This window comes from Polypterus senegalus, chromosome 3, assembly GCF_016835505.1.
Source record: "Polypterus senegalus isolate Bchr_013 chromosome 3, ASM1683550v1, whole genome shotgun sequence".
NCBI lineage: Eukaryota > Metazoa > Chordata > Cladistia > Polypteriformes > Polypteridae > Polypterus > Polypterus senegalus.
Window position 1 is genome coordinate 216,166,673 of NC_053156.1, and position 64,074 is coordinate 216,230,746.

At 37.3% G+C, this 64,074-nt stretch overlaps 2 protein-coding genes across 3 annotated transcripts; one reads left to right on the top strand and one right to left on the bottom strand.

The window, feature by feature from the left end:
- Positions 1-3,211: 3,211 nt before the first annotated feature.
- On the bottom strand, positions 3,212-19,404 carry LOC120525833 (transcription factor 24-like). Its single transcript, XM_039748442.1, has 3 exons — positions 19,166-19,404; positions 17,419-17,700; positions 3,212-6,805 (listed from the first exon to the last, which is right to left on the bottom strand). Exons 1-3 carry the CDS (start codon positions 19,310-19,312, stop codon positions 6,689-6,691), a joined length of 546 nt encoding a protein of 181 aa, XP_039604376.1. The 5' UTR covers positions 19,313-19,404; the 3' UTR covers positions 3,212-6,688.
- A 13,022-nt stretch (positions 19,405-32,426) lies between these two features.
- Positions 32,427-58,449, top strand: preb (prolactin regulatory element binding). 2 transcript variants are annotated; one of them, XM_039748443.1, is made up of 10 exons: positions 32,427-32,515; positions 37,387-37,553; positions 39,809-40,013; positions 44,769-45,001; positions 45,319-45,399; positions 47,833-47,960; positions 48,117-48,290; positions 55,834-55,906; positions 56,034-56,193; positions 56,785-58,449. In XM_039748443.1, exons 2-10 carry the CDS (start codon positions 37,419-37,421, stop codon positions 56,877-56,879), a joined length of 1,284 nt encoding a protein of 427 aa, XP_039604377.1. In that variant the 5' UTR covers positions 32,427-32,515; positions 37,387-37,418; the 3' UTR covers positions 56,880-58,449. The 2 variants fall into 2 exon arrangements, with proteins under 2 accessions (XP_039604377.1, XP_039604380.1); XM_039748446.1 differs by having other exon boundaries at positions 32,447-32,524.
- The last annotated feature ends 5,625 nt before the right edge of the window (positions 58,450-64,074 follow it).

Sequence of the window (64,074 nt, forward strand, 5' to 3'; positions counted from 1 at the left end):
GTTCTAAACTCTGACCTCTGGAACTGGAATGTCTGCAGCCCAACATCATTGAGAATGATGTCAAGAGGTGAAATGCCCTTGGAGGTAAATGAAGGAGATGAAAAGGGATGACCTGCCTGTCCATTCTTCTTAATTCAACTGAGGTCTTTTTTAAAAGTATGTGCTGTCTTCATGGCATAGGTGGTCGTTGGAGCACATTTTAGGTTATGCTGAGCTTTCATTGTCTGATACAGCATGATGGTCCCGTGCATCTTCAGAGGTATTAAGCCTGGAGTTTACTATCTGGTATAACATCCTCAGTGCTGATGTCAGTGTGCCAGTCACTACACTCAGTCCTCGATTATGAGTAAGGTAATGAACTTCAACTTCTCGTTTTGGAGATCACCATGATCCCAGATTTGGCATTGATTCTCCTCTCAGATGGGTGTGCTAGCAATGATAATCTAATTAGACCAAAAGGTAAAATGAGCAGATGTGCGGCGATCAGGTCCCCAGTATGGATAAACCACCTGTTCATCCATTCATCCATTGCCTTAGAAGCCAATCTATTTCAGGGTTTACAAAAGCCATTGTCAACCCTGAATCAGAAAAATTAGAAAAAACAAAACAGTCCATCACAGGGCATACAAATGCTAGAAATAACCGACCACAAAAGAGAGCTTTGAATTGTCAGTGGAGCTTGGAGTTCATGGTGGAAGGGCATTGAAACATGGAGGGAACATTCCAGATCTACATAGGAGATCAGGAGACAGCAACAGACAACTTTACACTTTGGTTTATACATACACATAGAATATTTAGAGTTATGGTTTGACTTTTTAGACAAATGGTAGACGTACAAATTCAGGCACTGACCAGGACTTAAGCCCAGGTGTTGGGAGATGTTAGGCGGCAGCATTAAATGTTTGTGCTGCCATTCTCTTCTTATGTACTGTAAATGTGTATGAGCAGAGAGCTCATCTTTTCTCCAACATTAGATTTTAGATTGCAAGAGTACATGGGGGTAAGAAGTATATCAGGGAAAGGGATTTGTGTTTTCTGTTATGCATTTTACAGTAATATAGTCTTGTTTACCGTGGTGCCAGAGAGTGTTAGCATGTTGTATGTTGGTCATACATGCTAGTAAGTACTTAATTGTACTCTGTACACGTGACTTTACTACTATCACTTATATTACACTTCAAGATTCAGATTCGTTTCCATGTTCTGCCCCTGAAAATCTTGAATTGAAGGTGAAACAACATAAGCCCATTTCATGGATCCAGCACAGGAGTAGTCTTGTCTCTTCTCTATCCCAACATAAAAGATACACATGGCAAGGAGTTGAGGGTTTCACAGACTTAACTGTTTCTTATTTCCACCAGATAAACATCAACCAATCAGTAAATGACTGAAGCCATCAAGCCACCCCTCCAGACCAGCCTCTACCAGTTTTGCTGACAGATAAACTTCACATTCAAGCTTTCAGCCTCACTTGACCAATCCAGGAGTGAGTAACTGTAGTTGTTATATTTCAGTCAGGGTTCCTTCACTGGCTGGGGCTCAAATCCATGTTGTATATCCTTTTGTTCTTTGGTGTGCTATATATTTATGGTAATGTTTCTTTTGTTAATCACCTGCAGTATTTTCTTTGCTTATATTATGTTGCATGTGTTTTGTGGGAGGTCCCCCCAGAGCTGGGGCCACCTGCTTATCACTACCAGGAACTGCTCTCCACCCTATAAAACCAGAGGGTCTCCCACAGTTCCTGATGGTTCATTTCCTTGCACTAGGGAGTCAGTGAGTTACTGTGATTTTTATGTGATTGTGCTATTGTGTTTTCTGGAACTTTTGACCTTCTGTTCTGATTTTGACCTTGGCTTGGATTGATGTATTGGGACTTTGTTCACCTTGGATTGGAAAGTGTGATGAAAGCCAGCGGGTTTATTCATTTTTTCTGAATTTAATATTATTTTTTCAGTTAGACTGTTTAATTTTCTTATTGGGATTTGGAACCATGCAGAACTTAGTTTCACTTTTGTTTTCAGACACAGTGGGTAGCGCTGCTGCCTAGCAGTTAGGAGACCTGGGTTCGCTTCCCGGGTCCTCCCTGTGTGGAATTTGCATGTTTTCCCTATGTCTGCGTGGGTTTCCTCCCACAGTCCAAAGACATGCAGGTTAGGTGCATTGGCGGTCCTAAATTGTCCCTAGTATGTGCTTGGTGTGTGTGTGCCCTGCAGTGGGCTGGTGCCCTGCTTAGGGTTTGTTTCCTGCCTAGCACGCTGTGTTGACTGGGATTAGCTCCAGCAGACCCCCGTGACCCTGTAGTTAGGATATAGTGGGTTGGATTATGGATGGATGGATGGATGGAGTTTACCATGATACCACACTGAGTGTCTGTGGCCGTGACATGACCAATGATTGTTAGTGGCATGGCTTCATCAGCCTAACACTATTTAACTCTTTGAGGGTTGAATATTTTTTCAGAAAAACAATGGTTTCACACAGAAATCAACATAAAATGTCTGTTGCTGCATGCCGAGGGTGCCAGTTTGCCACGAATGTGCGGCAGACTTGCTGCCAGGCTGTCTTTGTGTGGCTGGGGCGGCAGCGGCAGCAGCACAGCAGCGGTCACAACCGCAGTACATTGCAGTCTGGTTTCTACCTCTTACCATTGTTAAGTGGCAGTCCTCCCTGGCAAACTTTGCCATAGGCATGTCAGCTACATGATTAGCTGGGGACCAGTCAGCTCAAGCTGGAACCTCACATTTGTTTTTGATCACTTGTATCAAAATCAGAGTCCGGCAAGTCATAGTTCAGTTCAGAGATAATAGGCAAAACGTTGTCCACAGAGTATTTTACTTTACACATTTGCTTTGATCTCTCGCCATTATGTCAGTGCCATTTTTGCTCTTGTTTGCACCTTACTACTCACGCGAGTGCAGAAAATCTTGGTCAAACTAATGAAGCTACAGTATCTTTCCTTCTAGCAGCAAGAGTCCAACTAAAACATAACGGTTTGTTTTGGCACAGTTTACAGTTGATTACCATCGTCAACTCCTTCTTTTGACAAAAGTTGACATCGGCCCTGAAAGAGTTAAGCTGGTGTTGCGAGGAAATTCTTGTCCAAGTGTGTGTGGTTGTATTGTTGTGGTAGGATCCTAAGATGACCCATTTATACTCTTTATTATTTATTGTTGAACAAAATACCCAAAAATCCCCTTGTATGTTACACTACCTTTAATATCTATGACGTCAGTCAACATAATAGAGTACCAGAACAAGCAGGAGAAAAAGTTACAAATTTATTTATCATGTATTATAGATACTATACCCAAAATATAAGCACGGTACAAATATGAGAGTTGGCAAAACAATATTTATGGAACCTTGATAATCAGTTCATCTTGCTTAGACCACCAGGTGACTCTCTGTCATAACATGTTGCCCCTGGTCCGTCTTGGTCTTTGCTCCTGCATGACCTTTGAATGCAAGCCTCCACTTATAATAGCTCTGTGGCGCCTGACACATCTCCTGTACCAATGCGGAGGTAACATTCACCAATGAAACAGCTCAGGCAGAAAACTCCAATTCCAGCCCATGCTTTATTATTATCAGCATTTTATCTAATTTCAAATGATGCACAAATGTAGTGTCAGACAAACTGGACAGGAAGCACATTAAGGTAATTATATTGTAAACTGCCTTCTCAAACCTGCTTCTCTTCCAGAGTCATACATTTATTTGTCCCTTCCAGTCCACGTTTTTTGAGTTCATATAATGTATAGTATCACCTTCTTGGATATTTGAAGCTCATACAAACTAAATCCATGCTTTTGACATCACAAACAGAATATCAAAGCTTAGCATTCAGCAAGTCACTTGCATATGTCATAACAAGGCATTCTTGAGTGCATTGCACATCCTTAATCAGCATGTGACAGAATTTCCTAAAGACTCAGATGGTTAAGCAAATGGTCATGTTATGTTTCACCCAGCATTTCTCCTCTGACTGAGGTTCAAAGTGCCATTTATTGATATTGATGTTTCTTTTATGTATTTTGTGCATTATTCTTTGTGATTATTTCACTATGTTCTATGTGTTTTGTGGGTGGCTCCCCAAGGGGCAGGGCCACCTGCCATTCACCGCCAGGAACTGCCCTCCACCCTTTATATTGGAGGGCCTTCCACAGTTCTTGGTGCTTCATTTCGAACATACTAGTTAGTAGAGTGTTATTTGTGTTTTGCTGTTCCTTGTTTTTTCTGTATTTCCTGGATTTTTTTGAACGTGTGCTCTTAAGATCCTGTATTGGGACTTTGTTTTCTATGGATTGCCTTGCCCTCTAAGTCAGTTTCTTTTGTGCTCTTAGGAGCTTCTTGGATTGCAGAGCCTTTATTAAAATAAATCTGTTATTTTATGAAGATTCTTCATAAGATCCTTTTTGTATTTCGTCAGGGTTTTCCCCCTACAGGGCAACTATTGGTAGTATTTTTGGGACTTGTTTGCTTTTGGGACTTCCAAGTCATGAAAGTTTGTAGCATCATAAAAAATAGCTGATCTTAGTAAATCATGCATTCCTGAAAACAAAGCCCATTTTAATACCTTTTTACAATATTACTTTTAAGTAATGAGTAACCTATATATATTTTAAACCTATGTCCTATGTTACATTAAAAAAAAAACGAAAAACAAATATACATTACTGCATTACCATGAAAACTTATTCCGGACACACTAAAAAGCACTTGCATAGTGTGCAATCAAAGGAAAAATTATCGGTATACACTTAATGTTGCATGTGCTGAGCGGTAAATGTAAACTGCCCAGTCTAGGGTCACAGGAAGCCAGTGATCATTACAGCAGCTCTGGGTGTCAGGCAAGACATGATGGCCGGTCCAGTACGTGTGTGAATGCTGCTAAGAGAAGAAGAGTCAGTCTGTAGGTAATCCATGGCTCCTTCTATTATTATTGCTATGCAGATTAATTTCACTGTACTATGCATGTTTGATAATAAAGACCAATAAACCTATAAAATGGACGAGCTTTTCCTGTAAATGTTTTCGGCTTAGACATTCTGCCTACTTTACTGTATATAAAAGAAATAAACTTTCTAACTAATTACAGACTCAATAAAACGTAAAACTCTTGAGAAATTTAGAGGACTGTAGACAAAATGAAATACTGATTGCATAAATTTTAAAATTATGAAACCTGGTGGTGTGATTTGAACTTTTCATCTTCATATTTGGTTGCATATTTTTCATTTTTCTAAGAAATGAACAGATAACAGATAAAGTTGTGATTTTTGAATCAATACTGTGTTAGCTCATCAAAGAAATAGGTAGGCATTTGTGAAGTAGAAAGGCACTATATCGAAAAAGCTTGTATATGTCATAGTTTGCAATACAGACTAATATCACAAAACATTTACTCTGCAACACAAGGTTATCCTAATGTAACATAGATCTTTCTGTGCATTATTATATGATAAACATCCAAACTGAAAATGTTATCATCACGCAGCGTGCTGCACTTACTAGGAAATTAAAGAGCAATGACAGGCAGGGGACCCCAGCACTGCTCATCTTCTAACATATCCAAGAGACTGCGTTGAGTGTGCGCTCCATGAAGGGTACTACACGTAAATAGTTTCAGGTGTAGGAGCAAAATGCTAAGCAATCCATGCCATACATTCATATGTGAACAAAGAATTGCTAATTTATGTACAAAAGGTACCATTGCCTGGCATGTGTCTGTGACTCCATGTCTTGTTTTGTTTTTTTACAGATTCATTTTAAAGTAACAGCTGCCATCCACCCTACTGACTCCATTCATATTTTAAAATACTTCCGTCATGTCACTCCTTAATCTCCATTTGATTAAAATGCAGTATAAGTTTGGTTTTTACTGGTTTGCCTGATATGAACTGGCTGACTTTGTTTCTTGTTCAAATAAAATGAATCCATTATTTCTGACTCAAAGCATGAAGGATAAATTGTAATGGGAGCTACTGACGAAAGTATAAGTACTGAAATATATAATTAATACATATCTAATGTATACTTCATTGCAGTTATGAGATCAGGTTTTACTGTAAAGATGACCTATTTCTTTCACTCATGTTGTACAGAATATTAAACAATAGTAAGAAGATGTAAAAATATCCTGCCTAAATTGCAATTATGATTTTGAGCATATCTATTTGTCCAAACTTGCTTATTCTACTATAGTGTGGGAAGAGGCTTCACTGGGAATAAGTCGGAAACTGAGTCTTAGTGAAGCTCCAGGTCATCAAGGGCCTATGCGGAGTCGCCTGTCAAGCTAACCCACATGTCTTTGGAATGTTAAAAGAAACTGACACAAGGAGAACTGTCAAATTTCACACAAAATGTCTGAGCCAGGCTTTGAACCCAGAACTCTTAGGCTGTCCTTGTGTAATCTCTCAGATACATAATAACTAGTCACTTTTTACATGAAAACAAAATCTAAGGGGGTCTGAGGTATCTCAAATCACTTCCTTCAATCTGAATCTAAATATTTACATGAAATCAGTGAAGAAGTATGGTCTGGTATATTTACTGAAGCACTCAACAGAGAAGATGTTAAGCCAAACTTATATGAACTTTAACACCTCAGTTCAATGACTGGTAGCACTGGTATCAAAGTAAAGACACCAGCATACAACAATATGTGTAAACTGTCCCTTCATCAGGGCGCTGCCCTGCCACACTGCTCTCCAGAAGCGATGTCCTTCTGCTTTGGATAAACTCCAGTTAGGATTTCTCCTACGGCGCCAGAATACAGATGGGAGCGCATTGGCCACTTCTGAAAAGGAAAGAGAAATTAGAAGATGAAAAGCTTATAAAAATGTATGCAGTAGGTTTCATGATATATAAACAGTAGTGTAGTCTGAAAAATATCTTTGTGCGCTTCCAGAATAAACAGAAACCCATTTGGTCCAGCAATAAACAATAACTTGTTTGCTTGGTTTTAAGAATTACCCCTTGGCATTAGGATACCCAATCCTCTTGTTTGTGGCCATCATGATTATGCATGTGAAAAATGGAAAAGTGACACAAAATAAAACTACCATATTGGTTCCCATCATACTTGGAAATTGCTTTCATATTCTAAACTCACTGAGTTCCACAACATTGCCACATTTCCCTCTTGGGACAAATGAAGTGCTATGGATGTATCTGTCTATCTATTGTGAAGCCACCAGGGTGTGTACAGCTGCCCTAACCGGGACACAGACAACCAGGACACTAGTTTACACCCAGCATACGTTTATTTACAGCTTTTCAAGTGTAAATAACACTCACCACACAATAACACACAATCACCAGCACAATGACACAACACACCACAACAGTCCCTTCTTGCCACCAGTTCTTCTGCCTCCACATTATCTATCTATCTATCTATCTATCTATCTATCTATCTATCTATCTAGATTGTGTGAAATATGACCCGGATACAGACAGGCGGACACGTTCAACTCACCCACAACACGTTTATTATACATTATTTACAATTTTAACTGCACCACAACCCCCAAAGTCCCCAAAAGTCCAGGCTGATAACCAAATGCCTCACTCTCTTCAGGCCGCCTCCTTGCCTCCTCCAAGACCTCGCCTCCTTCTCTCCCGACTCCAGCCAACGAATGGAGGAAGGCGGCCCGTTTATAGTCACCCAGATGTGCTCCAGGTGCCTCCCGACAATCTTCCGCCGGCACTCCCCAGTGTGGCGGAAGTGCCGACTGTGCAACCGGAAGCCCTCCAGGTGTCCCCGGTCCTCTTCCCCCCAGCACTTCTGCAGTACTGAGGTGCAGGGCTTCAAAGGCATTGGGGTGCCCCCTGGCGGTGACCATGGGCCCCTACAGGGTTGAGCGTCAAAGCTCTGTACCCGTGGTCCCCAAAGGCACCAGGTTGGTCGCCCCCACATGGTCTGAGGGAGGCGTAAGCCCTCCTCCGGTCCTCCTGGGTGTCCCGGCCAGGTCAACCCCAGGCATCTGTGACAATCTGTGACTACCTTTGGCAGCCTTGAGCACAGAAACATTTTGACCTACGCACCGTCCGTCCACCCACCCACCCATTTTCTGACACTGCATCTTCCACTGGATGCAAGGCAGGAAGCAGACCTAGGAATGCCAATTTTCCTGTCATATGTAAAAATGATATCACAGATGTTACTGCTTATCACTAATAATGATGTCACACTGAAAATGATATCACTGCTTGTCACACTGTATTAAAGTTGACATATGAAAAACCAAATGAAGGGGTAGAGTTAAAGGCTCCCTGTACCACTGAGAATTGAGTACAAGGTTTCCCTCCTTACCCATCAGTGCATTTATGGATCTGCTCCCCTGTATTTACAGGAACTCCTTATCCCTCATACTTCCTCACGCACCCTCCGCTCTGTGCATACCAACACTCTTCAAGTTCCCAGAACTAAACTTAGCAGTATGGGTGATAGAGCCTTTTCTTCGGTGGCGCCGAGGCTGTGGAATTCCCTTCCAGACAACTTGAGAGCCCCACAGTCGATCGATGCCTTCAAACGAAACCTAAAAACGTATCTTTTTAGAAAGGCTTTTTGTTAAATTATTTCTATAGATTTTTTTGTTTGTTAATTTTATTCTTATTTTGTAGCACTTTGAGATTGTTAAATATAAAGCGCAATATAAATAAAATTTATTATTATTTATTATTTCCCTTGGTTGCCCATTCTGTCTTTGAACACTGTTCTAATAATCTAATTACTAGAATTTCACAGTTCCAGTTTCATAATCAATTAAAATAGATGTGAATTTTAAATTAATCACATGAAAATAAACACAGTATAAAAAGGAAACAAAATGAAGATATTAAATATATGCAAGAAAAGCCTTTATATTTAGCATACATAAAAATTACCATAGCCACGGATAAATTACAGAAATTTCAGGAAAAGCTTTTAAGCAAACATGGATCTATAAATCTTAAACATAAAAGATATGAAAAGCAGTAATTCATTATCTTACCTTAATTTCTAAATTATGTTAATGTTTAAAAAATGGCCACTGCAGGATTCAAAATACAGATGAATTAAATGTCATCTTGCTACCTGTATTTCACTACAAGAGCTCTAGATTCTGTCCATAGGTAAAGCAAAACAAAATAAATTCTAAGAAAATAGCATTTTTTTTTAAATGCAGGACAAAAAAAACCCCTTTTGTGCATAAAGTGATTATTCTTCTATCTGTGAACAGACCAGTGTCTTTGTCTTGCATTGGGTTTGCGAAAATCAGGTGAAAAGGTGGAACCAACTCTGGATGGGTTGTTCTGTTTGAAGGCAATCATCTTCATACTTTGCCACAAATTGGACCCGATATGCTAAAACAGGCTCACCTTGCAAAACTGTAAGGCAGCTAATATTAGGATGGGGCAATATCACCCCCTGAAGCTCCCCACTGTATGTCCCCCTTCTTGATATAATCAGCTCTAAGCAGTCAAATGAATATATACAGTATATAAAAAATACAGTTATAAGGCGAGAGCCAGAAAAAAATATTAAACATTAAAAAAGAAAGACGGGAAGATGAAAACAGCAATGACCTTTATCTACCCCAACACACAATAATCCCCTACAATACATGTAAATAAAAATATATACAGTGGAATACACACCCCAGCCCCTTCTGAAGTTCATACAATAGTCTTAAGAGTTTTAAGTTGTCTGATTATAATTGGAGGATGAATTAAAGGAAGCTGGCCAATGAAAGAATCTGAAAATTGAATTCAAGAAAACTTCATAGTCTGTGCTATGCCATTATAAAAAAACAAGGACTTCAAATAAGCTCACCCAAGTTGGCTAGCTGCAATGAAATGCAGGATTCACACCCCTGGAGATGATCTCTGATCTTTGCCTAACTAGACAGGTCTTTGTATCCATAGAACCTTCTCACATGGCCATGCAGATGCTGATTCATTTAGTTAGTTTTCCTGCCTTTTTCCTCCAGGTGCTCTCTCCTTTCGAAAAACTGAACGCTTTATGCAAACTCCTTTTACAACTGGATGTCCAGCCTTCAGGGATGCCACTGCCAATTACCTATCTATTCCTAAAACAGCATGTATGGCTATCAAGCAGACCACACAGACATGTGGCAAATATGTGGTGGCACTACACTTTGATCTTAAAGTGATCCTTATACAAGGTGAATACTGAACTGCACATTCATGGTGGTGTGGCACAGTAGTGCAGTGGTTAGCATTGCTGTTTCATGGGTCTAGTCTCTCCAGGTGTCTAATCCCACACCCTGTCTTTGTCCATGTGAAGTCTACAAATTTTCCTCTTGTCTGCATGGCAGGTTAAATTGTGATTTCAAAGATGAATGTTGTGTTATATGATGATTCCAAATGATCACATGGACAGGTAGCAATTTCCTGCCTTGCATATGGTGCTGCTGGGATAGATTCTGCCCCCCATAGCCCTGAATTTAGGGTGTTATAAAGTTTATAGAAGTTTCATTGTCTTGTGTACAGAACCCAGTGAATGTCTTACGTGCATGTGCAAATCAACTTGTCACCACTCCCCTGCAGCATGATTAACGTGCATACATCGCAACTGCCGTCTTCCTTACCCACAAAAACTTCATAACTCAGTTTACATTATCTACTCTTGAGAGACCAACTGTAAATGTGGTAATAGACCACTCAAGCCTAACAAATTGTTAAACAGTATGATGGACTGAAACATGTTTGCTTTTATGCTGCATCCATGGAGTTCTACTCTTTTTTCAGTTCCAGGACTAACTGAGATATCTAGGTGTGCATGTTTTTTAATGTTCCAGGATTTCACAGTATATATTTTAAAACAATATCAACAAGACATATATTTTTACTGAAACTTGAAAAAAAGCAAATTTGCAGCATAAATTTAAAAATGTGTGTGTTTCTGAAGGAAAAGGCTATTCATTGGTCTGAAATGTATTGCTAAACACTGTTATTTTTAATCTGGTATATATATTAAAAAAATAGAAATATTTACATAAATGGTATAATGATAGGGCAGCACGGTGGCGCAGAGGTAGCACTGTTGCCTCACAGTTAGGAGACCCAGGTTTGCTTCCCGGGTCCTCCCTGCGTGGAGTTTGCATGTTCTCACTGTGTCTGCGTGGGTTTCCTTCCACAGTCCAAAGACATGCAGGTTAGGTGGATTGGCGATCCGAAATTTTCCCTTGTGTGGGTGTGTGTGCCCTGCAGTGGGCTGGTGCCCTGCCTGGGGTTTGTTCCTGCCTTGCACCCTGTTTTGGCTGGGTTTGACTCCAGCAGACCCCTGTGTTAGGATATAGCAGGTTGGATAATGGATGGTATAATGACAAATTATGTGCTTTTTATTCTTTAAACTAAACTGCTAGATTATGGCAAACACAATATATATTGACTTTCTATAGAGAACCAGATGACTAACATCACTCCCATGTATTGTTTAATAATAACATACATTTGTATTGGAGTGAAAAATAATGCTTTTTTACAGTTTGTTAAATAAGACTCATAATATATTTATTTTGTGTGATGTATTAATAAGAGAATATAGGATTGTTTATATAAGTTGTAGTTTGTAAGCAAAAAGAATTGAATACAAATGTAGGCAGTATAGGAAAAAGCAAAAGAACACAAAAGAATACGCTTCCCAAAAATGTTATTGAAGACGGAACTCTTAAGTAACGAATAAGAGTTGGCTCTGCAAGTCATTAATTCCTTCCCGTGAATCTTTAAGTGCAATTTGATAATCCTGGAAGTAACTATTTGACAATATTTTAGCAAAAAAGCATTTGTTTTGCATGCTTTGAACAAGCAACCAGAAAACTAATACTGTATGTGGATTATACAACACGAGTAAACTGAGATTTGTTCTTTTTTTTTTCTTCCTGTGTATGCTGTTCACGTTGCCATTGTACAGCACTGGTCGCTATTCACTTCTGTTATGTTATAAATTTCCTTTTCTCCATTCCACATGAAAACACGATATAAAATTCTTTTTCAGCCTCTACTACAACAGGTGACCTTTTCTGTCCAAAGGCAAACAACAACAACAATAATAATGATAAATAATAATATTTTAATTATATGGTGTCTTTCCTATTCTCAATGATGTGAAACAATATTTATGGAAAAAAGAAAAAAAGGTAATGTTACTCATGTCACATAAACGACCTGTCATTTATTAAGTCAAATGCTTCAAAATGTGCAAAATGCAAACATTTTTTGCTAAAACATTTAGATAGATAGATAGATAGATAGATAGATAGATAGATAGATAGATAGATAGATAGATAGATAGATAGATAGATAGATAGATACTTTATTAATCCCAAGGTGAAAGTCACATAATTTATTAGTAAACACTTCTAGAAAAATCAGAGTAGAATGTAAACAGGAAATGTACATTCCTATAATTCTGTACTTTTGAATTCTGAATCCTGAGTCTTAAAGTTAAGTGTGTTAGGCAGTTGACTGCACTGCTTACAGTATGTTTAATACCTACTGCAATCCAAAGCAAATAATTTAGGTTTTAAACAGGAGGATCAGATAGATCAACATTAAACAACAAAACCATAAATATCATTAGGGGAAAAATCAGGGTATTGAACTACACTGCAAAAAATGAAATCTAAGCAATTGAAACATATTTGTGTCATGACTTGAAATCTTGTTTTCCTCATTGTAAGAATGATTGACTTATCAAAAAACTTGTATTCAAAATTATTTAGCATACTTTAAGAAATCTTGTCATGTAAATTTTGCTTATCCCATTGGCAGATGTTTTTGCTAAATAAAAGCAAAACTATGGAAGCTCTGAACCGCACAGATACAAGATACTTTCACGTACGTACGAGATGTTTTCACGTACGTACAAGATACGTGAAAACATCTCGTACGTACGTGAAAGTATCTTGTACGTACGTGAAAACATCTCGTACATACGTGAAAGTATCTTGTACGTACGTGAAAACATCTTGTACGTACGAGATATTTTCACGTTCGTACAAGATAAGGGTTATCCCATAATTTTTTTCACTGTGTGGTTCAGAGCTTCCGTACAAAACAACTCCCATTTACAGTTTTTTTGTCTAGTTTTTGTATATGCATTTTTTGCAGTGTGAAGTCCAGTATATGTGTGAATACTACTAACAGAGGGATAGTGAGTAGACAATCCTTGGCTCCTTCCATTATTACAATTTGGTTTATGAGTATTCCAAGTAAGAATATCATTGAACTCTGTACACATGACAATACTGTCCCAATGAACCTATTATTATTGGTTTTTGTTTTATGCCTTCAGGTGCCACACTCTTACAGAGACATATCTGACCTAAGCTGCTGGATGGTTGAGATGCAATAGATATTCAGAATACAGTCCAGAGAAGAAGGAAGCACAACCAGCCCCATAGCGATATCTCCTGACAATGGTAGTCAGCTATGAGAAAGTGACTATGAAGTATGTGGAACAATTACAACAAAAATGGAACAAATAACCTTATATAGTTGTCATCCACAAAGTTCTTCTACAGTACATTTGGATCTTCATGCAATGCTGCTCATCATGGTACAAGAAAATTAACTGATGGCCCAGTTGAGATAGTGTTGTAGTAAATCTCCTTAAATATACTGTATGCATGTTTGTTAAATCAAGGTTACAAGTGCTGTTTCCAAGATGACATATTTATTTTCAATTATGTCAAATAATCCATCTTATTCTCTCCATGCATTCCTGCAATGTCCAATTTTGAAATCCCTCGCCGTGGTTGAAGAAGGTGTAAAAGCACACACAGCAGGGTACGGATTGTTCCTGGGTGTGCTCTAGGAATTCAGAAGGTTTGTTTTTAATGCCTACATAACTGGTCGGGGGGTTAGACTTTAAAATCAATGGTGCTGTGCTATTATTTTTGTGTATGCTATGCTGCACAACACTGCAGTGCTAGCTCGTATACACCTTCCCCATGATGCAATAGAAGATGATAACAAGGAGGCAGAGAAGATATACGGAGATTTGGAGAGTCAGAAGGGCTATTTAGGATGAGGAGACAAAGACTTCATTGGAGGGTCTGAATATGCAGGTCCACACTATCATATATGCTTTCACTTGATCTTTGCATGAATTATGTTTGCAAATATGTGTGTTGTTTTTACTTATGTGTTACTTCTGTTTTAATTTTCACATTAATAAATATGATGCATATTCTTTTTTGAATTGCCATTATTCCACTTAAGTTAAACTTTATTTTCTTAGCAATAATTGTGTTATTCATGGTGTTCTAATAGTAAAAAATATGTTTCACATTGACATTCAGGACTGGCAATGCATTTTTGTGTGCAGATGAAGGGAAGGACTCAACAAAAAAAGCACTTTGAAATGCGTTGGTATATGTTGGGTAACAAAGTCATTTTGGAAGCAGTTGCAAAAATGGCAAGAGGTTTATTAATTTGTTCCTTATTCTTTGACATGTTAATTCCAATTGCATCGTTTAAAAGTATGTCAAAGTAACAGGAACTTTTTTTTTTAATTCTGGAAAGAAAAATTTACGTGCTGATAATATGAGAAAAAGTATCTTTTTAGAGCTTGAATTTGTTGAACCAGTGTACTCCCTATTACAAAGCACATGAAAGTGTATTTTTTCTATAGGGTGTCTCACAAAAAAAAATCTCTGGATGGATATCTGAACTTCTTGTCTTCTATATTGAAAAGGCAGATGATGTTTGTTTTAAGAAAACTAGCAGACACTGTGGATGATGCACTCTTTTTTTAACATAATCTTATATTCTTGGTCTACTAATACTAATATTCACAAAAATTACATCATAATTCACAGCAAATAAAGCAAAATGTGTAAAAGTAATACAGAACAAGAACAAATGACAGTAAGGGCAATAAAGATTTCTTGACATTCTCACATAGTAGGTGACTCCTGGCTAAAATGATTTTTCGAAACCCTGTGAGGTTTCTTAGTTTGCTGCTTCTTCTATGCAAAGAATAAACTAAATATATTTGAAATATCATTTCCAAAATTGGAAATACATGACCAAAGAACAATGGCTGACTCCAAGCCATTAGCACCTCTCTTACTTGCACCAGAGAGTGATGATGTGTTGCAAGCTGGTCGGACAAGCAAGTTAGAATTTCACTGTACTTTATATATGTGACAATACTACTACTAGTACTACTACGACTACTACTTACAGTAAGAAATCCTCCCTTTTTGATTATTTACTCTAATTGTCAGCAGTATTGCAAGATCTGGTAGACAAATTGAAGTAAATCCCATTAATTCCACGCAGATGTTTCACATGCTTTGGCTACATCTTTTCTCACTTTGCGTATGCAATCTAGAAACCATCTGAAATTCTATTCAGTAAGCCAAGGTTTGTATTAACCCTTAAAAATTGTAGCTTGGAAATGAAAAGTCCAACATCTTAACTATGTGGTTGGCAAAAGACATTTAAAACAGCAAATGACCAAGACAAAGGCCACTTCACTTGAAAGAAAACAAACAAATGCAAGATTTTTTAGGGTTCATAGGATATTACACACACCAGCTTCTGTGACGTAGTGGTAAGATCCTCTGACTTATAACTTGTGAGTTCGAAACCAGCTCCACAGCAAATTTACCATTTCTGTGATGTGTGCCCTGCCTGGGGTTTGTTTCCTGCCTTGTGCCCTGTGTTGGCTGAGATTGGCTCCAGCAGACCCCTGTGACCCTGTAGTTAGAATATAGCGGGTTGGATAATAGATAGATAGATGGATAGATAGATAGATAGATAGATAGATAGATAGATAGATAGATAGATAGATAGATAGATAGATAGATAGATAGATACTTTATTAATCCCAGATAATGGATGGATGGAGCATATTACACAATGTGAATAAACACAAAATGAGAACCAAATGTCAAAAGAAAAAAAATGGCCATATGGTTTGCAACCCTACTAGTTTCACCTTATTCTCCAGTCAGATGTCTGTGAGGGCATGGGGAGCTAAACTGAGATAATGCTTCTAAGGAGGAATATTGCACAGTTTTCTTACTGTTATGAAGAATCATGTGCCACATTAGAATGGGGGGTTTTTATTGTCCGTCTAATTTATTATCATTTCTGTACAGAATCCACCTAGTTCATGGTGTGGCAGGTGGCTGTGCCCAGCCAGGGACGCCTAGAAGGACCAGAAGAGGGACTATGCCTCCCCTGGACCACGAGAGGGCAGTCGTCCTGGTTTGCATGGGGGCCACGGGAATTGAGCATCGAAGCTCAACACTACAGGGGCCTGTGGCCACCGCCAGGGGCCGCCCGGATGATTGTTGAGCCCTGGACGTCAGCACTTCCGCCACACCCAGAGTAGCTGGCGGAAGGAATACCAGGGACACCCAGAGTACTTCCACCACACCAGGAAGTGCCGCAGGAAGTTCATCAGAGGGCACCTGGAGCACGTCCAGGTGGGGATAAAAGAGGCCGCCTCCCTCCAGTCATTAGCCGGAGTCGGGAGGAGGAAGACGAAGCTTGTGGGGAGAGGAGTAGAGGCGGCTGAAGGATTCTAGGACAGAGAGACAAAGAAGGGACTGAGTTTGGCCGGTTAAGGCATTGTGGTGCTGTTTGTCATATTCAGCAATAAACGTGTGTGTTTCAGGACATTTGGTGTCTGTCTGTCTGTGCCTGGGGGCTGTCTTTCAACAATGGATACGCCACAAGCACTGGGCCAATGACACATTGGTATGTCTTAGATTTCACTTCCACCAATCAGTAAAATGGTTAAATAAAGGGTTTGACATCCTCAAGCCTACTTAATCTAATTCATGATGATGGAGGTCCAGAGCCTGTTCCAACACCATCAACCTTGGACAGGACAACAGTCCATTGCAGGGCTCACTCATGTGGACTCATAAGATGCCAATTTGGAATCACCTTTTCATAAGCCAATCCTAAAATCAGGCAAGTATCTAATTTTCTTTCTAGAAACAAGGCAATAATATTTTTACTTTGACATTAATGACCTTGAATGCAGATGGACAGAGAAATCAAAGAAAGAACGGCCTTACGTCAACAACACTGAACTAGAACATATTACTGAGATCATCTTTATGCTATCAGATTTTACAGAACCAATAGTCCCCAAGTATAAACATGCATTAGAATCCTCTAAAACATTTATCCTTATTTTCTTGGCTACTGTCTAGTAGAAACTGCAAAATACATCCCTATATTCAGTAAAGTTCTACTTTACTTTTAAATATTTGCATATTGGTTTGAGTATTGTTTTAATACATAAAAGTAAAAAAGTGAGAACTTGAAAATGGTCATCAGTTAGGGTAAGACTTCAAGCTACATTGTTTCATGTGCTTAAAATATATTAATGTCACTATATCAGACCAAAAAACCACCATCACATAGGATTACCTTGACAGGGTGAAGATAGCCCTGCATTCTCAATGGCTGAACATGATCTACCACGTTGTTTCCTTGGTCCAGGGTCTGGGTAAGATGAGCAATGTAATTTGCAGCCAGTATTAGGATGTCCAGTTTTGACAGTTTTGTGTCAGGTGGGACCGAAGGCAAAGCTGCTTGCAAATTGTGAAACGCCTGCCTTAAATTTTGAACCCTGCTCCGTTCCCGTGCTGCATTCGCAGGGTACGGTTGGGATTTGCCCACATTCTGATGGTTCCTGGTGCTTGCTCCCATCTGTCAAAGGCAGAAAAGAAAAATGAAATTCCAAGACTTATAACTTTAGAGATATCAACAGGTTGTCACCTTAATTTTTTAAATCTTCATACTGGTATTTGAGAAAGACTGTTACTGTATGCTGCGGTGGGCTGGCGCCCTGCCCGGGCATTGTTTCCTGCCTTGTGCTGGCTGGGATTGGCTCCAGCAGACCCCCGTGACCCTGTAGTTAAGATATCCATCCATCCATTGTCTAACCCACTGAATCTGAATACAGGGTCACTTTGGATTGGGTCTTTGGATTGTGGGAGGAAACCGGAGCGCCCGGAGGAAACCCACGCAGACACGGGGAGAACATGCAAACTCCACGCAGGGAGGACCCAGGAAGCGAACCTGGGTCTCCTAACTGCGAGGCAGCAGCGCTACCACTGCGCCACCGTGCCGCCCAGTTAAGATATAGCATGTTGAATAATGGATGGATGGATGGATGGATGTTACTATATGCCTTAAAAGTGGTCTCCATACTAAATTCAGTGAAATTGTGAGACTTAGTATGTCACACATAAAATTGATGGATTCACATAAATATAACTTATTAATTAATTAGCAGTCGCAAGGATATAAAGCGTATCCAGGCAGCACTGAGTGCAAGGGAGGAAACTATCCTGGATGGGGAATCAGTCTATTGCAGGGTCTACTCAAAGACAAACACACACACTCACAACCCACAAAGGGCCAGTTTGGTGTCACCAGTTACCTAATCTGCATTGACTGGGGATGAGGGAGGAAAACTGGAGTGACTAGAAAAATTCTGCCACAAACGTAGAGAGAACATGGATAACATCTGCACAGGATGGTGGATTTTTGTTTTTAGATCTCTGCTCGTTGTTATGTGATGAGTTTGGTGCCTTTTGTTTATATCAAAAGCAAACTGCGATTTAGTGATTTTTACAGATGAGATATTATGGTGACTGATATTATGACATTTTGAAATTATACAACAAAGATTGCTTATAATGGCTTGCGTATATTTTATTTATTTTAAACTACAGTGTGAATACATTATTATCCTCTAAAGAAACATATGGTCTCTCTTACTAATAAATACAAATAAAATTACTTTAGGAAACAGACATTCATGTATTTAATAAACTGTGAGTCAAGTATGAGACAGAAATCTGTGGTCTTGCTTCATGTAATGACAAATTCAGCCTGTGTGATTACAAATATAATACATACAGTACATATAATACGTATCATATGAATCATGTCTCAAAAGCATATTGGAAAATGTTACATTTATTATGCTAGATAAAACATCAAGACACAACAAATTGACCAATTTCTGATCATCTAGCAAAGCTGTAAAAAGGTCCATCTTCCAGCCTTTTAACACCATCCTTCTTACTTTAAATGTACGGAGAGAACACATTTCAGCTCGTTGGCTTTCTGCTTCCCAACTACCTTAATGTACAACAAAACTCACCCTTTTCCTCTCATCTTTAAGTGCCTGTCGACTGTAGAATCCTGCTTTTCTGTGTTCAAGTCTTGTGTAAGACGAAAGCAGTGCAGAACCTGTCCTCATCTCAAAAGAAGTGGATGTTATTCTATTTGTTGTAAATTCAGCCATCATTAAAAAGTTACTAGTTCTGTTTGAACATTTAAGTCTTTTTCTGTTCACCCTGAAAGTATCCGGGCTAAGGAAAAACAACAAAGATTCACAGCTCAAATATCCATTTGCCTGATGTAAGGATTTTAATAAAGCAATTTCTCATCCTCCTTTCTTATCTACTTTGAGCTAATGAGGGAATAGTCTACTAGCCCTTATCTCTAGACCATGCGTTTCTCTCACTCCCACTGTTTCTTTGGCAAAGTCAGCCTCTGGGGGCAAGAAAAAAAATGCATTTGCAAAGCACGTCGTACAAATTGCCCTTGTACAGCTTGAAGATCAAAAAAGCATTTGACCCTGATTGCCTTAGACACCCAAGTTACGCAGGTAACTATGCTGGATTTTGCATCATATTAATGCACTAAAACAGTTTCATTTTTTTTTCTTATAAATATGTGCACTATGTGGAGCACCTGGGACAACCTGGACTACTGGTAAGGATGAGCCTTCTCCCCTTATCTGGCAGAGGGGACAAAATAGTAGACAGAAGGGGGAGATAGATAGACACTCAAGAGTGCATGATGCCTCGACTTGCTGTGTGCCAGTATTCCTAGGCTAGTGTGCCCATGAACATGGCTGCAGGGTATGCTGGAATGTGCACTTCTGTAGGACTGCTCTGCTGGATCCAATGGGTACCACCAGAGGGAGCTGCAGGAAGGACCTGTTCTTACTTTTCAGAGCTCCTGTCAGACCCAGGAGTGCTTACTACTTGTGGTGTCCTGACACTGGAAGAACTCCTCATCCAGCATTACAGGGACTGCTTCTTCTCACATGGAGAGTCAACACTGGGAGAGGAGTTGAGTGAGTCTTCTCTTAGTTATGGACTGTTAAATAGAAGAAACCTGTGAAACATATTTGTAAATAATGCGATTGTGTTTGCTCTGAAACTGTGTTAGTAGGGTTGTGCCAAGGATTTGGGGGTTGTGAGATGCCCCTTCAGGCCACAGCACATATTCTGTACATGTGAAAATATTGTTGCTATTACTATTACATTTACATATATACAGTGCATCCAGAAAGTATTCACTGCACATCACTTTTTCCACATTTTGTTATGTTACAGCCTTATTCCAAAATCAATTAAATTTTTTTTTCTCAGAATTCTACACACAACACCCCATAATTACAACATGAAAAAAGTTTACTTGAGGTTTTTGCAAATTTATTAAAAATAAAAAAACTGAGAAATCACATGTACATAAGTATTCACAGCCTTTACTCAATACTTCGTCGATGCACCTTTGGCAGCAATTACAGCCTCAAGTCTTTTTGAATATGATGCCACAAACTTCACACACCTATCCTTGGCCAGTTTCACTCATTCCTCTTTGCAGCACCTCTCAAGCTCCATCAGGTTGGATGGGAAGCGTCGGTGCACAGCCATTTTAAGATCTCTCCAGAGATGTTCAATCGTATTCAAGTCTAGGCTCTGGCAGGGCCACTCAAAGACATTCTCAGAGTTGTCCTGAAGCCACTCCTTTGATATCTTGGCTGTGTGCTTAGGGTCGTTGTCCTGCTGAAAGATGAACCGTCGCCCCAGTCTGAGGTCAAGAGCGCTCTCTGGAGCAGGTTTTCATCCAGGATGTGTCTGTACATTGCTGCAGTCATCTTTCCCTTTATCCCGACTAGTCTCCCAGTTCCTGCCTCTGAAAAACATCCCCACAGCATGATGCTGCCACCACCATGCTTCACTGTAGGGATGGTATTGGCCTGGTGATGAGCGGTGCCTGGTTTCCTCAAAGCGTGGCGCCTGGCATTCACACCAAAGAGTTCAATCTTTGTCTCATCAGACCAGAGAATTTTGTTTCTCATGGTCTGAGAGTCCTTCAGGCGCCTTTTGGCAAACTCCAGGCGGGCTGCCATGTGCCTTTTACTAAGAAGTGGCTTCCGTCTGGCCACTCTACCATGCAGGCCTGATTGGTGGGTTGCTGCAGAGATGGTTGTTCTTCTGGAAGGTTCTCCTCTCTCCACAGAGGACCTCTGGAGCTCTGACAGAGTGACCATCGGGTTCTTGGTCACCTCCCTGACCAAGGCCCTTCTCCTCCGATCGCTCAGTTTAGATGGCCGGCCAGCTCTAGGAAGAGTCCTGGTTGTTTCGAACTTCTTCTACTTACGGATGATGGAGGCCACTGTGCTCATTGGGACCTTCAAAGCAGCAGAAATTTTTCTGTAACCTTCCCCAGATTTGTGCCTCAAGACAATCCTGTCTCGGAAGTCTACAGACAATTCCTTTGACTTCATGCTTGGTTTGTGCTCTGACATGAACTGTCAGCTGTGGAACCTTATATAGACAGGTGTGTGCCTTTCCAAATCATGTCCAATCAACTGAATTTACCACAGGTGGACTCCAATTAAGCTGCAGAAACATCTCAAGGATGATCAGGGGAAACAGGATGCACCTGAGCTCAATTTTGAGCTTCATGGCAAAGGCTGTGAATACTTATGTACACGTGCTTTCTCAATTTTTTTATTTTTAATAAATTTGCAAAAATCTCAAGTAAACTTTTTTCACGTTGTCATTATGGGGTGTTGTGTGTAGAATTCTGAGGAAAAAAATGAATTTAATCCATTTTGGAATAAGGCTGTAACATAAACTGTGGAAAAAGTGATGCGCTGTGAATACTTTCTGGATGCACTGTATTATGGAGCAGTGATTAGTGCAAATGCCTCACATTGCACTGGATAAAACCATTACAAAATCTGAAATCTTTATATGAAAGTCTTTGTATGACTAAGTCAAAGAACGTCTGTGCTGAAACATGAGATGTGGTACAAAGAAAAGTCTTAATAATCTCACGTTGTCATCACTTTCACATTTAACTGCCTTGGTCATGATTCATGTAGTCTTTCAGTTAAAGTTAAACTTTAACTCTGATGCTTTTTGTTTTATTTGATCTGTCAGTGATCCAGTTACTATGTACGAGATATCAATGACTGAAGAAGCTTGTTATTATTATTATTACGAGGTGTACAATAATTAGTCTATGTTCTCTCTAGCTAGCTATCTACAAATGTATATAAAGTTGAATGTGTGTTTGTTTGTCTGGTATTCAAATCCACAATGTACTTCTGATACATTTTGCACAGATTCTCCATATGAATAGTGGCAAACCATATGCTATGTTTCATTATGAAATTAAGTTGCTGCCCCAAACCCAGGTTGTGCCATTTACCCCGTTACTATGTATATAAGAAACATGTCTGGGCCTCACTTATACCAATAGTAATGTTGCTTTATAATGCATCACTATGATATGACTATTCTTTTTATTTTAGCTAAGTCAAAGGTTTTTTCATTTTAGTAATTGTGGTGTTTATTTCTTTATTTACTTATTGTGCTTCCATCAAAAGTCACATTTCTCCCTTAGGACAAATAATGTAATAAAGCAATATCTATGTCAGTCTATTGTTTTTTGCAGAATAAATGTTATTATTATGAGACAGATTGCTAAGAAGCTGAAGATTTCAAACAGAAGGTGTCAGATACTCTCTTGAGAGATGAGGCCAAACTGAACTATGCTGGATTCCTGGAGAGAAGAGAAAGCCGAGATGCACAACTGCCCAAGAGGATAAGTACATTAGAGTATCTAGTTTGAGAAACAATCGTTTTACACGTCATCAGTTGGCTGCTTCCTTAACTACACACCAAATACCAGTGTCATCTGCAACAGTGAAAAGATGTCATCTTTAGAGGCAGATTTTCAATGGAAAAAATACCTCTGACTTAGAATTAGAATTATCCATCCATTATCCAAACTGCTATATTCTAACTACAGGGTCACGAGGGTCTGCTGGAGCCAATCCAAGCCAACACAGGGCGCAAGGCAGGAAACAAACCCGGGCAGGGCGTGAGCCCACTGCAGGGCGACTTAGAATTATCTGTCCATAATACTCTTTTCATGTCATTTACCATCCAAAGTCAGTGTTCTTTTGCCAGTCTGAGATCTCTTTTCTTCTAACATACTGATCACCCCGCACGCACAATCAAACGCGCGAGCTACTGCAAAACTACGGCTATCTAAGTGACCTAGTTAACCTTCTATTTATATTGACTAAAGAAGGGTTTTTAAAAAAAATTGTTGGTTATGGGCTGGATGTGGAATCGGAAGAGGATTTTTTTTTCTCTCACAATGTCACAATCGAAGTGTGTTTGTCTGATCTGTCAATCTATCATTGCTATTCCAAAGAAGGAAAATGTGGAAAGGCACTTTCGAACTGTTCATAAAAACTACGAAACTGACTTCCTTCCAAAAAGCGATCCGAGAAAGAGAAAGGAGAGGGACCTAAAATCGCAGTTAATCGGACAGCCGTCATTTTTCACTCGGCTGAATTCAAAAGCAAAGGCAGACATCGAAGCATCGTTCCGGGTGAGTCACTCGATCATTAAGCATAAGAAGTCCTTCCAAGATGGAGAGACGATAAAAGATGACTTCGTTGAGGCAGATGGCTAGGGAGAAATTCCTCCTGAGATTTCAAGACCCCTGTCCGGAGAAAAAGGAGTTTCTGCTTGTCATTAAACATGCAGAATACAAGCAACTTAATAATGATCAATGGCCGCTCGACTTGGCATGCTTTTTCCAATCTGACTACCATGTTGAATGAGCTTAATTTACAGCTGCAAGGAAAAGAGAAAACCATGGTCAATATAATTAGCTCAGTTAATGCTTTCAAACGAAAAATGCAACATCTGTCCTTAAAGTTGCAGCACATTGATTTGGGGAACATCCAAAACCTCACGTCAGAGCTGGAGATGCATCGGAAGGCGTGTGCGCAACTTGACAGCATACGCTACACAGAGCAGATTGAAAATTGTCTGTCAGACTTTATCTAATGGGAAAAAAAAGTAATCATTCGAGTGTTGCCCAATGTAGCTGTGTAAGAGGGTTTATTCTTCACAAATGTACTCAAGTAAAAGTAAAAAGTATATGGTGCAGTAAAACTACTCATAGAAGTACATTTTTTTAAAAAGTTACTCAAGTAAATCTAACGGAGTAAATGTAACTCGTTACTACCCACCTCTGATACTCAGTATATTGTATATATAAAGTCAGTGTTCTTTTGCCCATTTTACTGTTTTCTTTTTATTTGCCACTGTTCCGATATGGTTTGTTCTTTGAAACTTTTCTTCTATGGCCAGAATACCAAAGTCACACAGATTGCACATACTTGCACTTGCTCAATTTAGAGTCACCAGTCAGCCTAACTCACATGTTTTTGGATGTGGGAGGAATGCATATCTGATCTCAGGAACATTCTGTAATAAACTACATGCTTCAGACTGAATTTCTAAAATTTCCTACTTTGATGTACATTATAAAAATTTCTTCAGAACTTATTCTAGATAATGTCATACAACTTCCTTATAAAATTCTATTATAATAATGGAAAATTCTCTCTCCGGTTGTAATTGTATAGTCATGCTACGGGTTAAACTAATTGGTCTGTAATTACAAGATTAAGAATAATCTCCTAATGATGCAATAAAAGCTAGCTTCCCAATTTTAGGAGCTCCCTTACTTTGTAAAGACCACCAAAAACTAATTATAATGGTAAGGTTTATATACTTATTTTAAGGTAGCCTAACTAGTTTCCTGTCTGTGTGATTGGTTTTTGCTTTACACAGATAAATTAGAAAATGTGCAAAATACCGAAGTTAAAACCATGTTACTTATACTCAGATGTGCACATAAAAGGCTGTTCTTTCAAATTAATACTGTTATACTCACTAGCCTTGGCCTTGGAGACTGCTAACATGTTGTATCTTAATTAGCACATGTAAGATGGACTTTCACTGCATTCTGTAACAATCCCAAGTTGTTTTGTCGTATAGCGGGTGTGGCAACGCACTGTACCAGTGCATGCTCCCCACTTGACTTGACTTTAACAATAAACCTTTAGGATTATTTTAAGAAATAAAGGTAAAGATCTCTTTGTTATGACACAGACATACAAACCTCAGCTTATATACAAATATAAAGTCAGATTTTCAGATAAATAAATAAAAGTACAGCTCTGATTGTATATGTACATATTCTTCTTGTACTACCAAAAAAATATATCTTGAAGGTAACCATATGTGGCAAAGGCATTACTTGAACCAGTTTTATCTGCACAAAGTTTTCTAACAAAGACAAAGAGAGGTAAGGAAAAAAAGAAAATGTACTGAACTAGAATTAAAGTTCTTTAATAAGCTTCTAGTTAAAAAGCTTCTAGCAGTGTGATTATAAGTCAGTCTGTCAATGGCTAACTTGCTTAGTCCTGAAAAGGGTTGTGGGGATGCTGGAGCCAGTCCCAGTGCACAGGGTGCAAGGCAGGAACAAACCATGGACAGGGTGCCAGTCCATCGCAGGGCAAACACACATACAATACAATACAATACAATTTATTTTTGTATAGCCCAAAATCACACAAGGAGTGCCGCAATGGGCTTTAACAGGCCCTGCCTCTTGACAGCCCCCCAGCCTTGACTCTCTGAGAAGACAAGGAAAAACTCCCAAAAAAAACCCAGTAGGGAAAAAATGGAAGAAACCTGAGGAAAGGCAATTCAAAGAGAGACCCCTTTCCAGGTAGCTTGGGCGTGCAGTGAATGTCAAAAAGAAGGGGGTCAATACAATACAATACACAGAACAGAACAAAACCTCAATACAGTATAAAAATACAAATTTAGAAGTACGTAGCAGAATTTAACAGTAGATGATATCACATAATATGATTTGGATTTGTTTAGAGTCCTGGAGACCTCATCCATCAAGCTGCCTCCCCATTTGGCCATTCCACAGCTGAAACAGTGCTGGGCCATCCAATCCATGAAAGGACCTCTCTTTCCCATAATTCCTGTGATCCTCCATCAGGGATGACTTTACCATAGGCAGGCACAACCAAGTGCCACATTTGAGTACCGAGAAGAGAAACAGAGTAGTATCCAATTATAGCTATCATGTTACTTATGTTTTAGTGCTAATGACTAACAACAGAGATGCAGTATGTACAGTTAATCAGCAGCTCTAGTCAGGATATGCTAAACTGAAGTAGTGAGTCTTCAGCCGGGATTTAAAGGCTGAGACTGAAGGGGCATCTCTTATAGAAGCAGGAAGACCATTCCACAGTTTAGGGGCCCTGTAACTAAAAGCTCGACCTCCCACTGTTATTTTATTAATCCTTGGAATCATAAGCAGACCGGCATCTTGAGATCTTAATGTGCACTCAGGCTTGTAAGTCATGATAAGTTCAGACAAGTAAGCCGGACCTCGGCCATTTAATGCTTTATATGCTAAAAGGAGGATTTTGAAATCTGCCCTAAACTTAACTGGGAGCCAGTGTAAAGATTTAAGAACTGGAGTTATGTGTTCATATTTTCTTGTTCTTGTAATAATTCTTGCAGCAGCATTTTGGATTAACTGGAGGCTGTATAGAGAACAGTTTGAACAGCCAGTGAACACCGCATTGCAGTAGTCAATCCTACTAGAGATAAATGCATGAATTAATTTCTCAGAATCCTGTTTATTTAGAAAGCACCTTAATTTCCTAACATTTTTAAGATGGAAAAAACATGATTTGGACAACATTGTAATATGTGCTTTAAATGACATGCTAGAGTCAAAGATAACTCCTAGATTGGGCTGATTCAGTAAAATTAATGGGATTCCAACTGAGTTAAATGATGACAAAATATTGCTGTGATCAGCGTCATTCCCTCCAACAATTAACATCTCTGTTTTATCTGTATTTAAAGACAAGTAGTTCTCATCCATCCACTCCTTTAATTCACTAACACAACTAATTAAAGACAACATCGGAGAAACTTCATTTGATTTAAATGAAAGGTATAACTGGGTGTCATCTGCATACAGTGAAAATTAACATTATGTTTCCTAATGAGAGATCCCAGTGGAAGCATGTAAAGTGAAAACAGTAAAGGTCCCAGTACTGAGCCCTGTGGGACACCATATTGAACTTCTGTGTATAATGATGGAGTACTGTCAGCACATTTCTGTACATATTGGAATCGATTTGATAAATAAGAACTAACCAAGCGAGCACGGGCCTGTAAGCCCAACATCATTTTCTAGCCTGTGCAGTAAAATAGAATGGTCAATGGTGTCAAATGCTGCACTTAAGTCCAACAACATAATTACAGTGGAGTTTCCTTCATCAGAGGATATCAGAATGTCATTTACAACCCGTGTTAGTGCGTTTCTGTACTATGACCAGTGTGAAGCCAGACTGGAATTTCTCAAATAAATTGTAATGCGTAAGGTGTGACTGAAGCTGACTGGCGACTACTTTTTCTAGTATTTTAGAGAGAAAAGGTAAATTTGAAATAGGCCTATAATTATTTAGTATGTGTGGGTCTAGGTCTGACTTTTTAAGTAATGGTTTAATGACTGACACTTTTAGTGCATCAGGTACTGTGCCATGCAATAATGAACTATTGATAATGTTTAGAATAGGCTGCAAGAACATCCATTGCACTTTTACTAGTTTTGTTGGCACTGGATCTAGGGAACAAGTAGTGGGCTTCATTTTAGAAATTAAAGTTAAGACTTCCTGCTCAGTTACAGGATTAAAATTACTAAAGTGCTGAATGCAATATGTGGCAGGGTCTGCTAAGCTAGTATTTGGTTTGTACTGTGATGCTGAGATCTGGGATCTTATATTTTTAATTTTCTCATTGAAGAAGTTCATAAAGTCTGTACTGCTAATATCTGTTGGTATTTTGCACTGTTGATCTGAATTCCATTTGTTAATTTAGCCACTGTTCTAAACAGTACCCGAGGATTTTTATTATTGCTATCTATTAATGTAGAATAGTATTCTGAGCGAGCTTTAAAGAGGGCTTTTTTATATTTATTAACACTCTCTGTCCATGCAATTTGAAAGACATGTAGCTTTGTTGTTCTCCATCTGCGCTCCAGTTTTGACACTCTAATTTAAGAGCTGAGTGTTTTCATTAAACCAGGGAGAGTTTCTATGTGCTTTGATCACTTTTGTTTTAAGGGGAGCCACTGTGTCCAGAGCATCTCTCAAGGTCACATTATAATGTGATGTTAGCTGATCTAAATTGTTTTCCACGTTTACATTTGATGTTAACTGATCTAAATGGTTTTCCACAATTACACTCGACTTACTCAAGGTATCTATAAATTTTGAAGCAGAATTACAATCTAGATGTCGCACTGTCTTTGTTTTAATCTATGAATGCGTTGGCAAGAGCAGAACTAAATCAAATGTAATTAAGCAGTGATCGGAAATAACTACATTTAATGGAGTAATATTTAAATTTTGAATTTCAACTTTATAAGTTATAATTAAATCTAAAATGTGGTTATGATTATGAGTTGGACCTTTGACAATCTGACAAAATCCTACTGAATTTAACAAATAAGTAAAACATTTGCTAAAAGTGTCAGTTTCCACATCAATGTGTACATTAAAATCCCCCATCAATACTACGTGATCATAATTTATAGCCAAATCAGATAGAAGGTTGCTAAATTCAGTCATGAACAATGAATATGGCCCTGGTGGTCTGTAGACTAGCACTATAATTGTGTTGGAATCTGTTTTAATATTTAAAATGAATGCCTCAAAGGATGTAAAGTTGCCTAATTTTTAGGAGTGATTTGCATTTTGTTACAATGAATTATTCCAAGGCCTCCTCCTCGACTGGAATCATGAAGGTACGAGTATCCATCTGGTGACGCCTCAGCTAGGGGAACAGTGTCACATTTACTAAGCCAGGTTTCAGTGAGAAGACACAGATCAGATTTTGTACTTAATATAATATCATTTACCAAAACAGCTTTAGTGCCAAGAGAGTGAATGTTCAATAAGCAGCATTTAAAACTGCATGCTTCTTTCTGAACTGGTGATATATTTTTTGTTTTACATACACACAACCACACACTAGGGCCAATTAAGCATCACCAATCCACCTAACCTGTATGTCTTTGGCCAGTGGCAGGAAACTGGAGGGCCTGGAGGAAACTAACGCCGACCAAAGACGGACCTAGTACGCAAACCTTGGTCTCCTTACTGCAAGGCAACAGTGCTACCACTGCACTACCCTGTGATTATTAGTAAAATAAAGAAATAAAGTGATGTTTTTGCCTTCTGCCTGATGGTTGCTGAGATAGATTTGAGCTAAACCATGACCCTAGCTTGGGCTAGTGGTTTAGAAAATGACTGGATAAAGAAATAAATATAGCTGTTATAAACAAATTATAAAAGCCAAACCAAGTGATCATCAAGCCTGAGCCTATCCAGGTAGCCATCAGGTGTCAGAATAAAACCATCTCCAAACAGGTCTGCTGGGCCTCAGCCCATGGGCTAAAAAGTGAGAAAATAAAATGAAAAGAGTCTCGGACGTTGAACACCGTTGTGGTGGTAAGAGTTTTGGGCTACTTGTGTTTTCTAATGAATTAAGACTGGTTGATAGGTGTTGGTCTACATTAGTTGGCAGCATAACAGAGATAACGTGGACATAAATGTTGGCTGAATAACCCACTTTTTACAAGGTGTCTGGAGGCTTGTTCTGGATGGCATCAGGGGATAAAGGAGGGAAGCCCAAAGTCTTATTGTACCCAGGGGCCCATTTACTTTGATTCTGTTTCATGGGTGCCAGTCCACTGCAGGGAACATTCACTAATATAGGGTCATTTATTTCATACAAGTGATTATGTGTGATAGATGCTTAAATGTATCTCACTGCCCTCTACTGGACTGGTATTTCATCCAGGGTTGGTTTTTACCATGTACCCAATTTTTCACAGTATTCTTTAAAAATTAATGTTACATGAAAGTAAACAGGGGGCGGCACAGTGGTACAGTGGGTAGCACTGCTGCCTTGCAGTTAGGAGACCCGGGTTCGCTTCCCAGGTCCTCCCTGCATGGAGTTTGCATGTTCTCCCCGTGTCTGTGTGGGTTTCCTTCGGTTTCCTCCCACAGTCCAAAGACATGCAGGTTAGGTGCATTGGCGATCCTAAATTGTCCCTAGTGTGTGCTTGGTGTGTGTGTGTGTGTGCGCCCTGCGGTGGGCTGGCGCCCTGCCCGGGTTTGTTTCCTGCCTTGCGCCCTGTGTTGGCTGGGATTGGCTCCAGCAGACCCCCGTGACCTTGTAGTTAGGATATAGCGGGTTCGATAATGGATGGATGAAAGTAAACAGCTTTCTGCCAAAAACTGTTCCTCCTTTGTACTGTAGACTTAGAACAATTCCCTACTTCAAATCTATTGAGCTTTTATTATGGATACAGAGTATCTAGAATATATAAAGCATATATACAGCGTACAAAATGGATTTTATGTCCTGTGCTCTGAACACAGTAAGCACTTCTTTATGCAAACAGGTGTGGGAATCTGGAACAACTTAATGAGACATGTAGTTGAAGTAGAAACCTGGACAACATTTAAGAAATATCTGGATGAGATATTGGGACAACTTAGCTATTAGCTAAACAAATAAGCTTGATGGACTGAAAGGTTTCGTCTCGGTTGTCAAAGTTCTAATGCTCTTATTTTAAAGAAATTTAGTAACCTACTTTGTGCATTGTCTTCTTGTAGTTTGTCCTCATTTATAATTATTCCTATAGAATTGCAATATATTCTGTGCAATATATTCTGTTTCTTTATTTAAACAAATATTTCTATTGTTCTTACGTGGTTAATAAAGCCAATTTTCCATGTGTAACAAACAATCTCTAAATAAACTATTTCTTAAACTTAACCATTAAAGTATTTGTATAACTGAGTAAGTTTTCAGTTTTGAGAATGAATTTAGGGATAATGATACTTTAACATTTCTTCTTGTGAAATGTAATTATAACGATTATGATAATTTCTGCCAACCAAATGGCTCTTTATTTTGCTTTTTATGACATGTAAAACATACTGTATTGTTTCTATCTGAATTATACTGAAAGTTGGTTATGCCTTGTACCATAAACAGCTGCATGGTGTAGTGGTAGAGCAGGTAGCATTTTGCCTTAGAACCCTTTCTTGATTTCAGTACCTTTACCTTTACCATACGTTCTGCATTTGCATGCAGGTTTCTTCCAGCAACTTTGATTTATTCTCAAAGGCCTAAATCATGCAATCAGATAAAATGTATGTTATCTTCATGTGCATTTCCCCTTTAAAGGACTGCCATCTTAGGTAGTGCAGGTTCCTGCCTTGTGTCCATTCTGGCTAAGATAGATCTGGATATGCTAACAATATTTTGTTTTTACAAAGCTTTTTATAGCCATAAATGTACACTTTAGCATATAGTCGATAAAACAAACTTTAGGTAAGCACATTTACTTAAACATTAATGACATGAAAAAACAGAATATATTTATGATGCTAAGACTCAAGATCAAAGGCTGCTTCTGAGAAGTATCTACATGCTTATACGAGGTTGACAAAAATCAGGATAAAGCACCATGTTACATTGGTAATAATATGCTGCAACCCAAAACCATATATTGATAGAGAAAGTACAGAATACAGAATGTTGGAGTCGGCTGCGTATATATGTCCTAGTGTTAAATACAAAAATACATAAATTATTGTTTGCATTGACTGATTCGTCACGCGTGTGTTTGCTTGCTCTTATATTAACTGGCAGAGGTCCCATTCTTGCTTTGTTATTACTGCGCTAATCGTTTGCTTTTGTATGGACTGGGAGAATCTCATTCAGGGATGTCACTAACTTGCACCCGTTTATTATGGGAAACGTTTCAAAGCAGGTTCAAAATTGGCACTGACTTATGCAAATTTCAGCTACTGTACCATTCCTAAGGGGCGTTCCAATAAAAATAAACTTAACTAAACAGAATGCAATAAACGCAGAAAAATATGTGACGTTTTCCCGACACTTTTACATCCGACAGTAACATATCGCGATTATCTTCTCATAAGGGAGCTTGGGGATTGACTGCTGAAACTTAAAAATAATTTTGATAAATCAATAGTTAAACCCATCAAACACTACAAAAAAAATAAAAAAAATGCACTCCAGCCCAAAGAACTAACATCTTTCACGTACAACGCTACTGAACGTCTGGTCGGGTCACGTGCACTAAGCACGGAGCACGTATCGTGACGTCATTATTAGTAACTCACTGAGACGCACGCGCAATGAGCTTCGCCGGTCGCAGGCGAATCGAGGAAGGAACTGAGCTGGATGAAGTAAGTTAAGTAAGCAGCTGGCACATGAAAATAAACTCTTTAAGTATGAGGAAGAGAGAATTTGCAGGGGAGAAGACAGTGTATTTACTTTAAAGTTTATTGACATATGTGAGAACTGCATTTTGACCAGAGAGGGCAGCAGCTTTACAAAGATAGATGCGAAATAATAGCAATCTCTTTTGAGTTGGCAGGAAGGCTGGCACGCTCGGAAATGCTGGAGAACAAACAATTTACTGTTCATTGAAAATGTGTATCATCCGAGTTCTTTAATGCATTCTTTCGTCCTCGAGTATATGACAAATGATGTTTAGTCAGTTGCAGTGCAATATCAGCGTTGAGTCACAATGGGGCGAGCGTAACAAAACATGACACGTCAGAAAACATTACATTGTGGCCCTGGTGCAATCAGCTGCGGACTGATGCGTATCCCGAAATCATTAAGACGAAACTACAGGCATTCACCCGGATGTGAAATTTTAGTGCTTTTCTATATCGGGCCAAGAGAAGAGAAAGTCATGATAAAAGAGGCACTACTATAATATGATCAGCCTTTAATTAATTAAATAAATCGGTGTTATGTTCACCGCGGTGCATTGTTTACTTAATGGCACTGTATCTCAAACTGGAGAGGACTTTGGTAATTACTGAATGCGGTGGTAAAATGCAATACTTTTTTAAGCCTTGCAAGATTTGATTGCAAATTTCGGGTGGGAAAAAGTCTTCTGAAACGTTTAAAAAATGCACACTGAATTTTGCAAAGTCTTCCTTGTTTCTGACGAGGATGCTGTGTAAACTAGAGCTGTTAATTATGGTTGGATGTCATTTGTTTTATGACAGCTTCTGTGTTTTTTTTTTCCTGCGTAGCAGATACATTTCATCTTTAGTATTAAAACATCTAAAACCAAACATCATACGTCGTTGTTATTGCACATTGCAAATTAGCCTTATTGTGCTTTTACTATAATTAAAACAATGAAGAGTGAAAAGTATTTAGGTAAGCAGCAATGAATGTACTGATAGCAATAATGCAATTATTTTTTACAGAAAGTAAAGGAGATTAACTTCATTACGTGAAATGGGAGGGAAAAAAGTTAAGTGTGTTTGTTTGCAATCCATTCATTTGCTGAACTGTCTTTCTAAAGTAATGAGTCGCGAAGAGTTAAAGTAAGAAATCCTCCTTGATAGGCTAGTAGTTCTTTGCAGTTAACTTGAAAATTTCTGACTGATAAATCATTCTGCCCCTCGCTCAGCCAATATCACCTAGGGATTAACACTTGGAATAGCTGATGGCAACATGCATTTAGGAAACTGAAGAGAAAAATAGGAGAATGTTTAGGAGAAGAATTTGGTTAATGATTTCTATACTTTTTAAATTTGAGAATTTTCATGATGTTGAGCTTGCCAAGTGAACAGCTGGATATTTTTTTAAATACCACTACTTAATAAGTTCTTAATGTGGTACTGTATCCATGCTAGTTTGTGGTCCATTTGCCTGTCTCAAAAATTAGGTCAAACAAAGGTAAATATTGGCTACTTTTACATTGTAAATACAGGTTGATCCAAATCGGAGCTTTAAATCAGGACCAGTTTATGATGATCATATGTGGAAGAGGCTATGTGCTACAGGTTTAAATCCAAAAATATATCCGTTGTGGTCATGTATACATCTTTATAATGTACATACAAACAGGGAGAAAGTGAAATCAAAGAGGCATTATTCATGTAGCTGTTTCTCATTTTTTGTAAAATGGTGGTTAACATCTTCTCAACCTTTTCTGCCTGCAACAGACTTAAATGTAATGTACTGAAAGAATTTTCCATTGTTGTGTAACTCCATCTTGCTCTCTGTCTTTGTCTTTAACTTCTTGCTTTTCTAAGCATCATTGCCATTTGCACCTTTTTGTAATGGAGAAAACTGTTTCCCATGAAAAGTCTGGTTTGATTTGATTGAAGTGGGAGAAGCTGTCAGATTATGTATATACCATTAGATAGATAGATAGATAGATAGACAGAATGATAGATAGATCAAACTTTATTTGTCCCCAGGGGAGGAATTTGGCATTTCACAGAAGCTCTTTAAATATATAAATATGTAAATATTGTAGATTGATACCTAAGTATAGATGCACACAACACACACATGCTACAGTCTGAACACAAACCAGAATGACTAAAAAAGATGAACATTTAAAAGAAAGAAAACTTCTGACTTTGCAGTCACAGTTAGACATTTTCAGGCATATTGCTGTTGGTATAAAGGAACCCCATAAGTTTTTCTTGACACTTTTCTGTTGAATAATTTGTTGGCTGAAAATCCTCAGTGTTAGTGTATCAGAGAGAGGATGTGCAGCATTATTCATAGGGGTCCAGTGTGTGTCCTATAACTGAGCCTGCCCATTTAATTAGCTTGTTACTCCCTTGTAGTATTGTTACGAGCCTAGCACACCATACAGTGCATCCGGAAAGTATTCACAGCACATCACTTTTTCCACATTTTGTTATGTTACAGCCTTATTCCAAAATGGATTAAATTAATTTTTTTTCCTAAGAATTCTACACACAACACCGCATAATGACAACATCAAAAAAGTTTACTTGAGGTTTTTGCTAATTTATTAAAAATAAAAAAATTGAGAAAGCACATGTACATAAGTATTCACAGCCTTTGCCATGAAGCTCAAAATTGAGCTCCGGTGCATCCTGTTTCCTCTGATCATCCTTGAGATGTTTCTGCAGCTTAATTGGAGTCCACTTGTGGTAAATTCAGTTGATTGGACATGATTTGGAAAGGCACACATCTGTCTATATAAGGTCCCACAGTTGACAGTTCATTTTAGAGCACAAACCAAGCATGAAGTCAAAGGAATTGTCTGCAGACCTCCGAGACAGGATTGTCTCGAGGCACAAATCTGGGGAAGGTTACAGCAAAATGTCTGCTGCTTTGAAGGTCCCAATGAGCACAGTGGCCTCCATCATCCGTAAGTGGAAGAAGTTCTAAACCACCAGGACTCTTCCTAAAGCTGGCCGGCCATCTAAACTGAGCGATTGGGGGGAGAAGGGCCTTGGTCAGGGAGGTGACTAAGAACCCAATGGTCACTCTGTCAGAGCTCCAGAGGTCCTCTGTGGAGAGAGGAGAACCTTCCAGAAGGACAACCATCTCTGCAGCAATCCACCAATCAGGCCTGTATGGTAGAGTGGCCAGACGGAAGCCACTCCTTAGTTAAAGGCACATGGCAACCCGCCTGGAGTTTGCCAAAAGTCATCTGAAGGACTCTCAGACCATGAGAAACAAAATTCTCTGGTCTGATGAGACAAAGATTGAACTCTTTGGCGTGAATGCCAGGTGTCACGTTTGGAGGAAACCAGGCACCGCTCATCACCATCCCTACAGTGACGCATGGTGGTGGCAGCATCATGCTGTGGGGATGTTTTTCAGCGGCAGGAACTGGGAGACTAGTTAGGATAAAGGGAAAGATGACTACAGCGATGTACAGAGACATCCTGGATGAAAACCTGCTCCAGAGCGCTCTTGACCTCAGACTGGGGCGACGGTTCATCTTTCAGCAGGATAACGACCCTAAGCACACAGCCAAGATATCAAAGGAGTGGCTTCAGGACAACTCTGTGAATGTCCTTGAGTGGCCCAGCCAGAGCCCAGACTTGAATCTGATTGAACATCTCTGGAGAGATCTTAAAATGGCTGTGCACTGACGCTTCCCATCCAACCTGATGGAGCTTGAGAGGTGCTGCAAAGATGAATGGGCGAAACTGGCCAAGGATAGGTGTGCCAAGCTTATGGCATCATATTCAAAAAGACTTGAGGCTGTAATTGCTGCCAAAGGTGCATCGACAAAGTATTGAGCAAAGGCTGTGAATACTTATCCATCCATCCATCCTCTTCCGCTTATCCGAGGTCGGGTCGCAGGGGCAGCAGCTTAAGCAGAGAGGCCCAGACTTCCCTCTCCCCGGCCACTTCTTCCAGCTCTTCTGGGAGAATCCCAAGGCGTTCCCATGCCAGCCGGGAGACATAGTCCCTCCAGCGTGTCCTGGGTCTTTCCCGGGGCCTCCTCCCGGTTGGACGTGCCCGGAACACCTCACCAGGGAGGCATCTAGGAGGCATCCTGATCAGATTCCTGAGCCACCTCATCTGACTCCTCTCGATGCGGAGGAGCAATTTGCAAAAACCTCAAGCAAACTTTTTTCATGTTGTCATTATGGGGTGTTGCATGTAGAATTCTGAGGAAAAAAATGAATTTAATCCATTTTGGAATAAGGCTGTAACATAACAAAATGTGGAAAAAGTGATGTGCTGTGAATACTTTCCGGATGCACTGTAGCTTAGAATATTGCAGTGGCCGTCACAGAGTTGTAGACATGAAAGATGTCAGTTCCTACATTTAAAGGAATGCAGACCTTTAAGGAAAAAGATGCTGCTCTGCCCTCTCTTATATAGTTTATTTGTGTTATGAGACTAGTCCAACCTGTGATTGCTGTGGACCCCCAAGAACATGTTGGAGAACATCACCCCTGTATTCACTCGCTGGATAATGACTGGACAAAGAGGCTGTTTGATATGGTGAAAGTCAATAATCATCTTAATAATAAAAAGCAGTTTTTGTATAGTAAGAGCATAGGTTTAGTATAATAAGAATGAATTACAGGACATGCACACAATGATAAAATAATTGTTCCACTGCACTCTAGATGAGAGACTCAAATTTTCAGGTTGTTGTTGATCATGAGTTTAAGGATAGTAGCAAAGATTAATGAAATATTTTAAAGTGATCTGAGGTTGATTGAGACAGTGAAGCATTTTAATGTGATTTCATGAAGAAAATTCACAACATAATAATACATTATTTTTTCCACAGACTACAGCTTTATTTTCACCAGTATAATTAAAATGGGAAGGCAGAAGACTCCAGACCTGTATCGTGCTCCATTTCCCCTTTACACTGTGCGAGTACATCGTGATACTGGGTTAGTCATTACTGCTGGAGGAGGTGGTGCAGTCAAGACTGGGATCAAGAATGGGGTGGTAAGTCTAACTAGTGGCACTGCCTTGGTAATTAAGAATGTGTAAATAAGTGTATGCAAACTAAATCAGTTGACTAATTTCTAAAATAGTTGGATAAAATGAATGTATATTTTACCTGAAGTCTTTATTTAATTTGCATGATGAAAAATCTGAGAAAATAACAGATTCAACCAAAAAACATTTTTTCAGCATTGACAAATAATTTTGAAAGATATAATCTCATACTTATTTATTTAGGTACAGTGATTAGCATTGCCTTCTCCTAGATGCGGTTTCCCATGTTCAGCTATTGCACCTGATGGTTGTCAGTTTAAGGGTGTTATGCATTCTATCCATGTCTTTGTGGGGTTTTCTCTTGATACTCTATATTTTCACTGATATCCTCAAAGACCTGCATATTTTAAGTTTATTATGGGTACCATTTTTGCATGAACATGACTATGCCTTCCCTATATGGACTTGCCTCTGTCAGAGTTATTTCCTGTCTTGCACCAGATGAAACTGGAATAGATTCCAGCGCCACACAAATGTAAATTGCAAGTGGGATGAACTACTTAGGGTCCTTTACCCATACTTCTTGTCAATCTGATGTTTAAAGTGATAAAATCCTTCTCCTGTGTTGTGTTGCTTTTTTCTAATGATAAATTCCTCTACTTCACTATTGTTTCTGGCTACTGAATGTATAGTATATTGTAACCAGTGGTTGTAAAGTACTGTTAATTAGTGAATGTGTTCAAGTGATACTAATGGTGTATGGGGTAGAATGTAGTTCTCCAAAGAGTATACCATGATACACTCAAAGCAAGAAGCCCTTGTTATAATTTCTTCTTACTATTTAATGTATAAATGTCCTAAAATATGTCAGTGTTCATTACCGTTTAGAAAAATATAACACTTTATATGAATACAGGATTAAATTTGGTGCTGTATTTTGTAGGGTGCACCTGGTCTCTGAAAAAGTTATTTATTTTTTTTAAATCTTAGAACTTTATTTGTCCCTAAGGAGAAATTTGGCTTCTTCCTTAAAAAAATAGTACATAAAGTAAATAAATAAATATTAACACACACATACAGTTTGGACTGAACACACACCAGAATGACTATAAAGCAAGAAAATTAAAAATAAAGAAAATGTTCTGACTTGGCTGTCACAGTCCCTGTGAGACATTATGCAGATGTATTGCTGTTGGTATAAAGAAGCCCCAGTAGTGTTTCATGACACACTTCTGATGAATAATTCATTGACTGAAAGTACTGAGTATGAAGTGTATCAGAGATGGGATGTGCACCATTGTTCATAATGGCACTCAGTTTTGTTTTAATTTTCTCCATTGGTAGCTAAAAATACTATACATACACATATCCCAAAACAGAAGGGGGAAGGACATAACACTTTCACATTAGAGTAAAATAGCTCTTAGCTTGACTTTTGAAGCTGACTAAATATCTTCAAACAAATAATTGCTTAGGCCCAGGATGGTAACATGTCATCAGGGCAAGAGTCTCTGGTATAACAGAATCATAGAAAAACTAATCTTCTGGCATGTTACTGAGGTCTTGACTCTTCATCTGTGTCCGTGTGTCTTGGTTTGGAAAAATTCGATCTGTTAAGAGCTACAATAGACAGGCTGCAAGCATCGGGGTGTTTTTGCTTCTACTTAATCACCTTATTAGTTAAAAACATATGTCCAGTAAATAATGCAGTTATCCTAGATACCACTCTTTTAGGTTCTTGGTTAGATACACAGTTTTGTGCATGGTATTTAGCTCTGGGTCTTCTATAGTTTGTTTCTAAATTTTTACATTTGAAAGAGGCCCCATAGCTACTGTATTGCTTACGTTTCCCAATAAAAGCTAAAATAGTTTCTGGTGAGTGGATTAATGCAAGATAGATATGCAGTGCCCTCGATAATGTTTGGGACAAGGGCACATTTTCCTTTGAATTTACCCCTCTGTTCCGGAGTTTAAAATTACAAATAAAACAGTTCAGATGTGATTAAAGTGCACATTACAGATTTTAATTTAGCTGTATTTGCATAATTTTTGGCCACACCATGTAGAAATGACAACACTTTTTATACATCTAACATTATCTTAAAGCATTATGGAGGGCACTGTATGTGTAGATGCAGCAAAATCACAAGTGTTTGCATAACCATTTAAAGCATACTGTACTTCACATTGAGTGTACTGATTATTTTTGCTACACAGTATAGTTACCAGTCTGCTGAATGTTTAATGTCTCTCTTCCTTAGCATTTCCTGCGTCTTGAATGTGTAGGGGGACATGTAACTGCATCGCTTGCTCACTCCTTTGACACAGACACACATCCCACAATGAATATGGAACTTGGGGCTGATGTCATTGCAGCAGGACAGGATGCAAACTGTTGCTTGTTACGATTTAAAGAAGTTACTAGTAAAGAAGAACCAAATAAGGAGTCTCCTGCGAAGAAAGGAGGTAAGTGAATTCTGTGGAAAGTGCTAGTTTATTTTAGCAAAATATGCAGATTATCCTTAAACCATAGTTGAAGAAGGGTTGTGCCTTTGGATTACTGGTGATGTTTTTTGGTTTTAGATCAACTAGTTGTCCTGCTATCAGAACTGGAAATTAATTGGAATTAATAGGAAACTAAAAAAAAACTCCACAGTGGATTAATAAAGATTTAAAAAAGAAGTTGCAAAGGAAAAAACTGCTTTGTAAGGCATATAAGACTAATGACTGCAAAGTGAATCGTATGAGAACATGAGAGCAACCATTAAGAAGGATATCAGGGAGGCTAAAAGACAGTTGGAGAGGAATATAGCAGATTAGGCGAAAGAAGACCCTAAGAGAATCTTTCAGTATTTTAGTAGTAAAAGAACAGTCAAGGAGAAATAGTAAAGGGGAATTAAAAGATACAGACAATGAAATAGCAGATGCCCTAAACTTACATTTTTCTGAGGTGTTTACAAGTGAGCAAGTGCATAACCTCCCAGAGGTAAAGACGACTACTAAGGAGGTACTGAGGGATTTGGAAATTATAGAGGGAGAAGTGCTGCTCAGATTAAATAAACTGAAATCAAACAAATCACCAGGACCAGATAATATTTATCCTCCTGTTCTTAAGGAGGCTAGTGAGTACATATATAAACCCTTGACACATTTTTAGGAAGTCACTGAGTACTGGAGAGATTCCAAAGGACTGGAAAATGGCAAATATCATCCTATTATATAAAAAGGGTGACAGGGCAGATCCAAACAACTATAGGCCAGTAAACTTGCACCACAGCAAAATTAATGGAATGAATTATTAAGGATAATGGCAAGGACAGGAGTTATTCTGAACAGTCAGCATGGGTTCAGAAGAGGGAGGTCGTGTTTTACTAACATGCTGGAATTCTATGAGGTGGCAACAAAAGGACACGATCAAAGTGGAGCATATGATATTATTCATCTGGAATTTCAGAAAGCATTTGATAAGGTGCCACCTGAGAGGTTGGGCATCAAATTAAAAGAAGTGGGAGTTCAGGGTGATGTTTTTAGATGGGTGGAGAATTGGCATAGACACAGGAAGCAGAGGGTGATGGTGCGAGGAACTTCATCAGAACTGAGGTCCCACACTGAGTGGTGTTCCACGGGGTCAGAGCTAGGGCCACTGCTATTTTTAATATACAGTATATATAAATGATTTAGATAGGAATATAAGTAACAAGCTGGTTAAGTTTACAGATTATACCATGATAGAATGGATTAGCAGATAATTTGGAATCCGTTATATCATTACAGAAGGACTTGGATAGCATACAGGCTTGGGCAGATTTGTGGCAGATGAAATTTAATGTCAATAATTGTAAAGTATTACACATAGGAAGTAAAAATGTTAGGTTTGAATACACAATGGGAGGTCGGAAAATCGAGAGTACACCTTATGAGAAGGATTTAGGAGTCATAGTGGACTCTAAGCTATTGACTTCCCGACAGTGTTCAGGAAGCCATTAAGAGGGCAAACAGAATGTTAGGTTATATAGCACGATGTGTGGAGTACAAGTCCAAGGAGGTTATGCTCAACCTTTATAATGCACTGGTGAGGCCTCATCTGTAGTACTGTGTGCAGTTTTGGTCTCCAGGCTACAAAAAGGACATAGCAGCGCTAGAAAAGGTCCAGAGAAGAGCGACTAGGCTGATTCCAGGGTTGAATTATGAGGAAAGATTAAAAGAGCTGAGCCTATACAGTTAAAACAAAAGAAGATTAAGAGGTGACATGATTGACATGTTTAAAATTATGAAGGGAATTCATACAGTGGATCGAGACTGTTATTTTAAAATGAGTTCATCAAGAACACGGGGACACAGTTGGAAACTTGTTAGGGGTAAATTTTGCACAAACATTAGGAAGTTTTTCTTTACACAAAGAACGATAGACACTTGGAATAAGCTACCAAGTAGTGTGGTAGACAGCAAGACGTTAGGGACTTTCAAAACTTGACTCAATGTTTTTTTGGAAGAAATAAGTGGATAGGACTGGCTAGCTTTGTTGGGCTGAATGGCCTGTTCTCGTCTAGAGTGTTCTAATGTTCAAACTGTGAGGAAGGCCATTGTACGGTATGAAAAAGACTGACAAACAATGTTCATCACAATTTGGGAATTATATCAAGAAGTCAGTCAGTCAGTCAGTCAGGCAGTCAGTCATCGTCCAATCTGCTGTATCCTAACACAGGGTCACGGGGGTCTGCTGGAGCCAAACCCAGCCAGCACAGGGCACATGGCAGGAACAAACCTCGGGCAGGGCACCAGCCCACCCACACACCAAGAACACAGTATGGACAATTTAGGATCGCCAATGCACCTAACCTGCATGTCTTTGGACTGTGCTAGGAAACCGGAGCACCCGGAGGAAACCCACGCAGGCACGGGGAGAACATGCAAACTCCACGCAGGGAGGACCTGGGAAGCTAATCCAGGTCTCCTTACTGCGAGGCAGCAGCGCTACCACTGTGCCGCCCCCAAGAAGAAGTCATCTTCTCTTAAAAAAACATTTAGTCCATGCACAAACACATGTACACAGCACTTATACAACGTGATACCTACTTTATAGTATGGTGGATAGAGCATTATGGGGTAGTCAAATATTCAGCTGGGACTAAAACAGTTGGCAACCTGGAAAGAGGCTCCAGAGAAGGCAAAATATAGTCCAAACTTTGACAAAAACAAGCTGTTTAATATAGGAAAGTTTAAATTGTGAAGCAAGTTTAATTTTCAGTATGACAGTGACTCTAGGCTCATAGCCATAAAGCTGCAGTGGGGTGACTGAAGTGCATAAAGGTTAATGGTGCAAAATGACCTAGGCACAGCCTTGTCCTAAATCCTATTTAAAATAATTCACTAAAAGGGTGTAACCATTTGGTGGTATCCCCTCAGTTTGATAGATACTGAGAAGTTCTGCAAGAGGGAAATTGTAAAAAAAGAAATAGTAATAATTTTCTTCAATTAAACACATTTTTGTTTTAATTAAAAAAAAACAAACCTTCTTATTCATTTCAACCCATTTTAATGTTTTACTTTTAAAATAAGGAATATCTGTCATTACATATATTCTTGATTCATGCCAGGTTAAGCAATCTTCTCTTATGTATGTATTAACTCTGTGTACTATTTGTCATTTGACTGATGCCAGTGGTATCGTGCTTAAATGTTCACACCTCTTGCAATTTTATTGGCTATTTATGTAATAGTGATGATACAACTGATCAGTTGCTGACCTAAATTGGCTTATTATTAAGCCTTCAAAAACATGTGATCAGTAAAAAAAATATTTTCAGCATCTGCTTTTCTAAGCTTTACAGCAATTTAATTGTAATGCTCATTTTACAGGGAGTTGAGCTTAAGCAAATGTCCTTTTTTATGCTATGAATGTTCTGTGTAGAGAGAGCAATGAAGCATAGAGAGGACTAAAATATTAACCTTTACATTAAAGAAAGTGTAGAAATAAAATTTTAAAAAAGGAATTGGGAGTCATCGTGTACAATTTGACTAGTGGCGAGAGAAGCACCTCCAATGAATTCAGACCTTTTTATTTTGTCATTTAATAAGAAAGACACTGTTTTTCTGGGTTTAGACGGTCACTGACCTTGTGTTTAGTACAGCAGCTCACATTTTCAATTAGAAAAAGAAAAGATGTGAATTTGAAATCGCTGCTTAGTAAACAATAGGATTGTTAACTTAAAAGCAAAGTTTACTATAAACTTGCTAAGCATATTAGAATTGTAATGTCTTTAAAATATCTTGCAAAAAATTAATAGATTTGAGGCTTTGGTAAGAAACAACTATGCATAATTAAAATGGTCCATAATCCATATTTAAGAATTAGAAATGTCTAGCTGAAACACTGTAAAAAATAAGGTATAGTGAAAGTGTATTTTAGCAGCAAAAATGCTGTAGTGCAATTAATGATTAAAATTATCAAAAATTAAAGTGCATGTATATTTAGATTTAAGCAGTGTTAAGTGAACGAATGTATGAGAATGTATATATATTTTTTGTTAAACAAATGGTGAAAACTACTTTTTTAAAATTTCTTCTCTACTTATCTAAACAAATTATTTTAGTATTTTTATGGTTATTGAATTACGGTAATAAGCCTACGGAATATGATTTTGTCAATAAAATGAACTGGTAACACCTGAGTTAACACTTTAGTATCGGACATAAGGTTTTTACTAATCATAATCTGTATCAGAAGCAGACAGTTCAGTAACATGAAATTAGTGATTAGCATTGGCCCAAAAATTCATTATTGTAGCATCCCAAATCTGTAACTGTATTTTCTAATTGAAATTACTGCACTGATCCTGAATCTACTTTATTGTAATTTCATACTTTTAATTTGAATATGCTAATAGTTTTTTTTAATAATGCAGACTGACATCCATTTAATAATGCAGAATTCTGTCAGTGTAGATTAACAAATATTGTATGATCCTTTATATCGGCAATTTGAAACTTATTCATATTTGCACCTTCTGATTGTATGCTCGGTGAAAAGCACTATGTAAAATAAAGATTGATAGGTAACATTTTTTCTTCCATATAGAATGATGCCAATAGTTTGATAAAGGGAATCTAAATAAGATCTGTAATTTACTTTTTTCACAGCCATTGCCTGTTTAAAAAAGACTGAATGAAAACAGTAAGAATAACAGTTCTGTTATTCTGTTTCTTTCTTTTGTCTGTAAGCTGCCAATAACCAGGGACCTAGAAAGAGGAAGCCTGGAGGTAGCCATTCTGGTGCTACAGAAAGCAATGGAGGTAAAACTTTAAAGGACACCACAACTCAGATTGCTGTGGAAAAGTTACAGGAGGTGCAGACAGACTTCAGCTCAGAGGGATTGCAGAAAGCATTACGTTTTAGTTCAGATCTCAGTCTTCTGGTGACAGGTGGTGCCGATGGACACATTCGTGTCTGGGAGGTGAGTAAACAAGCTCTCAAGGTGTCTTTTGGTAATTTGGGTGTGTTGTGCTGTGTGTTTTTTTTTTCCTGGAAGGATATTAGATCTGACTTTTTTACAGTGTTTTTATTTCATTTTTTTCTCCAGGGTGGAGAGGTATAATGTAGATCTACAGTATGGCTTATGTATTTGTGGAGATGATTGATTTCAGTTCATTTCTGACAATTTTCAGTGCACAAGTGTTCTGCAGACCTGGTTGTTTCATTCGTGTAATGAAAAGAATTCAAATTTACTAGAATTGGAAAAGGTACATTAAAGTATTCTCAATTTACATACAGTATCCTACTATGACGAAGAAGTTAGATTTTAAAGCACATGAAGGTGAAATTGAAGATTTGGACATCAGCCCAAACAAAAAGGTATGACTTCCAGTTTTCTTTTCCTTGTTACGTATGAGGCAAAAATGTATAACCTCATAAATATAGGATGCACAAAGCTAAAATAGGGGTCTATTTTGGGCATGGTGTCAGTTCCATATAGAAAGATGTCATGTTACAAGTATTTGCTTTCACTTTCAACTCTGAATTATGACGTCATAGTCTGAATACTTACAACTGCATGTACTGGATACATTCTCGTTGGATTTTTTAAGATAACATAAAAATATTAGTACTACTGAATATTTTTGATCCCTACATTTTCTTTTTAATAAATGGAAAGGACTGAATTGACACAGCCACTGTTCCAGCATGCAATCAGTCAAGTTTCTGTTGTTCAGAAACAAGCCTGAATAACAGACCAATCTCTATATGTTCAGATACTGGGTCATACTCTTGCCACACCTTTCATATTTAGGATTCCTTTGCAGACAAAATATCAGAGGTAAACTCTGTATTTAATTAAAATTTAATATGGCCTGGTCTATTTGTTTCAATTTTTGATTAACTTAATAGTGTTACATAGAGAAACACCAATAGAAACATGCTTGAGTAGATATTTCAGTGTGCTTAGATCAACATTTTGAGTGATGTTCATAATCCTGACCTATTATTGGATGACAGTAACTAATTACAATTATATTGATAACAAGTATGTTTAATAGGCTAACTTCCTAAGTTAAATGGTGTTTCCCGGGTAAGTAAGCAGAAAGGTAAAATGTAATTGCAAAGTATATATTACAGAATTTTATTATCTTCAAACTTGCTTCATATACACATCATTACTCTTCACCCTGGAAACCTTCTCTTCATATAATCTTGGCTTTATTGTCCTGGTGCAAAGGATTCCAAATTGCAATAAATAACTCTGGAGACAGTAAGGCCAGGGCGGGGCAGTTGGTACACAAAATCTTTGACTCTGACTTCAACTCAGATTCCTCAATTTATGGCACCTCTGACTCAGACTCATCTCTTTGTAAATAAAGCCAATTTATAGTACCAGTAAAGGTTTTGCAGTCACCCAGATATTTTAATTTTTTTAGATAGAAACTGATAATGTTTTTATCAAGATACCATTAAATTGATTTTAAAAATATAGCCAAGGCATTACTAGTGTGTATAATGACTATTACTGCTTGAAATGACTGATTTCTAATTTAGTCTTCACATATGGTACAAAGCTCCGAAATCAGCAGCAATTCCACCAGTGTCCAAATGGTAAACTCCCTTAGCTTATCGTTTAGTTAGTAATGTGGAACTCTACCTCTAATGCCAGAATTGTGTTTTCCCAGATGACACTGGTATTTGGCGTGTATTTAAAAAAAGACCACTACTGAGGACCGGTAATGCGTCCGTTTCCCAAACAGATTCTGATGTCATTATCCTCTTATGCTGTTGTCAGTGTCGGCCGTACTCCTCTTTTTCTGTACCAGTTAAATCCAGGTTGCCCTCTTCTCTCAAGACTTCCAGGAAATAATGGCCATAATATACACTAGTAATGACTTGACTATATTTTTAAATCAATGTAATGGTAATTAGATGAAAAAGTTACAGGTTTCTATGAAAAAATGACAATTTTGGGGTGATCCCAAACTTTAGAACTTTACTATATTTACTATGTTGACTGAAATAAAGCATTTTATTTCTGCCAGCATGAATCATTGGACAACTTTTTAGCAGTCTAACCTGTTGAAGTTTGAGTTTAAGGGCTTTAGTGATGCTGTTGTGGTTTTTTTTATATCATTTAGTTACAGACATTGAGTAGCATTAAACAAAAGATAAAACTTATAAAATTAAAAAGAAGGTATATTCTTTATCAAAAAGCTATGAGAAAAATAGTTTATGTGAATTAGAATATCTGAAATTAGAAATGTGAACACATAATTCACATACAGTCAGAGTCAGTACATTTTTACTGACTCTGACACCCATAACCCAGTAATTGCTTCTTACCATGACTCCAATGCTCTGTATATGACTGCAACTGGAATTGCTTGGGGGCCATGCAAAAAATAGTGAGGGGAATGCCTGATTAAAGAAAAAATTAAATGTAATGGATGGGATTTGAAACTGGATTTCTTGGTTAAAAGGCAAGTGTGCAAATTAGCATATCACAATCTTAACCAGTATAGTACTATTTCTGTGTTGATATAGGTCACACTGTAGTGTTTCTTGCTGCTTACGCTGACCCCAACCCACTCCTTGAAAGTTACTTTTATAAAACTGACCTATGGTGAGAAGTGCCAAGACAATGACAGTTTTTCAAGTCGATGGCTTACAAAACAAAGCTATGCATAAAGAATGAACAAACAAATGAAGATTATGCTTTATAGCTATAAAGAGGAGAAAAGCATTATATACTTTACAATTTTTCTGTGTTTACTTAACAATTTTTACTGTAATTTTATCTTATAGGAGTTGGTAACAGTTGGGAGAGACTTTACCTGCTATGTGTGGAAGAATGACCAACTAGTAACAGGACTACACTGGAATGAAAACTTGCCTGGTATACCAGATAAAATGTACCGATACCAGGCTTGCAGGTAAATGTTATTTCATTTTTCTTTTGATAAATTACTATAAAAGATAAAACAAAGTTAAACATTGTTCCACTGTTATTTTCTTCAGCTATGTAAAATATTATACATGACACAAAGCCAATAAAGTAAAGTAATCAATTTCCTTCCTAATATGTTTAGATTTGGGAGAGTAGAAGATAACAAGGAGGCACTGCGTCTCTACACCATCCAGGTCCCAAATAAAAGGGACCGTAAGCCTCCTCCCTGTTACATCACAAAATGGGATGGCAGAACCTTTCTACCACTTCTTACACAGACCTGTGGGAATGAAGTCATATCATGTTTAGCGATCAGGTAATGGTAATAACTCTAGTGACAAATTGGTGTTTTTTTAAATGCTTCTGGCTACATAATGTTGTGTAGGCTCAATGACTTGTTGGCTAATAACTTAAAATTTAAACCATGCATTCAAGCAGTCTGCCTGGCGTTTGGTGATATTACCTAATCTTCCTTCTAAAATGCCAAAATATGTGTTTTTGAATGTTGCATTCTTCATGCATTTGTATGTTTGATATAGTGCTAACTATAAAGAAAGTGTACAGTTCAGACGTAGAACTTGCTGCAGGAGGTGGCAGACTATATCCTGCAGGTGGCTGCAACATGTTACTTCATCTGGGAACAGGGACACGGACACGTACTGTATGTTGTAAGTTATAAAGATATATAAAGAAACAAAAACAAATGTGTTCTGTTTTCAGTGGCAGGATCATATTTCTATATCTTAGCACCAATAATCCAGTTTGCAAAATTGTTTGTGTTGTTACTTTAAATTTGTAGGATGTTGGAAGACTAAAAACATTGAATTTCCTTTTTCTTATATACTTTCTTTATGCTTAATGTAAACACAGATTCTGACCTGTAAAAAAGTAGTTACTAGGAGATTCATTTGACAACTATGAAAGATTAGCCGTCACGGTTCCATTTATTCTGCATTTTGTTTTACTTTATTATACCAAACCTTTAAAATAATACATACTTTACATTTTGTTCGGACTTCAGTGTAATTTACAGGTGACTCCTTCACGTTTGTTGCAAGGGTTTGGGGAAGGCCCCTGTGTATGTTAAAATTCATGAATAATACTTTGGTCCCCCTAAGATACAGAGAGACATACCATATGGTTAGGCAAGTGGACCTGTTTTAAACAGATTGAGTTTTAATACTATTTTTATTTAGATAGCATTCACATTTCTTAATATTGTAATGGCAGTGAAAAGTTGGATAAGCCCACGATTAGTCTCTCATTGTATTAGACAGTATAATATTACAAGAAGCAGAAGTGCCTATGAAAAAGCAAACTTGCAATGATGAGCAATCCTTTTAAGGACAGAGAGTCACGTTAAAGAGCCCTTTAAAGAACAAAGGATCCATGCTAGAACTCGGTGCTGGTGGTACATCAGTGTCTGGAGTGGGACAAAAAAGAAAATCCATCTGACTTGGAAAAGTGCTGAGTACAGTGAAGCCCTATAATGGACTCCTTTTGGCTCTTCAAAGGAGTTGCTGGAGAGTGCTGAGATCTGGGATCTTTAGTGCTGCTTGCTGCATTAGTGGGGAGCAGGGGAGGGATGGTCTGTGACACAGTGGCAGTGCTCCGGACTCATGGAGCTGAGAAAAAATGTGGCAGATCAAGTTGTCACTGACTCCAGGCAAGTCGTGTGAAGCAGAGATGTTGGTAAATCTGTGCAGGCTGAGGATGAGGCAGATTGCAGGGGCATTACAGAGCAACTGTTTTGGGAGAGTCTCAAAGCTGTAATACAGATCTGGAGTAGTGTTTGCAATGTCAGTTCAGTTAATGAAAACTGACAAGAGACCAGTACATCTGCAGCCTCACACAAGGAGATTCGCCTGCTTACTTGCAATTGACATATCACTCTACAGATGCATGGTTTCTAACACCTATGCTGCTCAGCCTTACACTTGTTTGTTTTTTTTTTAACAAGCAATAATAACTTCATATTAAAGATATAACACTAACATATTCAATAAAACTAATGTGTATATATGATTTTATGTGATACAAACGATTTTTAGTGTTGTATATTTTTGGCTTAAGCAGGTCTTTGAGTTTCTGTGATCTTTGGGCAAGCTTGAAAATTATTGCAATTTAATTGTTCATGGCCAACTTGCAAATAACAGAAGCCATGAGTATCAAGATTGCAAATGTGGAGGGGCTACAGTAAATAGTAATACAGATGATTCTTCAAAACGTTGAGGATTGTATTGTTTCTCCACAAATCTCTCATAAAAACATGTTAAAGGGATGGCTGGAAAGTGAAATAAGTTTATTATTCCATGTTCAGAATGATGCACAGCAAATAATTGTAACATTATTTAAGTATACAAATGCTTAGCAACACCACATGATAGTAACATTAACAACAATATTATACTTTATAGGAACAACAAAAGAAATAAAATAAATTTCTTATAGTCCATAAATATTATGGGTTATATGGGAATAATGGTTTTCAACAAAAGATTCACTCTCCAATGAATGATGGTAAACTAGTCAAAAGGCTCTCAGCAGTTAAAAGTAAAGAATACAGCCCTATTGGCAAAGGCTTCTGGACTGGGATGATAGCTTAACATCTTTGGGAGGCCCTTTTTCTAAAGAGTCACTCTGTATTTGCTTCAGTTGATCCATTAATGAAAGGCAGGAATTTACTCCACTGGACTGGAACATTGTTTATTACAGCTTCTGTCTGTGTGATGTCCGTAACAGGCTTTTTGAAAGGAATCTCCTTCCACTAACTACTACTTCTGGTTTTAGAAATTCTCACTTCTACCACACCTTCGGTCAGCTAGCAGTTCTTTAGTAAAGCACCCTCATCACTCATTAGCTTGAAGCAAAAAAACTTAAAGGTTGAGGCTTCCTCAATTTTGTGTTAGAAGACTGCACATTCATTTTTGCCAGCGTGGTTCAATCCGATTTACCAGCAAAAATAAATATGCCACCAATACACATTGGTTATTTGTGCAGACATCATTGACTTGGGTCCCAATTTAACTACCTCTCACTGTTCTTATAAGTTTTGATTCTTACAAAGTCTGTTACCTTTAAAATGGAAATTACTGTAACTCTGGGGCTTATAAATATACAACTTGAGGACTCAAAAAAGAACAGTACTGAGACACAAGAAGAGAATTATAACCATAATAACAGCAGAGCCATACTGAGATGAATACAAATTTTCAGATTCAAATTCAGTTATATTTCTCACATGAATATTACTAAAAAAATGGAAAGCAAACATTGATAATACAAAAATTTTCATTGAAAATTGAAAAGATTTCTGAGGCATATCACTGTCATTGAATATGCTTAGTGTGAAGATTAATTATAGAATTAGATCAGTATTCAAGTTGAAGTTATTTCTTCACAATCATGGTATATATTTCTTTGGCCACATACAACTGTGTTCTAAATTGAAGTGTTATTTATTATAAAAAATAAAAGGTACACAAGTCCACAGGTGAATGAAAAAGCCTTAAAACTTACTGAATATGTCCATTTTTCAAGTCAACATGTTGTCAAGTGTGTATATTGCAAAACAACGTATCAGTGTTTTTTTAGGAAGAGTAACAGAAAAATACAAGCAAAACATTGTTGTGACATTCAGCCATTTTAAAAGGAGTTTGTGCACTTTACTCTGCCACTTGTGTTCCTCCACGGCATCTTTCACGACCAGGGGCATGGATTCACCAATGAAAATCACTCTGCCACTGTCTTTATTAACCTTATTGAGTGTTGGTGCCCAGATGTTAACTGTGGTCTCTGTTCTGTAAATGACTAGGCAATAACAACTGAAAAGTCACATGATCGCCTATTCTTTCAACATAAAGAAACTTATTTCATTATTTTCAATAGATATATTTTGTTGCCACTAGATTGATAATATATGCATGTTCTTCAGTGAGAGAGAATATTGTAATGACCCTTTGCGAGATGGAGGAATGTGATTAGCCACTTAATGCCAACTGCAGGTGAGGGGCTCTAAAATAGACTTTCTGTTTTCTTCAGTAGCCACTTCCACCATATGGCAACCCAAACTCCCAATTGTTTTGTCCTTTTGTCTGCTCATGCAAACCACCTGGCTCCTCCTTATTCAGCTCAGCTGAGGTCAGAGGCAAGCCATATGCCACTCTTTTTTCCTTGATTCCTTGCAGGTGGCAATGCATCAGGACTAATGGACTCTAGCAGTTGAAAGACTCATCCATAGTGCTTGTGAAGAGATGTGTCGGTACCACCACCACCACCACCTACGGAGCTCCATTTATACTAGCTTCTTAAGGTAGTGCAGCACTGACATTCCTGCCTCATAGAGCCTAGAGTTTTACGTATTCTTCCCATGTATTTATAGATTGATTGGTATCCGAGAATGTTGGTTTACATACACAAACATATTTTAAGTAAGAATGACTCATCATGTGTTAAAAAAATCAATAGGTGGTTTATATTGATTCAGTATGCTTTATCGTACACTGTGATTTTGTAATTTATTTTACTGTAAATGTGCTAAACACACCATGAAAACTGCAATGTGCAGATGGCTTAGCACTTTAAAAAATCTAAGGCATTTATTAAAGATAAAGTGCAATGTAATCAATTCACTTCAGATTTATTGTTATTTGTGCAAAGTGCAATGAAACTCTTAAGTTTTCTTTTAATGATGTTGCCACTTAGCATGGCAATTTATTCTATCCTCAAGCAAAATAGTCACAAGAATGTGTGAAAAAAAATTATTATTATTATATAGTTTTGTTATCACAAGGATGCCTTATAAACATGAAAGGCATATTTTCATAAATCCAAACTTTTTTTGCTTCTTAGTGGACATATTTGTTAGGTTTTAAGGCTATTTTATTAACTTATGCAACCTTTAGCCATGTTGTATGCTGCAAGAACAGACAAGGAATTTTAATGCTTTACTCTAAAGCACAGTTTTATGTAGGAAATTAATATATACAGTGATTATGAAGAAATAACTTCAACTTGAAAAATACCGACCGTATCCTTTAAGATGAGATCAATAGCTTTTTCTTTATAATGGGTCAGCATGAGGATATGATGATTTTTGAAAGTATAAAGTAGTATGAATGATCACTTACCTTGGTCAATTCATGGCTCCATATATGGAATAAAGCAACAGAATAAAGGAATACAGTACATTAAAAAATAATTAATTGATGCAGTTTATTTTATCTTCTGAATGAATTCTAAAATTGCTCAGTATATTCTGGTTTTCATGTAACTGATTTATAAACTACAAAAGGTTGAGTCGTGTAGCTAAATTATTCTTAAAAATGTATGCACCAAATGTATTTATGCTGTTGACAGGATAAACCTTAGTGAAGATTTTGGTGAACTGTCAAGTTTGAAATGGTTAATACTGCTGACTGGCATCATGCTGAACACTGAAGTGTGCTGTATATAGTAGATTGAAGTTTTCCAAGCTTCTTTAATGTTAAAAGAAATCATTTTGTCCTCGCCAAGGCATGTTAAACTAAATACAAAATATTCTTTACAGATTTACTGTAGATTTAATATATGCCATAACAGTGAACACACAATGATGCACCAACCAGTACATGACAGCTGAAACAGTCTTCAACATACAACACTGCAATGGCTCTATATGCCCCCCAAAATATAGTCACATCCTTGCACTTCACCAACTTTGTTTTTTTTTTTCTCCAATGTTTTCTTTTCTCTTATATGTGTCTTTGCTGTCAGTCATTTTAGTTTGAGTGATTCACAGGTTGCTTTCATGAGAAATATTAATTATATCATACACCATGGAAACAAAATGGTGCTGTATATAGGCTACATCTCAGATCTCATATTACCGCACTAAATAGTACACTAAAAAAGAATGTCACTCACGAAAGAATTCAAACTAGGCTAATTTTACTATATAATTTTGTGACATCACAAATGTGTCACGACTCAAAGGTCATGACCCATAGTTTAAAAAACTTCAACTCAAACTCAACACTCTTTTTATGCTTTCTTTATAGCCACACCAGCTTTTTTCAGTTCCCATTCAAATCTATCTTATCTTAGTTAGAGGCAATTTTTAATGTTGTTATAGACAATGTCCTTTTTTTGTGTATTTCCATGCAGACTTCCCACATGTTCTGAACCCATTTCATTATTTTGAAAAACATGCTGGTCCACAAATGGAGAAAATGAATCATGTATCATAAAATATTTTTTTTATTGCTAAGCTTTCGACTCCTATCAACAAAAACACATATGCCATGATTATTGGCACCCCTTGAAATTCTTATGAACAAATAAAAATAAGGTTGGAGAATATAGAACAGGGAATCTAAGACCTCTTTACAGTATCTCTTCACGTTATCCACGATTCTAGGTTCTCTCTTGTGCATTTTCCTAATTGCTCACCCCACAGATATTCAATTGGGTTTAAGTCCAGGTTATCAGATGGCCATGGCAGAAGCTTGATTTTGGGTTTTTTTTTTTAAAAACCTCTTTTGTGTTGATTTAGACATATGTTTTGGGTAATTGTTTGGCTGTAAGATCGAACGATGACCCAGTTTTAGTTTCATGGCAGAGGCAGATTTAAAATTTCATTGTGTTTCATGGAGTCCAGGATGCCATGTACCCTAACAAGGTCCTCATGGCCTGTGGAGGAGAAACATCCACAAAACATCATGGAGATGTCCACCATACTTGACAGTGTGGCTCAGGTTCTTTTTGGTATAGTCAACCCTCTTTTTACTCCAAACCCACCTTGAGTGTTTGTAGCTAAAAAGCTCATTTTTTGTTTTTTCTGACAATAGAACATGGCTACAAAGTTCTGGTAACGTCTAGTAAGTTCCAGGCTTTTTTCTGGCATGCCCTCCATATAATCTGTTTTTATGGAGGGGGCATTTGATGAACGTTTTGGAGAACAGAAATGTGTAAAGCGTCCCCAAGATATTACTTTTTTCTGTAGTGATAGTGATTCTTAGTTTCGATTTTTTTTTTAAACTCATTTACTGTCCTGCTTACTGTCCGTTGGGACAAAATAAACTTGGGTCCTCTTCCAGGCAAGTCAGTAACATTTCAAATAGATCTGAAGTTTTTTAAGTATTGTCCTAATTGGTTATGTGGCCATTTTTGGGCAAGTAGTAATTTTTTTTATAGCCACCTCTAACTTAAGAAGGTCAACACACTTTTCTCTCATTTGAATTATGTGTTCTCCGATTTTTTTTTTCAATGTTGATGAATGAATAAGGGAATTTAGCCTATATGCCACCTCATACTTATATCCCAGTGAAACAGGAAGTCATGGATTACTGCTTGAAATCAGATATAAATGGGAAGAAATGCTTCAGTTAGAGAGTTAGTGCCAATAATATTGGCACATGTGGTTTTGCTAAAAATAATTATTTCCTGATGAAGGATTATTTTTTCTCAGAATAAATTTACTTCAATTAAATGTTGTATTTGTTTCATTTTTGTCAGTGCGAGATTAAGCTAATTCACCAAAAGGTGTTTATTTTTTCTCCCCCTATATATATATATATATATATATATATATATATATATATATATATATATATATATATATATATATATATATATATATTCTTGCCAGTATAAGATAAATTGGCTTCTTGTGTGACAGAAGAGTATCATACTCCCTACATCAAGTTACCAATTACTTAGATTTATGTAGCTGCTGAAAAAACAACTTTTTTGTTTTTATTTTCTAATCCTATTCCTTGATCACTACTTCTGCTTGTAACTGCTAAAATGTGTGTCATATTCTGCAGAAAAATAAAAGCATTGAACTGTTTAGTCCTGTTTAATATGTTTTTATTTTACAGTGACTATGGAACTTTTCTTGGTTTGGGAACTGTGACAGGATCAGTAGCAATTTATATTTCCTTTTCATTACAGGTATTTAGAAATTTTCATACATTCATATATTTTAAATTTTTTGAGTTTTGTCACATTATTTTAAATGTATTCAGGTCAATTTTGAGATTAAAATATTTCACAGCTGTTCATGCTGTTTTATTTATAGAGGTTATACTATGTAAAGGAGGCCCATGGAATTGTAGTCACAGACTTGGCTTTTATACCAGAAACAAAATCTAGTCGGCAGCTTATTGGAGAAAACGAAGCAGTGATGTTAAGTGTAGCTGTTGACAGTCGTTGCAAATTACATTCTCTCCCAAACCGAAGTAAGTTACTTGTTTTTTTGCGTAAAAATTTATTTTTGAGAGTTACAGGAAATATATGTAATTTGCTTATATATGTTGTCAAAAGAGATTTTCTTTAACATAAAATGTGCATAAAACTAATTTGGACAATATAAAAGATAAAAGATATAAAAGAAAATGCCTGTACAATATTTCAGTTCTATTAATTAAGCATAGTATGTGCACAGTTATACAGCTATAATGCAAAGATATTAAAAATTATTTTCCTACCTAGTTTGAGGAAAATAATCAGTGCACCAATTCTTTTTTTTTTTTTTTTCTTCAAACCATTTTCTGCTTTCTTATTATATAATGTAGACACCAACCTTTATCTTTTTTGCTTCTTATAATTGTTCATAAGTATATTTATACTTTTGTAAAACTGTGGGATATTCTCAACAATACATACAATTCTTAACAATACTCCCAAGTTTCTGGATTATAGTTTATTTTTTTATTTTTTAAAAATGTAAGCAGTCAGTATTTCAGACATTTACAAACAATAAAGCTTTATACTGTGGGGGAAAAATGCAAAAAATCTCCTGATTGACACTGTATCTTTTCTTCTTGCAGGATCATTTCCTATCTGGTTTGTTCTCCTCATCTGTGCCCTTATGATTGTTGCTTCAGTTCTTTTTCTACAGTATGCCTTTCCGGGGTTTATTTAAGATGAAAATATAACAATTAAATGGTTAGGAGGTACCATTACCCTACTTTGTCAGTATATTTTTATTTTATGACGCTGAAATCATATCTTTCATAAATAGTGCTAAGGTAGTGTGATTTATCTGGAAAAGCTCAATCATTACTGGTAACAGTTCAGAACTGTGCAACTTTGATTATGTTCTTCTACTTGACTTAACATTTGAAATATTAACACAATTTACTGTTAAGACAGAATGTTCAACATTCTTGTAATCAACATAGCTTAAAAATGCACAAAACTCAAATATTAAAATTTATGTAAACAAAGTGCTGTAGTACATATGAGTACCAATTTAGTTCACCACCACGCTGATTGGTTCAAATACTGGATATTTTTGAATTGTGTACTGAAAATCTGTGAAAAGGAAATGTTTATTAATCTATTTAAATCCTCAAATATTATAGGAGTTGCAGCTACCAACCAGTCCTAAAGAAATGTAAAGTGTTCAGTTATGAATTAAGTTTTCATTGGTATCTGAAAGATGGACGTTTAACTCGAAAAATACTAGCCACAGCAGGGAGCAGAGTGTAAGGTTGTTATGTGCATTCTCTTGTAAATTTTAAGATGACTTTTTAAATAACAGATGTTAACTTTAAAATATATATGTATAATTGTAAATTATTAAAGTAATATAATCATTTTTAACTGGTTTGACATTATCTGTATTATATTTTGCATCAAATACAGTTTACAATGCCACTATACTTTGCTTGACAAAAATTTAAAAAATAGTATTTACTGTACACGTTTTAACATATTGAAAAAGGCATAGTTACTTTAGGAAATTTCTAACAGATACTAACAATTAAAATGCCACTGTACAATAAATTGATATGGTATATGTTTTTAAAAAAGCATGATTTATTACGAGTTAGAATTATCATGGTTTGTTTTGTACAAATTAATGTTGCCTCCATAAAAGTGAAGGATATAAATAGCATTTCTTTAAAAACCATTACATCTTTATTGTAGTTTTTTAATTTCTGTGCGAGATTTTAAGTTTCTGCGGGATTTCTATTTCAAGTAATATGAGCCCAGTAAAATTAATATATGAAAATAGATTTATTATAATTTGAAGTAATTATTCATCATGCAGCATTTAGCATAGTTTTTTTGGATTTTAGGCATAGTTTAATTATGCTTTTAAAGTCATCTGTGTTCTTGAGCATGTTAACTTTGTTTTGTTCACAGAAATATCCAGGAAGTACATTAATCAGGACATAGTTTTATTGCTTACTTTTTCAAAAGTTTTTTTTTTTTTTAAGTAATCCTTTGCATGCCTCATTGTAACATTCGACAAAATGTTAAGAAAGCTGTGGATATTTATCTTTACAAAATAATTATATTGAACAATTTGCCAGATCATAGAATCTTATACTCGGACCTTTCCCAGTAGGGGATAGATATAAGGCAGCAGTAGCCAGCTGTTAGAGTTGGTTATTTCTTTTATGCAACTATGCATATACATTTAATGAACTTGAAAATGATTTTTCTCTGAGTCTACAATGTTAATAAAATTACTTTCCTTTTCACTGTGTTGTTTGGATTTGTGGCTGAATTTTTATATAAAACATCTTGCACATTTTTTACTTGTTAGCCCTCAAAATTACCACTCTGTTTATTTGTAATCAAATGTTGTATTAATGGCTTGTGTTTGGAGTTGCATTTTATCTTTGTGTGATAGATAAGCAGAGAGACATACTGGCTAAGGATCTTTGACTGTATGTGTCAGTGCTTTTGAAAAGCTGCTTGGAAGCAAGGTAGAATTGATTTAAAAGTGAATGTAGAAAAGCACTTAAACCCGTATTCAGGTGCTGCTTCACAGTGACACTTTAAACAAGTATAACTGATTTATGTGCTATGACTGTGAGGTGACGTTTGACTGAGAAGCCCTGAATGAGGATAAAAAAAATCCCCAACTCCAAAATAAAAACATAGCTTCTTAGTAATGTACATTATTTAGCAAGTCATTGATTTGCTGTGTTAGTGATATTTAAATTTTTAAATAGTTAAAACAACACAGCATATTGTCAATTATGTACAGTGTGATTTGACTTTGATTCCTGTTCTTCAGAAACATGCTGTAAAGGTGGAGTTTTGAGTGGAACAGGAGTAGCTCCATAATAGCAATTAAAGATTCAAACACCTTTACAAGAGTCAACCTTAAGCATATAAATTACCGTTTCATTCCAACTCACAAATGTATAGTAACAATTTGTGGTGTGCTGCATGCAATCTTTCCCATTGGGAAAAAAAAGTTATTCTTTTTCTAATTTTCAAATTTAATTTCACAATTTCTTACCCTGTAAGAGTGTGTGCAGTATTAGTCTTAGTTATGTATTTTCCTGATACCTGAATGGGTAGAAACCACAGAATGCTAATGCTGTACTTTCCTTTTAACAAGAACTGCTAAATTCACTGTGACTGATACAGTTAGGTCAGCAATGAGAGTCATAAATAACAAAAAGCTTTTATCACTTTATTTTTGCTTAATGTTTTGTAAATGGTTTCTTTTTCATAGGATGCGGGAGTGATTAAGAGTCGGGAGTACTCCTCAGATCTGAAGTGTTTCTTCTCTTGTGTTTTGTAGTTATTCAATTTATGCATACCAATTCCAGTCTTGGAAACCCTAATTACAGCTTCAGTTCTTACCAGTCATTAATTTGTCTATAACACAAATTACAGTACTAGTTACTTAAAGTATACTCTGGTTGTTATAAAATAGAACACGTTTTCTATTATCTTTCCTAGTTAAGTAAAGCTTTTCAAAAAGACTAGTCCAAAGAGGCAAATTAATTAACTGACAATGCTAATTTCATAATCCTGGAGCCTATAATGGAGAAAATAGGCTGGGAAAATTAATATATAGAATTGTCTTTGGTGTGGCATAATGGCTTAGTAAGTCCTTCCACAGTGTAAAAGGGAACTCATTTCTTCACCTGCTGTTTTTCTTTTCAGCATCTTTAAGAAAAGAATATTCTGTTTAGAAGTGGGAGAGCAGTAAAGTTTGGTTGTGTGTTTAAGGGGTATTTATGTTATTTGGCAAGTCTAAATTATGCCAGTATGAGTGAGTGCATGTTTGTGTCATGTCCAGATGGCTTACATTCAGTGCTGCCAGGATTGCTCCTCATGCCCCACTAATTACATTAAACAAATTCAGAAAACTAATACAGTAGATCAATGCATTTCTCAAACAGGGCCTTTTCTGGACATGTCATCTGAAGGGTTCCAGCCTGACCAGTGATTTTATTCTTAAACAGATTTGAATGTTAAGCAACATTTCTTGTTAATTCAGGAGTGTAGGCACAATGGGAGCAATACTGATAAAATATACAAAGACTTTTATTCCTGGGTAGCCCTTGTGCCTCCAGGTTTTTATTCCAACCAATTTCACAGTCAACAACAACAACATTTATTTATATAGCACATTTTCATACAAACAGTAGCTCAAAGTGCTTTACATAATAAAATAAGTCAACATTAATTAACATAGAATAAGAGTAAGGTCCAATGGCCAGGGTGGACAGAAAAACAAAAAAAAACTCCAGACGGCTGGAGAAAAAATAAAATCTGTAGGGATTCCAGACCATTAGACTGCCCAGTCCCCTCTGGGCATTCTACCTAACATAAATGAAACAGTCCTCTTCGGATTTAGGGTTCTCACGGAAGGACTTGATGATGATGGTCACGTAGACTTCTGCCTTTTAATCCATTCATCATTGTTGGAGCATCATGAAGCTTTGAGTAGGTGGAGGTGGCAGGCCACCACCACAAAGAAACGGAAAAAGAAACAGAAGAGAGTTGGGGTCAGTACGGATTTTGGAGCCACCATGAATAGTTATTATGAAGAATTGAACATACAGAGTATCAGGATTAAGTTAAATTGAAGTTATAGAAAGGCCATGTTAAAGTAATGTGTTTTCAGCAGTGTTTTAAAGTGCTCTACTGTATCAGCCTGGCGAATTCCTATTGGCAGGCTATTCCAGATTTTAGGTGCATAGCAGCAGAAGGCCGCCTCACCACTTCTTTTAAGTTTTGTTCTTGGAATTCTAAGGAGACACTCATTTGAGGATCTGAGGTTACGATTTGGAATATAAGGTGTCAGACATTCCGATATATAAGATGGGCGAGATTATTTAAGGCTTTATAAACCATAAGCAGAATTTTAAAGTCAATTCTGAATGACACAGGTAACCAGTGTAGTGACATTAAAACTGGAGAAATGTGTTGGATTTTCTTTTCCTAGTTAGGATTCTAGCAGCTGCATTCTGCACTAGTTGCAAACGATTTATGTATTTTTTGGGTAGTCCTGAGAGGAGTGCGTTACAGTAATCTAGTCGACTGAAAACAAAAAGTGAACTAATTTCTCAGCATCTTTCAGTGATATAAGAGGTCTAACTTTAGCTATGTTTCTTAAGTGAAAAAATGCTGTCCTAGTGATCTGATTAATATGCGATTTAAAATTCAGATTACAGTCAACAATTACCCCTAAGCTTTTTACCTCCGTCTTGACTTTTAATCCTAATGTATCCAGTTTATTTCTAATAGCCTCATTGTATCCATTATTGCCAATCACTAAGATTTCAGTTTTCTCTTTATTTAACTTGAGAAAGTTACTATTCATCCATTCTGAGATACAAGTCAGACATTGTGTTAGTGAATCAAGAGAATCGGGTCATCAGGTGCTATTGATAAGTACAGCTGTGTGTCATCAGCATAGCTGTGGTAGCTCACGTTGTGCCCTGAGATAATCTGACCTAACGGAAGCATGTAGATTGAGAATAACAGCGGACCCAGGATAGAGCCTTGTGGAACACCATATCGGATATCATGTGTCTTCGAGTTGTAATTACCACAACTAACAAAAAATTTTCTCCCTGTCAGGTAGGATTCAAACCAATTTAAGACACTGCCAGAGAGGCCCACCCATTGACTAAGGCGATTTCTAAGAATATTATGATCAATGGTGTCAAATGCAGCACTCAGATCTAAGAGGATGAGAACAGATAAATGGCCTCTGTCTGCATTTACCCGCAAGTCATTTACTACTTTAACAAGTGCAGTTTCTGTGCTGTGATTTGTTCTAAAACCCGACTGAAATTTATCAAGAATAGCATGTTTATTGAGGTGGTCATTTAACTGCATAATGACTGCCTTCTCCAGAACTTTACTTAAGAAAGGCAGGTTAGAGATGGGTCTAAAATTTTCAAGAGCGAGGGTCAAGATTATGTTTCTTAAGTAGGGGTTTAACTACAGCAGTCTTAAGACAGTCTGGGAAGACCCCCGTATCTAATGATGAATTTACTATGTCAAGAACATTATCAATTAGCACGCCTGATACTTCTTTGAAAACCTTGTTGGTATTGGGTCAAGGACAGGTGGAGGTTTTAATTGAGATATTATTTTTGTAAATCAGGTAAATCTATCCTAGTGAAAGAGTTTAATTTGTTTATAACAGGATGCTGGGGTTTAGGAGGATCCTTAGTGTTGGAGGGATATACTATGTTATTTCTAATATCATTAATTTTTTGATTGAAAAATACAGCGATAGCCTCACAGGTTTTACTGGAAGTACTTAGGAGGCATTCCTTTGAGTTACCTGGGTTTAGTAGGCATTGTTATTTATAATCTTAGAGAAATAGCAGCGCCTCTCAAGACGGACAGTTTTTTTGTATTCTATTATTTTAACTTTTAATATTTCATAGTGGATAGTTAGTTTAGTCTTCCTCCATTTACGCTCAGCTCTGCGGCATGTTCTCTTTAAATCAGACACTCTTTGGGTCTTCCATGGTATAACAATGCTAGAAGATTTTTTAACTGTCTTTTCAGGTGCAACTATGTCAACAGCAGCTCTCACTTTAGTATTAAATCTTTCCACCTTACTATTTACATTATCCTCACTATTATAGGTGGCACTATAAACGGACTGATTGCTTAGAATGTTTGTAAGTTTTAAAGCTGCTGCTGAGTCAAAGAAGCATTTTTTAACAATATGCTTCTCATAGTTGTTTTTTTATCATTATTTCTATATTAAAAAGTAGAAGAAAATGGTCTGATAGACCAATATCAATGATCTGCTTTATATCAACTTTCAGTCCTTTAGTAATCACTAAGTCTAACGTATGACCTGCTTTATGTGTAGGCTGATTAACGAGCTGTCTCAAATCAAAAGAATCCAGGAGGTTCATAAATTCTTTTACTTTTAGATCACACTGATTATCTATATGAAAATTAAAGTCTCCAACTATTAGGAGTGTGTCATAGTTAGTAATTAAAATTGACATTAAGTCCGAGAATTCCCCAAAAAACGACGCGTTATATTTAGGAGGTCTATACACGGATAGTACTAGAACTTGAGAATCTCCATGGATAACAACGGCGAGATACTCAAAGGACTTGAACTTACCAAAACTGACATCTTTACATTTTAACCGGCTCGAGTAAATGTTTGCCAAGCCGCCACAAACCCCCCCTTTTCCCTGGCGGTCTGCACGAGTAAAACTGTAATCCGGAGGCCAGATTCGATTAAAACAGCCGCACCGTCTGAGTTAAGCCACGTTTCACTTAGTGCAATAAAATCTATTTTTTTATCACTAATAAGATTGTTGATAAAAAATGTTTTGTTAGTTAAAGCTCTAACATTTAATAGTGCCATATTAAACACATTGTTCTTACTTTTAATTGATATAATTGTTTACTTAACTTTCCTTTTTATGTCATTTTTGTCCAAATTTTAAATGTTTAGGTTTTCTTTACCCTTTTCATTTTAAGGCACACTTTTCTATTGTGTTTGCTTCCTCCCTTAATTGTTTCCAAATGCCAATAATACTAAACACTAAAGGAGAGATCCATTACTACAGCTCTGTATTTGTTTGCTCATTTGTAAGAAATATTTCCTAATCAGCACACAAATTAAAATGGCAGTGAAGTGATGGCTTCTCATTATTGTCCAATTTTGTGATGAGTAAACTGTGCAGAATTCACTTTGCTGTGAGTTTGGCAAATTCACAGCATTGTTCAGAAACTCCTCAGAATTGTGCCATTTGCATTGAAGTCAATGGGTAAGAAGGAACGCGACTTGTTTTGTACCTCAGGGCTAGCAAAGCATCTACCATCTATGGAGGACCAATTATTATGGCCAAAAATGTGATTGGAAC

Bases quoted from the DNA above. Each gene is read 5' to 3' on its own strand.
- LOC120525833 (XM_039748442.1), bottom strand. From the start codon at position 19,312: ATGATGGCTGAATTTACAACAAATAGAATAACATCCACTTCTTTTGAG. The intron at 17,701-19,165 runs GTGAGTTTTGTT...TGCCTTTGACAG, and splicing joins TTAAAGATGAGAGGAAAAGG to ATGGGAGCAAGCACCAGGAA. The intron at 6,806-17,418 runs GTAATCCTATGT...TTTCCTTTTCAG, and splicing joins GCTATCTTCACCCTGTCAAG to AAGTGGCCAATGCGCTCCCA.
- preb (XM_039748443.1), top strand. From the start codon at position 37,419: ATGGGAAGGCAGAAGACTCCAGACCTGTATCGTGCTCCATTTCCCCTT. The intron at 48,291-55,833 runs GTAATGGTAATA...TTTATTTTACAG, and splicing joins ATATCATGTTTAGCGATCAG to TGACTATGGAACTTTTCTTG. The intron at 55,907-56,033 runs GTATTTAGAAAT...TTTTATTTATAG, and splicing joins ATATTTCCTTTTCATTACAG to AGGTTATACTATGTAAAGGA.